The following is a 60,948-nucleotide window of genomic DNA, read 5'->3' as shown; positions in this document are numbered from 1 at the left end:
TCTGCACCATCGCAACTATCTTATAAGAAAAAGAGTCAAAGAGTAAGAACAGTGAAAACAATGCGAAAGGACAGAGTGGGGATACATTTTACTCAACACTGCCTCCCGATGTGCAACAGAGGCATTTCTGACATTTCACATAGTGTCTCTTTAAATCAGTGGATATTAAAGTGTGGCATGGGCTGCTAGATAGCTCCAAGGGGTTACAGCAGCAAACAAATGTGTCATGGGAATACATATACATGGAAACTAAAGCATCCTACGTCAATAGGCTTACATGCAATGCTAAAATTTTGTCACAAGAGGGCGGTATTGTGCTATTGAATTAAAGACCAGCAGCCACTGGTGAAGTAAGATGTGAAGATGGGATCAAACCAGTTTAATGTCTCACAAGTGATGCAATAGAGCGCTTTATTTTTGCAATCTATTCTCTTTTATTTGTTCGTCGGCGGGCTCGTACCATTGCTGTCGCATCATATCACTTTTGCAATCGCACACTTGTACTCAAAAGTGTAAAATCTGAATAAAAGATAAGATCTACCCCTGTCCGTTAAATGCAACTCAACACACTAAAACAAAAATGTATTGAATATCAACTGAATGCATGACGTGACGGACATTGTACAACACAGGTACAATCAAGTAGGGCTAACATAAACATGAATACACGTGGAAACATTTGTGTGCCTGCAAAATGACAGATCCCATCCATCCATCTTTTATACAGCTTTATCCCGGCCAGGGTCGCGGGGCCATAGAGTCAATCCCAGCCGACAACATGCAAGGGCAGGATACAACCTGGACAGGTCTCCAGTCCATCACTGGACAAAAACAGAGAGACAGACAATCGCACGCATTCACACCCAGGGGCAATCTAGGGTCACCAATTAAAGTCACATGCATGTTTTTGGACTGTGGGAAGCAACTGGAGTACCCAGAGGAAACTACGCAGACGAGGAGAGAACATGCAAACTTGGAGAAAGCTACAGCCAGTAATTGAAGCCATGATATTCTCACTGTGAGGCGAGAGACATACATATTGAATATGTAAGCAAAACAAAAAGTGAACATTAAAGTAGTTGTTCTATAAATGAAACAAAAAAAGTACTACTTTGGGTTGTTTTTTTTGTTTTTTATTTATATATGATAGTATTATGGACACAATCAGTGGATTTTACACAAATATATTCTGATTTTTCTTACTGTTTGGAAGAGGTAAAGATTAAAAGTATAGAATTAAACCAATATCTTTATAAGCATTTTTTTTAAATTACAATATTAATAAAAATATCCTGAATTACATTCCTATGAAAAAGCAAGAAAATTAAAGTTTCATAAATTAAACATTCTCCCATCACCATGGAGTCACTGGTTCAAGTCTGGATTGAGAACCTTTCTGTGGTGGATTGTTGTATAATCTCAAACGGACTTTAAACTGCGTCTCTGTTGTTGTCAGTGTGTGACTGAGAGGGAGAGAGAGAGGCACAGTGCGCATGCGCAGCAGGGCGGCTGTCATGTCACTGCCATAGCAACCGGAGGAGCAGACCAGACACCAACATGGTGAGTGTTTGAGGTTTCACTGCTATTTTCTTTGATAATTTCATCTCTACGAATGTCCCCCTGTGTCACGCCGGCTGCTACACCCCCACGGGAACGTGCACGGATTCGCCGCACGGGCGTTTTCACGCACGTGACGCGGATTATTTCCTTTGCAGAGAGGCTAACCTTAATTAGCTAGTTAGCTCGTTAAATAGCCCGAGACGGTCCACTCAGGATTAAAACTCTGCCTGTCTGTCTGTCCTCTCTGTCTCAGCAACACTGTGTTTGATTCTGTTACCCGTCGTGACGTTTTATTGATTCACATGCTTGCACGTGAGACTCGAGTATGAAGTGTGTGTCTTTTATCTTGACAATTTTTGCCATGTTTTCTGTTGCACTTTGGCTCATGTCAGTGTAATGCAGCTCCTCCCTGTCTGACTGAGTGTTGTGTACTGCCCCCCCCCCCCCCCCCAGGCGAAAGCAACGACTGTGAAAGAAGCACTGTCCAAATGGGTGAGTGGTGCACACATGCAGCTGTTTCACATGAGAGTCCAGAGATGTGTGTGTGTTTGTATGGCAGAGGAAGGAGCTGTGCCATAATGTGGTTTTTTTTTGTAAACAGGAGGAGAAATCTGGAGAGAAAGCAAGCGAGGCCAAGGAAATCAAACTGTATGGTCAGATTCCTCCTATAGAGAAGATGGATGCTTCTGTCTCCACGCTTGTCAACTGCGAGTGAGTTTTATTGTGGCTTTTTTTCGGTGTCTGGAGGATATGTTATTTTGCAAAGGTGCCGCTCAAAAAGGATTTAGGTGGTCGTCTTCCTGGTTTTGTTTACCAAAACTCGCCGTTCTTGCAACTTGAGCTTTGTTAAGAATGTAATGTAAGATCTCCTCCTCCCCCCATGTCTCTTGTTCTGACACACATTTAAGGCAAAAGTTGCCCAAGTCAGAGTTTCTGCTCATATGTGACCCACATCTGATTGTATTCGGCATCCCAAATGTGATATGTGATAACAGATCTAACTTTTACATCATTGACGAGAGACAAGCATCACATTTCTGCAGCAGAGAAGACGAGACACGGCAAGATCCGACTAAAATAAAACTCTGCATCCACATACAGTGTTTGTTTTTAGTGCTACTAATGCGTTTTGTTTTTTTTACTTGTTTTTAATTGCACTGTACAGTGACATTGGGTGTTTTGAAAGATGCCATCATTATTATTATTATTATTATTATTTACATCCAGTACAGAGGTCGGAGTCCCTTCTTCACAAAAGGCTGTCATTGAAATGTGGCCTTCCTATTTTTTCCAAACTGTTTTTCTTCCCTTTGTGGTTTGTTCGTAGTTTTCAGCTCTTATCGTACTCCAACTTTCAAACTGATACGCAGACCAATTTGCTTCCATGAATGCAGCATGCTGCGCAGACTGTTACATTATTTAACTTGGATTTGGAAGCCTTCCTCAATTGTGGTAATAATAAATACCAAGAGTAATACATTTATTTTGTTTTGTATTGCGCTTTTCACCACACGCCAAGACGCTTTATGAGGCAAAACACAGAATTAAAGTGATTAGATCCAAGCAGCTATAAAAGGAGTTTGGAAGGCAGACCATTGAGGAGGCTGTCGCAGTATTCCAGTCTCGAGGTTATGAATGCATGGATGAGTTTTTATCTGCAGGGAGGGAGAGAGATGGTCGGAGACGAACAGTGTTATTCAGGTGGAAGAAGGCAGTTTTTTTAGTGACCTGTTCGATATGCTGTCTGAAAGTGATGTTGGTGTCATTTGTTCTTTAATTCATTGCTATTATTCAAGGCAGGGCAAGGCTAATTTATTTATAGAGCAGCATGCAAACACAAGGCAATTCACAGTGCTTTACAAAGAAATTAAATAAATACAGAATAAAAGAAATACATTAATTTGCACTGTATTCTCCACAGGAAACTGTCTCTGTCCACCAACTGCATTGACAAAATATCCAATCTTGTTGGCCTGAGTGAGTACCCACTGCATGGACACTTGAAACCACACAGACACACGTTCACTGTGTTCGTGGTCTTTGTAATGTGATGTGATGCCTTGTGTCCTTCCAGAGAACTTGAAAATTCTATCCTTGGGGAGAAACAACATCAAGGCACTGAGTGGACTGGTGAGTTACTAATGAAACTCATTTTAGTTCCTTTTGTCATTGTCCTCTTTTCACACCGTCAGTCTCTTTGGAACATATTTCTTTTTAAAGCTGTGAGACGTGGTTTAACATTTTATATTTGGGCTTTATTCTGACTCATTTATATACGTGTGTGTGTGTGTGTGTGTGTGTGTGTGTGTGTGTGTGTGTGTGTGTGTGTGTGTGTGTGTGTGTGTGTGTGTGTGTGTGTGTGTGTGTGTGTGTGTGTGTGTGTGTGTGTGTGTGTGTGTGTGTGTGTGTGTGTGTGTGTGTGTGTGTGTGTGTGTGTGTGTGTGTGTGTGTGTGTGTGTGTGTGTGTGTGTGTGTGTGTGTGTGTGTGCAGGAGGCAGTAGGAGACACACTAGAAGAGCTGTGGATTTCTTATAATGCCATCGAAAAACTGAAGGGGATCCATTGGATGAAGAACCTGAAAGTCCTTTACATGTCCAATAACCTGGTCAAAGACTGGGGTAAGCTACGATCATGAACACAGTCAACATGAGAACATCTGAAACAGACATGTCCTAGTTTTCTATAACAAAAGGTTTGAATATTGTATAAACTTCTGGTAACGTTTGGTTGGAATGAATTGCAGTTTGGACTCGAGCGCTGTTTGTTTTGTATGCTGTGCAGTGGAGTTTGCGAGGCTGGCAGAGCTCCCGTGCCTGGTGGATCTGGTGTTTGTTGGAAATCCTCTGGAGGAGAAGCACTCGGCGGAGGGAACCTGGATGGCAGAAGCCTCTAAACAACTCCCGAACCTGAAGAAGCTCGATGGTATGAGCATAAAACTCCAAACATCTACTCACACTGCTGTTTTTTAGGTCTGATCAGGTTCCTCCATCCTTCCTGTTGTTTTCAGGAACCCCTCTCATCAAGCAAGAAGAGGACGAGGGGAACGAAGAGAGCTGAGAAGACATTACTTTTCAAATGTCCAACAGTCAGTCTTCCCTTTATTTAATTTTTTTTTTTTATTTTCTATGTTTTCTTAACGACACGGTGTTTTATACAATAATGATTTTTACAACTCTGTTGTAGATATAAGGGCACAAAATGATTCATGTCTGGCCTCGTGGGATTGGAAACATCATGATAAGCACATTTCAGAAAGCTGTTTTTTTAGTATTTTAAAGATAATTTTTTTTTCTTCTTCTGAGGGATTTTTAAAGCCAATCAGGTGAGTTTTATTTCTCTCATGATTATGGGATTTTCTAAGTAAAACCAATGCATATTTTGGCACAGATCTTTGAGGGGATCTAGATAGAATAACTCTATATGCCGCTGGGGCGTCTCCGTACCCATTGAAGTTGGGCGTAGCTCCCTGACACACACTGGACCAAAACCGTGGAGCCAGAAATGTTTAAAGGTGACCTGGAGTGCCAGAGCTTCAACTCCAAGTTAAAAAAAATCCAGTGAACAGCTGCAATCCTGCCGTTGAAATTGAATGATGCGGCATTGAAGGAATCTAGTTAGAGTTTTAAAACAGGAGCAGGAGCCTGAACTGCATTACAACAAGCTTCATGTGAGACGGCGCAGCCGGCAGAGATGAGACCAAAATACACTCCCAGGCAGCTCTGTTTGACTTCTGTCTCTCCAGGAGTTACTCTGTGTTTGCCTGAACTTGGTGATATTCACTTTGAGCCGAAAGGGAAAAGATCTGACAGTGTTTTCCTCTCGCCTCAATTTCATACTGAAGATTTTACAGTTTTCCTACTCTTAAAGAATTGATTTTACACGTTGGACACGCTCATGTATGACTAATGTTTTTGTAATGTATATGTTTAAGTTATTTCAAGCATGTTTGTACAACTAATTATGGTATGTTTGATGTTTCTTTTTTTTAAATATTTAAATAAATACTATTGAAACGATGTGACGTCTTCTCAGTGGAACCTTGAACATTCGTATTTATTGATGACTCTCCGTCCAGATGTCCAGTCTTTGAGGACGTGTTTGATAACAATTGATCATTCCCAGTATTCCCAGTAAAAAATGTTGTCATGTGGTCTGGTGCATCTCTGGATTTACTAGATATACACCATCTCCAATACTGGAGATGGTGTATTTTTCTTTTAACTTTCACTTTGAGTGTTTTCACATGTCTTTAGTACCGGTGAGCTGTCCATCATAGGCTTCGGTGATTGCGAGGTTTTACCTGCGTGGCTCTGAGATCATGGCCATTCACTAAATTGTCCTCTGTTCCTGTGTCCAGCTTAGCGGTCCTAACAGCTCCACTGACCTCCGGTGCTGCTGCCCATTTCTCCACCGTCTCCTTTTTTGCGTTACCATGCCCACGAAGCAAGTGTGTTTTCTCCACAGTATTCACACGTTCACTTTGAAAACGTCAATTTGCAAAGCGATTCTGTCCTCTGCACCTGTTGCACACTTTCACATAGGTAGGACAATGTCTTGGCGCATGACCAGTACCACATCGTTTGCAGTTAAAAGTCTCACGATACACATTCAAACCAATAGATTCAGTTTCATTTAGACCACTGGGATTCAGATTGAAAAAAAAACCCCATTCACTTCCTATTGAGACAAGATTTATCCCATACTTGATTTAAGTTTTCAGGTTACTTTATTAATGTATTTACAGAAAAACTATGTGTTTTGCAATGGGACACCAAATGCAATCAAGTTTTTCTGCAAAAACTAATTTACCTACAGGAATTTAAACTAACCTTAAACATTATCATGAAAGCTTCAAAAAAAAGGAGGAAGACAGAGTGTCGGACATTTGAAAACTAATGTTCACTTTAATGTTCTTTTTCTTTTTCCTCTTCTTGCTCCTTGACAAGAATGGTTCCTGAGAACAGGAAAGGACAATAAGAGAGGACCATAAGCAAAACAGATAAAATGGCATGAGCAGGTGACGAAAAGAAATCCTCCCTAATATAAAAAATATATATATTTTACTCCATGTGCTATATACTGATGTTTGGAGTGCTCATACCATCAAGCTTCTTCAGGTTATCTGCCTTCCAGATTCCTTCAGCTGAGGCTTCTCCTCCTGAGAATTTCCAACAAACGCCAGATCTTCCCGTCTGCCAGCCTCGCAAACTCCCCCACACAACATACAAAACAAACAGCGCTTTATGACTTCACTGTGGAAAAGTCAAAACTATATTCCCTCCAACCAAAGGTTACCAGAGGTTTATACAATACCTTTAGTTTCTCGATGGAGTTATAAGATATCCAGAGCTCTTGTAATGTCTCTTTTACTGCCTCCTGCACAGAACAGTTACAAAAACATAGCTGCAGGTGGCACTGTGGAAACGTGTTTGTCCTTGGAAGGCCTGATTTAATGAACGTCAGTGTGTGTAAAACTTAATATAAATCAACAGACGTGCATATGATCATCACTTTAAGATAGAAATATCATCAAAATTGAACAGATTTGTGTTTTTAGACAATACATAATAAAAACCTAATTTTGAACAAATACTGGTACAAATAATTACTCTACTGCTGGATTTTCTTTTTCCAGACCCCGGTAATTGATTTTCATTTAAAAGTGTAGTCTCTTCTAAATTACTTCTGGTGTGGACTTGGCAGGTTTTGTCTTGAATGTATGTCTCAGAAATATCCATATATAACACCCATAATATCAGTATATCGTTCCTTTTTAAAGATACAATGACCAGTGTTTTCTTCTTTCTGCTGAAGCCTTCTTGCTACTGAGGAGATCTTGACATTGTGTTTTTTTCATGAGCAACACAATGGGTTAATGAAAGAGCGTCATCTGGCGTGTGATGAGGTGTCGGTCTTTATCAGGTGACTGGCCGGATGACGCTCTGAGGAAGACTACAGATGCAGCTGAAACATGTCAGAAAGGTAGACTCTTTCCTGCATATACCTGTCGTTAAAAAAGTCTATAATATACATGTTTAGAAGGACATAAAGAACACAATTCAACTATCAATAAACCTCCTCTGGCATCACAAATAATTACACTATGATGGAGGGGCAAAGTTTTCTGTTTAGGTAACAGATTTGTTATGGCTCAGCAGGAGGAAGAATTAGAACGTGGCACCATCAACGGCCCCAGCAGCACGGCGGAATGCCTGATGGTCAGCAGGAGCATCAATGTCAACATAACGATGCTCCCTGGAAACCCTGAAGCTGGAGTCACGACGCCTCCAGAAGAGAAAGTGTCCAGGATAGGCATATTATTGACCTGTGTATCACTGCTGGGGCCTCTGTTCCTGGGAAATAAAAGAAAAAACAAATTTTTCTAATTGCATAATGTTTATAACTTGTGTTTTTACTGTTGTAGGTTCTGTTGAAGTTTATTAAATGAAGGTTCCTTTATGTCCTGCTTGATATCTTTCCTTGCTCGACAGTGTAAGCCATGTATGCATTTTTTATTTACTCTAAAGAGAAATTATCAGTGCTAATGATTGGTGTGCTTAACTGTAGGATGTATATTAGACAAATATATAACAGTACATATTAATGACATGAGCAGAAGGATGACAACAAGCAGGCAGGTATGTGAAAAGCTGGTTAATTCATTTAATATACATCAGGGATCTTCAGTAAAACAAACAGTAAAATAATTGTTTCTATTAGCAGGACTTTTCTACTCAGCTACTTTTATTGTTACTAAACTCCAAGGAGTTGAACAGGAATATAAAGGCTGTATTGGAGGCTAAAAGTAATAGTAACACTGTACTATACACGATACAATACACTGTACTATACATGGTATTATACACTGTACTGTACACTGTAATATACACGGTACAATACACTGTACTATTCACTGTAAAATACACGGTACTATACACAGTAGTATACACTGTACAATACACGGTACTCTACTTTGTACTATACATGGGACTATACACTATACTATACACTGTACTATACATGGGACTATACAGAGTACTGTACAAGATACTATACACTGCACTGTACACGGGACTATACACTATACTATGCACGATACTATACACGGTACTATACACAGTATTATACACCGTACTATACACTGTACTGTACACGGGACTATACACTGTACTATACATGGGACTATACAGAGTACTGTACACGATACTATACACTGCACTGTACACGGGACTATACACTGTACTATACACTGTACTGTACCCGGGACTATACACTGTACTACACACTGTACTATTCACTGTAAATTACACGGTACTATACATGGTACTATACACAGTAGTATACACTGTACAATACACGGTACACTACTTTGTACTATACACGGTACTATACATGGGACTATACAGAGTACTGTACACGGTACTATACACTGCACTGTACACGGGACTATACACTGTACTATGCACGATACTATACACTGTAAAATACACGGTATTATACACTGTACTATACACGATACTATACACTGTACTGTACCCGGGACTATACACTGTACTATACATGGGACTATACAGAGTACTGTACACGATACTATACACTGCACTGTACACGGAACTATACACTATACTATGCCCGATACTATACACGGTATTATACACGGTACTATACACTGTAAAATACACGGTATTATACACTGTACTATACACGATACTATACACCAGGCCTCTTCAATTGGCGGCCCGCGGGCCAGATCCGGCCCCCGAGACAATTTCTACCGGCCCCCGGAATGTAGCGTAGATTGTGGCGTGTGCTCGCAAGAGCCAGACTGGCGATAGCTTTTGTGTCTTTTAATCAAACTGCAAAACAGGTAAAATTAGGACTTGTTTTAGCCGGACGTATATTTTGAGGGACAACACTTGACCAATCAGCTTTTTGGATCGGTGCCAACGTGCTGCGTTCTGATCTTCCGACTCATTTCTATGAAGCTGCGCCGGTAACCAGCCAAAATGTCCCTCTCTACTTTAAAAAAAAGAAAAGTCGACTCAGAAAATAGGCAGTTCAACAGCGAATGGACTGAAAAATATGCCTTTATTGCGCTGGAAAAGAATCCGGTGTGTTTAATCTGCAATGAGTGTGTCGCTGTTTGTAAGGAATACAACTTGAAAAGGCATTTCACGACAACGCATGCGAACTTTAACGCCACTTTCCCGTGGGGCTCTGCTGCTCGGAGTGAAAAGTTATCAAGTCTTACATCTTGTTATGAGCAAAGACGTCGCATTTTGTTTCGTGCCTGTTCGGATCAAGAGAGAGCAACTGCGGCATCCTTACGAATCGCATGGATCTTAGCTAAAAAGAAAAAGCCATTTACTGACTCGGAGACAGTGAAGGAGTGTCTGCTTGCATCCATTGAGGAGGTGGTAACCGATGAGAAATCCCGAAAAACCATCATTGATTCCGTCAAGCAAATTCCAATATCTGACACGTCAAATATGAGGAGAGTGGAGTCCCTGGCATCTGACGTTTTCGAGACGCTTTTGGACAAGCTGAGGAAGGCCAAGGTGATGTCTCTGGCCGCAGACGAGTCGGCGGATAACAGCGATGTTGCGCACTTGTGCCTCTACGTGCGATTTTTTGATGGGGGACGTTTTCACGAGGATCTGCTTGGACTAATCCCCATGGAAGGACACACAATACCGGTGACATTCCTTTCTCCAAAATTGTCTCGTTCTTTGAGGAGAACAACTTGGATTTGTCGCGGATCAACCTGTTGGTGACGGATGGTGCGCCCTCCATGGCCGGCAGGCACCGCGGGCTGGCCGCCAGAATGGCCGCTGCGGCTCCGCTGATCAGAGCGCTACATTGCCTCATCCACCAAAGCGTCCTGTGCGCTAAACTCAGTGGTGAGTTAAAAGAGACCATGGATTCTGTCATGGCAATCATCAACTTTATCCGTTGTACATCCAGCTTACAACACCGCCTTTTCCGCAAACTGTTGACGGACACGTCTGCTGAATATAAAGATTTGCTTGTTCACAATGACATTAGATGGCTGAACAAAGGTAATGCATTGAAACGTTTCTGTGAACTAAGGGAGGATATTCTGATGTTTCTGCGAACTTCAACATTACAAAAAGCTGGCAAGTTTCTGTCTCTGATGGAAAATGAGGAGTTTAATGCGGCTGTTTGCTTTCTGAGCGACATTTTCCATCATTTGAACCAACTAAACATGGAGCTGCAGGGCAGAGAGAAGACAGTAGCAGAGCTTGTTGAGAAACTTCATGCATTCCAAAGAAAGCTCTCCCTCTTCTCTGTTGATCTTTGTCCTGGGAGGATGCTTCACTTCGCCACATTGAGGAAATCTGGTCTGAAAATTACCAAGGTGATGTCAGGATTTATTGAGTCATTGAAAAGCAACTTTGCCAGTAGGTTTGATGACTTCAACATCGCCACTGAAGTTATGAGATTTGTGAAGGACCCTTTCTGTGTGAATGTGGAGTCAGACTTTGCATTGAGAGGAAAGGAGCTGGTATCATCATTGGATGAGGCGTCTTTACAACTGGAACTCATTGACATTCAGTCATCAGCTGACTTGCAACAGTCATTTCAGAAGGCAGGTTTTGAAAAATTCTGGACCTGTGAAGTCAGCCAAGAGAAATTTCCACACTCAAGGGATCTTGCACTTTTTCTTTTGACAATGTTTGGTTCAACATACACTTGTGAGTCGTCATTCTCACATATGAATGCAATTAAAACTCATGACCGCATGTCCCTTACTGACCAGCATCTGCAAAACTGCCTGCGCATTGCCTTGACAACCTATACACCTGACTTCACTGGTCTTGCGAGGTCAAAAAAATGCCATTTTTCCCATTAGATGGCAAATCTTTTCGTGTTGTATGTAAGTGATCAGTCAAGCAAGCAATGAGTATTGTTTTATGTTTACTGTTTGGCTCAGCTGGACTGAAATTTGGGGTGTCTGATGCAATTCCATCAAAGAAAATGTAGTGAAAAGCCCTCAGCAGAGGAACTGCTGAACACTGGCATTGTAGAGAGGCCAACTGAGGGACGGTCACAGTGATTATTCTGTCTTCAAATAGATGATGGTTATATGTTATTTGAATCATTTTGTCTCGATAAAGTATCTTGCACTTTTATTTTGTTATAATTATATTTGGAGGCATACTATGCACTTTTGTTTTGGATTTGTTGGTGCACTAGGAGGTTGTTTGCCTGTTTGATTAATTAAATTCTAAATGACTGATTTGGTGCTTCAGTTTGAAATACCATGCACTGCTGTGTTGCTGCAGTTCTCTTTATTTTGCACTTTGTTACTTTTGTTGTTATTTTTGGTGGAGATACATTTGATGTTGCCTGTTAATCAAATGACTGGAATCATAAATATTGAGGATAGCGACCTGTAAAGTTGTGTTGGTACAGTTATGTTCAATAAAGTGATGTTTACTGTTGGTTAATTGTTTTTCTCTAATTGCCTGTTAATATGGCCTGGATATTGCTCACCTGGTCCGATTTTTTAATATTCAAACAAGCAATTTAAGTGTCACAATGGCAGTATGTGTCAGTGTAGCACAAAGTACATTGTTAAATACTTGCAAAATACAATACATTGATTTCTTCAATATGTTGTAATTTTTTCTTTATTTGTTACTGTAATTACTCATTTTGTCCGGCCCCTTACTTTTCATCAGTTTCATGAACTGGCCCCGATTCCAAATTAATTGAAAAGCCCTGCTATATACTGTACTATACAAGGAACTATATGTTACGTCACGGGGGCCCCTCCCCCTTTCTTTTCTACTCCTCTTACGGGCATTTGGTCCCATTATATTCCCCCGTTAATTTTGTTGGTCAATTATCAATTAATAGTTTGGAACTATGAGCAGCGGTGAGCGAACCCGGGTCTATACTGGTTTGTGTTCGCGTAATTAATTACTTCCGCTCCGCCTATAAATAGGCTGGGCTTCGCGCACCCCAGGTCGCTGGCTCGCTAGCTCCGTCATTCATTGCCTTCGTGTCATTTCCTGGGAGGCGCCGTGTTCTGGGCGCGCTCTCGGCCGTATTGTTTTTGCTTTTTATTTTTCCCTCTGGATCTAGTCTGGGTTTGTGCTTTCTTTCTCAGCCTGGTGTCGGTATTGGTTCGACGGCCCTGTACAGGGTTGGACCATTTCCCTGTTCCCTGTTTGTTTTTGTCTTTTTTGGACAGGTGGACGAGGCTCTCCTAAAAAGAAATCAAAGAGAATAAATTAAATGTTTAAAACTCATGCCCTTGTCTCCCGTGTCCTAAAATGTGTTTCCTCCCTCTTTGGGGTCATAACACTATACACAGTACGATACACAGTACTATAAACGATACTAGAGACTGTACTATACACGGGACTATACATGGTACTATACATGGTACTGTACACGTTACCATACACTGTACTGTACACCGTACAATACACAATACTATACACTGTGTGTCCGGCCTGTTCTCCTGTGACCAGTTCCCGTCTGGCCTTATACTGGTCCTCTTGAGCAGTAGGTTCTCTAGGTTCCTGTGTTCCCCCGAGTCTCCAGGTTCCAGTGTTCAGGGGGTGAGGCTGCTGCACCGAAGCGTCCATTACGGCGACGGATTATCATCTACGTCCATGTCTTCTGATGGCTGGGGGCGGAGCAATATCATGCCATCAAGCCACTTCAGGCTCGGAAGTCGACTGGAGGCTTCTGCCATCCAGGTTCCTTCTGCCGACTGCTTCTCCTCCAGAGGATTTCCAGAAAACACCAGATTTTGTAGGCACGGGAGGTCTGACAGCCGGTCAAACTCCACTACAAAACATACAAAACAAACAGCGCTTTATGACTTCACTGTGGAAAAGTCAAAATGATATTCACTCCAACCACAAGTTACCAGAGGTTTATACAATACTTTGGCTGTAGAAAACTAGAACATGTCTGTTTCAGATGTTCTCATGTTGACTGTGTTCATGATTGTAGCTTACCCCAGCTCTTGACCAGGTTATTGGACATGTACAGGAGCTTCAGGTTCTTCAGGACATGGATCCCCTTCAGTTTCTCAATGGAGTTAAAGGAAATCCACAGCTCTTCTAGTGTGTCTCCTACTGCATCCTGCACACACACACACACACACACACACAAACACACAGACACACAGACATAATTCACAATAAAGCTCAGATATGGGAAATCACTTCGAAAACAAATATGTTCAAAAAAAAGAATGACAGTGTGAAAGAGGACAATAACAAAAGGAACTAAAATGAGTTTCATTAGTAACTCACCAGTCCACTCAGTGTCTTGATGTTGTTTCTCCCCAAGGATAAAATCTTCAAGTTCGCTGGAAGGACACAAGGCATCACATCACATTACAAAGACCACGAACACAGTGAACGTGTGTCTGTGTGGTTTCAAGTGTCCATGCAGTGGGTACTCACTCATTCCATTGAGATTGGATATTTTGGTGATGCCATTTGTGGACAGACACAGGTTCCTGTGGAGAATACAGTGCAAATTAATCACAGGCTCAAGCTGCAAGAGCAGTGAGTTTGGAAGTCTTACAGGAAGATGCCCACTTATACTTGTAAATCCATTTGAACGGCACATTTGCAAAACAACATATCCTCCACACACTGAAAAAGCCACAATAAAACTCACTCGCAGTTTACAAGTTTGCAGAGAGAAGAATCCATCTTCTCTATAAAAGGAATCTGGCAATGCAATTTGATTTTCTTGGCTTTGCTCACTTTGTCACCGGTTTTCGCCTCCTGTGTGCAAAAATAACAAAAAAAAGTAGTATTACTACACAGCTCTTTCTTGATGCACTCTGCCATACAAACACATACATCTCTGTCTCATGTGTAACAGCTGCATGTGTGCGCCACTCACCCATTTGACCAGGGCATCTTTCACAGTAGTAGCCTTCACCTGGGGGACAGTACATAACACTCAGTCAGACAGGGAGGAGCTGCATTAGCAACAACAGTTCAATGGCTGTTTTTTTATTTTATTTTTTGCAATATTGAGAATTTAATGATATTGGCATTCCCTCTTAACACAGAACGAAGTCACATTTTATGAAGTGTACACTACATATACAAGTGTCGTCCTCTAAGCACAACATATGGGTATAGCTCTGTAGTGAGCGCTATAGTAACAGCAGGTCAATGAAAATGGCTGTTTCATTCTTACAAAAGAGAGGGAAACAAAAGAGAGAAGTTTCATTGAAATCTGAGAGATGTCACTTACCATGGTTGTGGTCTGAACAGCTGATTTTGTCAGCTCTTAAAAACAATCTCTGTAAAAAGCACCTAGAAATAACTGTGTTGTATTTGCTGAAATACAAATAAAGTTGAAATGACTTGAATTGAAATAGCTATGTAATTAAAGTTAGAAAACGTTTGCTGTCAACAACAAAAATTCAATGCTGAGCTTCTGAAACTTGGCTTTGAAGTAACTCGCTTTAATGTACCTGCCTTTGAAGTACTCGATTTATCTGGGGCGGGGCTTGCGCATGCGCATGCGCTCAGGCTACCAGATTAGTCCCAGGTGGACTTCGTGCCTGCGTCTGTCGATGACGTCACACACAATATGATCTAAGGCAACTCCATATGGACAAACTACATTACGGGATCGATGTATCCATCGATCGATAGATAGATACACAGAAAGACAGACAGACATATATGTATATAGCTAGATAGATAGATAGATAGATAGAGACAATATTACTGTTATTTTTTGTTTGACAGACGTTTCTGTAGTTTTCATTATTAACATACACACGTACACATGTGGACAAAATTGTTGGTATCCCTTTGTTAATGAAAGAAAAACCGACAATGGTCACAGAAATACCTTGAATCTGACAAAAGTAATAATGAATAAAAATTTTATGAAAACCAAGCAAATGGAAATCAAACATTGATTTTTGAATTGTGGTTCTAAGAATTATTTTTGGTAATATTAATTATAATAGGTGATATTTTATATTTAATATATTGTATATAACAAAGTATATAATATATAATATATTTCTATATTGAGATTTGGCATTTTTCGTGCTCTTAATGAATTTCTTTCCTTTCTTGCTGCCAACGTGTCACTATAACATCTGCCTAACTCCTAGAATAAGTTCTGAAAAAGTGTATGTTTTTGCAAAACCAAAAAATAAGCACACAGAGTTACTATAACTCCAACATGAAGTCAATTCAATGATGTTTTCTGAAGCAAAGAACAATGAAATGTCCAGAAAACTCCTTTAGCTGTTGTGTTTTTGCAGCCTTGTAAATGTATGTTTTTACAAACTCACCCTAACGGCATGGCTCTGGGGGTAATGCTAGTTTGCTATCTTTCATGGCAGCATATCTTAGTGAGTCTCAGTCTTGGGTTGTCTCATCTGCTCCTGAAAAAACCTTTAACAGTTTTAAAAGTTGCCGGCTTCTTTGCAATTTTTGTAGTTCGTCTGGTGTTTTTCCTGGGCTGGATTGGACCCTAATGCAGGCTGGTTTTGGTGCACATGCCTGATATTTGACACCCCTGATAGAGATGTTTTTTTTTCTCAGATTCCCAGTCAAAGTTATTATTATTATTATTAATATGATTCTTGCTGACAAAGTGTCAATGATGTTGTAACAGGTAATCATGTAACTATGCAATGACTTTTGTTGTAGTTTTATTTTCTGTACGCACACAATTTTACTTAACAATATAGTTTGTCTATGAGCACTTGAAAAACACTTTCTGAGTTTTTGTTTTATTTGAACAGAATAAAATGTCCACATCACAAACAGCCATACAACCACCAAACAAAAAGATTGTTTGAAAATAATAAAGAAAAGAAATAAGAGAATGAGTCAAGCGGAATAATAAATAAAAAAAATTAATGAATAAATCTAAAAAGGCAAAGTATTAATATTAGTAGTAGTATTATTTATTTATTTATTTATTTATTTATTTATTTATTTATTTATTTATTTATTTATTTATTTATTTATTTATTAAATTTGATTTTTTTTCGGAACTTTATTGCACAAAGAGGGAACATCCAAACAATGCAATCAAACACTCAACACAACTAAAACAAACAAATGTAATAGAAATTGCTCACAAATAATACCTTCATATAATCTTAAGCTCTAGTAATTATACGTTTTTAACTATAATAAATGAGAATGACAAATATTTTTAACAGGAAGAATATAATTCCGATACAAAAGGGACCAGGTGAGCAACGGTCTCATTATTCCTTTTGGAATATTTCTTTAAACATCTCAATAGTTTTATTGCTTTTATTTGGTATATACGTATATTACTTCTTGTTTTAATGTGTTCTTTAAATTCAATATAGAACTTAACAAAATTTGGGTTTACCTTTGCCAATCTGCATTTGTGAATGTGAAATTTTCGAATTAGAATTATTTAAGTAACTAGGAATTCCGTGTCTTTATTGTTGTAATCACAATATGCAATTACACTTTTACAATAAATTTTAAGATGATTTTTAGTTTTACACAGTATATAATTCTTAATTTTAACCCATAGGGTAGTTGAAAATGAATCCTCAAAAAATAATTGACATAAGGATTCATTTTCGTTGTTACAAAAGGGACATTTATTTTCAATTTCTAAAAATGTGGAAAAATGTTCGTCTATGAGCAGTCGAAGATCGATTGAAAAGGAATTGACCTAAAAACCACGTGGTGTCAAGTCATGACTCTTATTGGCTGATAAAAATGTCAATCAAAATCCCTTCGCCCGCTTCCTTGACAGCGGCTTCGTTACCCGGAAGTTGCTGGTTTTGCCGCGAAGTATCAACGGTTCCGGCATAAATATCTACGTACAACAACCCGAACAAGCGTTTAGTGGACGTAATTTGACAGCCATCATGAAGCGGAATAAATCTAGCAGTGTGGAGGTGAAACAGGTGATCGGAGCTCTCTGCAGGCTCCTGGCGGCCGCCGGGCTGGACGCCATACCCGCGCCGGAGACTTTCAGACGGGCTAAATTCGCAGGCAGAGGCGAGGTGTGTTGTGTTGGTCACAGGTTGCTTCTGCTTGGGCTCAAACGGTTGAATCTCGTCTCTAATTTGAATATTGAGTAATTTCATTGTTGTTATCCTCCCAGTTATTGCACGTGGATTTGATGAGGGTAAACATTGAAGACCGAGCCTGATCCAGTGTCACCACGTGTTTGCTCTTCTTTTGTTTTGTTTTATTTAGGAGGATCCGTTTTGGCAGCTTCTCTCCAGCATCCTTCTGACTGCTGGTGTTGTTACTCCTGAAGTCAACACAAGACTTGGAGGAGGTCAATGAAACCTGAAACAAGGCAGCTTGTATTGTTTATTGTGGTACTGATGCTGAAGATGTCAAAGCTTGTGTTGCTCACTATAATGTGGGCGGAAATGGGGATTTGAGTGGGATTGCACAGCTCTTTTACATGGTAATCTGAGACCAGGGGCTCCAGGAGAAAATAGGGTAGGGAGCCACAGTTTTACAGCATTCTGTGACTACATAATAACATCAAGCCTATTTGAAAAAAGCGGTGCAGTAGAGCTAAGTGGCCTCGAATTAAGGATGAAATCAAGCTTTTCTCTCCATCCTAAATGTTTCTGCATCACCCTGCTTCGATTTTGTATGAGTAGCTCATTTAACAGCAGCAGTTGTGACTGAGAGGCTTTCAAGGCCACATCACATTGTTTTCATCTGTTGGCACTTTCCGAGAGGACTACGACAGCTATAAAACAGCTATATTCAAAGGTAAAAACCAAAAAAAGAGCTCCTTTGAGTTAGGAAAGCGGCTTGTACTTTGTCAATTTTCTTAAACTTCATATGTTTAGACAAAATTTGTAATATTTTCCTTTTGAATGGGTAATATCCGATTAACGCAGCATGAGATCAATGACATCTACCTCGGTGTTAAAAAAAAAACAAGCAAATGATTTACCTCAAGGTCATTAAGTCTTTTTACAGATTTTCTATTCACCATTTCTTCTTTTCTTGACAAATACATTCTTATGTGAGAAAGTCCAACAGAACATTGCAAACTCTTTCCACAGTGTCTGTACTATTTGAATGTTTTCCGGCTTGTCCTTGCACTATCAATAATTTTTTGCTCTCTTCCTTCCTTAAGAATAAAACCACCCTGTTCTTCCCACCTGACTTTGCTGTGCCATTGTCTCTCAAAGGCCTAACTGCGATTAATTGTGGACGCACAACGCGGTTGAATTTTATTTATTTCTTTGTATATCAGATCGCAGGAAGCTGGTTGCAGTGGGCCTATGGCAGACTGGTTACCATGCTGACTGGATGCGTGGGGAAGAGGGAGAAGGAGACGAGAGCAGGAGTTTCTCCAGCAGGGATCTCCTCCTGGCACTGGGCTGGCTGCTCGCCGCAGGAACGCTGGAGAAACTGGTCACTCGGCGTGTGCAAAAACTGGACACAACACTACTCGTGTCTCTCCCTGTAAGTAACACTGGATGTGCTAGAAATTCTATATGCTGCTAAATCTTGTACTGTGAATTTATTTATTTGTGTATATCCGTGATGCCACTGTGTGTTTAGCAGGACCCTCATCCGTCCAGCGAGCTCCAGTTTGACTCTGCCTGCCTGAGGAGACTTCATTGGCTCACCGGGAGTTTGAGACATCACGGACGGACACTGCTGGCGATGCTGCAAGAGCGAACTGGAGCGCTTCACGCTGTAAGAAAATCCTCTCCTGTCTATATGGGCTAACAACTTGGTGATAAAGAAACTAATTGAATATTATGCTGCTTCAGTTACAGAATGTGTTTGAGTCAGAAAGAAATATTCAAGCATGGCACAACATGGTATTTGATTGACACACGGGAGAAGGCATTTATGTTGTTATCACACCTTATAAAATAAATCTTTTTGCGAGCAAACTCTTTGGATTAATTTAGATTTTGTGGCTGCAGTAATATTAAACAATAATACACTTTCCTGCCCATTTTTTCGAGATAACTTACACTTTCAATATCTGACTCTTCTTAAGTATTACTGTAAGTTTTTGATGTCATTATGAATCTTCAGTTTGTCTCTGCTTTTCTGGCCAATCTGTCAATGAGTTATGGCTTTATACATATTTATGCAACAGTGACCAGAAAGGAGAAAATCAATGACAACATGCCCTGAATACGTTGTGATACTCACTGTCACTAAAAAAATAAATAAAAAGACATTAACTTGTGCTCAGGTTCTTTCTGCTAGTACTCCCTGCGATGCCTCTTTTTCTCCTGGTGCAAGCTCCGAGGTGCTGAAGCAGGTAAGTGTGGGCTTGTTTTGATAAAAGCATGAATTACGTGGAAAAAAACCAAAACATACCATGAATTTGGTTGGACATGCTTGACTTGCAACACAAATCTGCAAAGTCACATTTCATAATTAAATACAATATGTAAGCTTTTACATCCTTCAGCAGAGTGACGAATGTCCTTGAAATGGTCTTTTCTCTCTTTGTTGCAGGATTGTGTTTGTATCCGGCAGCTGTGTGATCTCTTGGAGGCGTATGTGAACTGGAAACAGGTGGAGGCAGTCTTCTGGACGTGGATGGTGCGTTCAAGAACACAACACTTCTTCAGAAAGCCACAGTGTCTCAAGCCTTGATAATCTCTTTGATACGAGTCAGTGTCTCCCGTGCAGAGGCAGCAAAGCGAATTGTAAAGTTTTGAAAAAGAAAATCTGCAACAGAAAGTGTCTGTGTGTTCTGACCCGTTTCGACACTATTATTCCAAATCTCCCCAAACTACCGCATTTCTCAATCCTACACCGTTTTCTCCACAAGTAAATGTGCCTGTGTGTGTGTGTGTGTGTTTACATAGGACAGTGTGATGGACTGCCATCTGACAGAGTCAGTGGTTCAGAAGCCTCCAGTCGCATTTGATGGGAGTCCACAAGTGTGTCACCACCAAAACCGGGGGCTGGAGAAACTGGAAGACGTGCTACTGAGACTGCACACGGCACAGGTAACACACACGCACACATGAAATAAATAAAAAAAAAAAAACGCAGTAAAATATCAACATATCTGTTTGTGTTTGTATTTCCAATCCATCTACAAAGAGACGTTACAAAACATCTAATTGTAGGTCGTTAAATTGTAAGAAAGTGCCACTGATGTTAATATTCCTGAGCAGTCTTTTGGACATTTCTGGAGTTTTTCCAATTAACCTGCTGGATTTAGACAGGAGCCACTGATCATATGCTTTATGTTCCAATGTACTTGTAATCACTATTTTTTTGTTCAGTAACATTATGTTCTTCAGACTACACTTACGCAGCCTATAATCCAGAGAACTGGTGGATTTGTGTCCAAGTTCACTTCTGCTAAAGTGTTGGCTGATTGTGTTTTGATTATTTTCTAAATTACTGAGGGATTTTTGGGATGTCACTCCAAATAAAGCATTCTGACATTCCCCTCTTAGAACTAAGTTGTACTATATTTATGTTTATGAACTGAATTAACTGTAAACAAGCGCACCAATCCATTCATACCTGCCTCACCTATTAAAATCAGGGTTGCATGAGCTTGGGTTCCTTCAATGAACAGATGCAATACTTACTCTGAGGCGAGTATATCGACTCTCACGCCCCCTGTGCTTTTCTGAATACCAACAACTTCGATTTAAACTTGCAAAGTCTCATCCACGGCTGTCAAGCAGCTATGAAAGTGACAGCTGAAGGTTGGGACGGAGGACAGCTGCTGTGTAGTTAATAAACTGCTTCTGTGTGACTTTGAAATAAATAAAACTTCCCCGCGTAAGCCCCCGGTGGTAGAGCATGAGACTCATACTCTCAAGGTAGTGGGTTCGTGTCCCATGCCGGGCGCCACCTTCCAGTGAGCTCACCACCTGCAGGAAAGGTTCTTAATCGGTGCTATGTGATCAGTCCTTGGGCTGCCACCCCTGCGACCCGGAAACGGATAAGCCAGAGAAGATGGATGGATGGATGCCCGCCCTGCGTAATCTGCTGTTAGATCCTGATGGATCATGTCATCATCAGAGATGATTGATGAGTAAATAATAATAGTGCTCTCAAATTCATAAATACACACTATACTGCTGCAGGATTATTTCTTTTTAAAATCAAATGTTGACTGAGAACCCGAGTATAAACTGTATTCCACCTTTTTTCACTCAGGAAGAACAGTGGAGTGACAGTGGGGCTGTTAGAGGAAAGAACATTGGAGACTGCTCCCTTCCTCCCCTCGCCTCCTCCCTCCTCGACTTGTCCGCCCCGACTCGGGTCTGTCGGGCCAGGCTCCAGACCAAGAGGCCTGTGAGACGCGGCGGCTGTCCAGCAGAGGGACCCCCCGGCTCGTCCCAGTCTCCGGACCTCCTCCCTGCGCCTCATGCTGCAGAGACGCTGCGCCGCTTGGAGGCTCAGCTCCTAGAGAGGAGGAACAGGCAGAGGCTCGCCAACAGGGGGCAGCTCCAGGAGATGATTGGCAGACTGGATGAGCTGGTGTTGATCCCCCCATGAACCTTGTGTGTTTTCAGTTTTGTAATTATTTAGTCCACTTGACCTTCAATGTTTGTTTCTCTGGTGTTTAAACTGTGAAGTTTGCAAATGCTTTGTATGAGAATGCAAGACAAATGTATAAGGCAATCACAATACACACAAATAATTTATTGATGCAATGTGTATACAGTAGCTCCAAAATAGGACCAAAAAAAAGTTGCATCTTTTCATAGGCGGTTAGCAAACTCACTATTTCTGTGTGAAAGCTGCACCAAAAGCTTGGATCTTCTATTGCAGGAAATGAGCTTCTGGAAAGAATGATCACGAACAGCTGTGCTGTTGCATGAATTAGAACTGTAAATGCTAATTATTTTAGCGTTTACAGTTAAATTACAAATGTATCCCTAATATTTGTGAGGATGAGACCTGGTTGTTGAACTGTTTCTTTTTTCAGGTTTGTGTAGGCATGCTGCTGTAGGTATTTAATGAAGTGGAGGAAACAAAGTGTATCTTCTAATAATGTATTGGCAAAATGCCTGTGTGTAGAAAAAAAAACAGATGGTATACGAGCTGTAAGCCACTAATTGTCTTGGTCACAAACTATTAAAATAAGAGAATAACAGCTACAGTTTTCTTGAGCATAGTTACTTTCCATACACCCAAATGTTGAACTCTTGCATCATAAGCTTGAATAGTCAAACTTCTGGCTCAGAAGCCACTTTATGTGAAAAATACAATGCAACTTGGTACGTTTTTAATACATTTTCTTTCCTCTATTAAAATGCAGTGTAATGGATGAATGTGTACAGTAGGAATTTAACAACAGATGGTGTTGAAACAGTTTTATTTTGGTTGATTTGTAAAAATTATAAGCATGGATATTTCTGCCCAGAGATCTGCACCCGTCATTTTTTTTCTTTTACATTTCTGATTTAAAAACAAAAATAAAAACCAATTTTGTCTAAAAAAAAAAAGAATTCTTTCGTTTTAGTTTATTGTAATAAATACGAACACATTTTGAGTAAAAATGTATTCTTTTGTTTAAGTTCTATGTTCGTGCGCCACCTGCTGGCTGGAGGAATAACCACGCTACAACCATCAGGATCAGTTTCCTCGAGTTGTGCTATCTATATATCTTTTGTAGCTGCAATGCCTGATTTTACTTCAATTGTTCTACGTTCTTGTGTAAATTTGTAAGTAATCCACGGGTCCGTTTCACGATAATGCTTATTGATCAAGTGTCTGCTTCTCGTGTCACGATGCTAATCGCTAATCAATGCTAATCACTTTTTGATATATTATTTAATTCAGGTGATTAGTTTTGCTGTGTTAGTTCTATTCGATGGGCTTACTATTCCTTCACCTGCCTTTAATCGATTTTATTTATGTTACTAATTTTTAATTGATACGCACCCAGTTGACTTTTGTGGTGGTGTGCACCTTAGCCCAGCAGGTGTCGCTGTTTACTGTTTATTCACGCTCATCGGCCACTTCATTTGAGACCCCCTACATCAGACAATTACTTGTACATGGCAGAAGTTCAATATATTTCAGTATTCAAACATGGTGAGGAGGAATTGCTGAAGTTTAACTATGAGAATAGTTTAAAAAAATATAGCTGATTGAAGTGACTTTGAACTTGAGCTGATGTGAGAATGTTATGACTTATTTTAGTCAAGAACATTGGACATTCTGTTGTGTCAAGCTTAACAATGTTACCATGTGTGTAACTCTGTGATAGTGAAGAACTATTATCTCATTCACTATGGCCTCCTTGAGCCTTTATTCGGGGTTAAAGGTCATCAGCAGTATAAAATAGTAAACCGTACTGTACCATTTGAAACATCAGTTGTAAAACTGCAAAGTAAAACGGTCATTCCTGATAAAACAAACCAACATTCATTCATTCATCTGTCTTTAGGTCGCAGCTGACTCTGCGTAAAGGCGGACACGCCCTCCACATGTCGTCAGTGTTCAGATTGAATGCAGGATAAGTTCCCAAACCCGAACCCCTGGCTGACCCATGTGGTTGTTCCGGCCTGCGGTAAATAAACAGCGTCGGGTGTCGCTGTGACATTATCTGAAATAAGAATTACTTTTAGTAATTCACAACACTGATGCAAGACGGAACACACACACACGCACGCACACACACACACACACACACACACACACACACACACACACACACACACACACACACACACACACACACACACACACACACACACACACACACACACACACACACACACACACACACACACACACACGGCATGTCTGGCTGTTATACTTTATTTACATTTTGAAAATTAATACAAAATGTCAGTTTTAATGTGTGTTTTCTTGATAATGTTGCCTTTGATAAAGGGGCAGAAAGAAAACACATGGTTGATGTGGAAAAAAAACTTTTTCCATACTTTGTACAGGGCTGTAATAAAAATGTTTTGGATCTTCAGAGAAATTGAATTACATACAACAAATTTTTATTTGGCGTCAGAGCTATGAAATATCAATCTAATCACAAGTGGCAGACATTGAAAATAACATTTCATCTAATTGGATCACACAAAATGTTGTTCAGCAAAACACAAGAAAACATTCATGGATCAGAACTGATTGAAATAGCATCTAAATAAATGAAGAAATTTATGAGAAATATGAGGTTTTTTTTTTTTTTTTGAGAGTTGGTAGCGATTTCGTGGTCTAAAAGTCGAACAGACTCAGTTATCGCGAAGAATTAACCACCAGTAGTTTCTGCATGTAGGTGTTGAGCCACTTCTGTCTCTCCATAGAAGTGAGAAGTTTACTCTTTTCCCTGAAGGCAGCGTCGTCAGCGACGCCGATGTTCCTCTTCATCGCCGCGGCTGCTTGAGAAGACCACGGCCCCTCCACGCTGGAGATAGCAGGAAACACACCGAGCGCTTCAACATGCTGGTGAGATACACAGCACTCACCATGCACGCTTGTTACTCCTTAAATATGAGTCATGTGCGGCCACACTTTCCATTACATTTTTAATAATAATGGAAACACGTCCTACATTCTCGCTTCTGTCTTTGTCCTTGAGATCAGCACCCATTGGGATCGCTTGTTCAATATTTAGCTGTGTTGCTGTGATAAAAATGACTTCGTTTATGGTTTTGGCCGTAAGTATATTCAAAAATATGCTTTGAAATGATCTTAGAATGAAACTGCTTATACACTTCCTATTGCAAAATTTAATGGGCTCCAGTTACTGCGGCAAGATGTTACGTTTTGTCATTTTACTCCGATTATTTCACCTGAAAATGACAGATTTTGTGATTCTTTTGTAATTGAATCACTTTACCGTGACCTAAGGTTATTGTTTATGTATTTTTGGGGGGATTAACTCCCCTAAGGAGTTTCACTGTGCAGTTTTGAATTATTTGAAAGGGACCTATTTTCCACTTTCCCGGCTTCAGTTAGCAAAAATACATAAATCATATAATTTTTTTAAGACGCAGTTATAAAAGAGGATCGTTTATGTTTTTTTCCATGGGGATTACATACCTTTAATTTGAGCAACTTTGTGTGTGAGTTGCTATTAATGATGTTATTCTGAGATGCGGTCACTTAAAGGGGGTTCAGGTCAGTTTATTTTCCACCATAAAGCCTCATGAAAATAACCTATTATCTGGGATTATTACTCGAAAATGAAATAGTATGCAATTTGTTTGGTTTGATCTACCTAAAGGTGATAAGGTAATCCTTTATTTGTCCCACAATTAGGGAAATTGGCATTGTTGCAGCAGCAAGTCGACAGTAATAAATAGAATAACAGGAATACAGGCATTAATGATAAATATTAAAAACAATAATAACGTAAAAACAACATAACTGTGACAATATTTTACATTTTACATTATGTGCTGCTGAGCCTCAAATATTTGATGAAAATAAAAACTGTGTTTGGACAGTCTGAAAGCTTTGTTTATTTTTCCTCAGTTACTTCATGTGTTTAAGCCAATTATGCTGCTTTTACCATATTTTAATTTCGTGTGCCTGCCTCTTTAAGGAGCAAATATTACTATTTAGGCGCCCGTTTAAATACATACATACATTTAATGTACACAAAAAGCACTTCAAAATGTGCCGAAGTTTTGGGGCTAGTGTGCGATGGCGCTTGTTAAGGATTTGGAAAACTGTTTCCACAAAGATGAGCAAAAACTGCAAAACTGATCTGCCAGTCAAAGTGAACGGGATTTCGCACGCAAAGAAAAATGTGTCTTAAATTTTCTAGTTAGCATTATTATACACGTGTTAGGAAATATCAAAATGAAACATGGTCTGTTCCCCTTTAAGAGGCTGAAAACGGTGGACCTCGATTAGTTACCTGAGAGTAAGTTAGTTACGTTTTTGCTTGCAGGAGGAGTCAAAACGTTGGTTAAAAAAATTCTGTTTAATTTGGTTCCTTCCCGCCTTTTCAGACGTCGCAAAACTTGCCTCACTCCTGCCGTCTCCGGGGCGAAAAGCCACGCCTCGCTCCTCAGCCGGGCCTTGCTGTCGGCGGGCGCCGACATCATGTGGACGCTCCAATCGCGCAGAGACACGGAGGGGAACCGGACGTCCCAGTCGTCTCGCTCCGGTCCGTCTGAATCGTGAGGATTTCTGCAAGAGGTGACGTTCCACGTAACAATGGCATTTTGGAATTAGGGCATTAAAATAGTGTAAGTCACATTTTTGTTATTCGTCATATCTAAGTTGCGAATAAATGGGGCTATGAATAGCCCGTCCTGGACCTATAAAGAGATGTGGAGAACAAAAAAAAAAAACGCCCACCTGAGAGGCGGGCGAGGCCGAGGGAAGCCGGACGTCACCAGGGTCATACCCAGGATGCAGAGCAAGAGGGAGGACAGGCGAGGGAACAGAGGAATCTCCGACATCCTACATGGTTAAAAAGCAGAATCAACTTATTAAACATAGTCGTGCTGCTCACCTTCATGGACTTTTAGATTGACTTTTATATTTCATAGATTTTTTTTTCATCTTCCTCTTTCGTCAGTGGTTTCTTTTGTTGATTTAAACAGATTTATTTGACCTTCTTTTGCTTTCAGTAGGTGCCTGCTTGAGCATTTCAAATGAGAAAAGAGACTTTTAAAAAAAAAAAATACATATATTTCAGGCTGATTTCATCACACCTGAATTAGAGAATATGTCATTTAAATTTCTATTTCTGCCTCATGAAGTTCAGTAAGAACTGCCGAGCTGCTTTTCACTGTGCTGATTTAAAATTGAGCGTGAATACGAAAGTGCAGCCTGGAGGCGACGGTCAAGCAAAGCAAAGTGAAGACCGTTCACTAAGAGCGGCCTGAACCAGGAGTCTGGACACGGTGAGCTGTGATTCCCCGGCCCGGCCCGGCCCGGCCCGGCCCGGCCCGGCTGGACCTGAACCCGAAACACCAGCAGGTAACCTGCGGCTTCTTGTCAAAGAGGGAGACTAAAGGAACCGGATGAGGTGAAGCCCACAATCAAAGCAACCTTTAAAACTGAATGTGATGTAAATTACTTTTATTATGGATTATTTTTAACGGAATCAAACTCCTTTAGTATAGTATATCTTTATTTTTATTTTAAATTTTATTCTTAATGAATTTTTTTAATGAAAGACAATTAAACAATAATGTCATTATTAATAACATGAGGGGAAAAAATAATAAAAAATATAAGATTATTATTAATCAGCACAATATTCATAACAACAATAATAACAACAATATCAATTATAACAATAATAGTGTACATTTGCTGACCGAATGGGAAATTGAAGTTATCTTACCTCAGATAAAGTCTAAACATTGTCCACCAGCACCTTTGATATCTTCTATATGTGTTCAGGTGAAATCACATTTTGCTGTTATTGGCTTTAATCATTTGATCATTGATTTGCGTCGCAGTGTCTCGTGGTGCTCTGGGGCTGCAGACGTGCACTTTCTCTGGCTCACGTGCGGCCATGTAACAGCCCTCGCTTTTTAAGGCAGTCACAAACCGCCGCCCTCCCACGTAATCCAAACTTTGGAGTAATTTAACGACGCCCTAAAAGGAACCAGAGATGTTAAATGGTACATCACCTTCTTCACGCTGCTGCAATAAGGCCAATTTAAACTTCATTAAATGAGCTGGAGAGCCTGCGAGTGTTTCCGCTTTTAATTTGTGAACCGCCTTCGTAAAAAAATGAACAAGAAAACGCTCATTGTGATCTATTCCAGGTGACTTCCCAGGTTTAGTTTTTTTTTTTCTTGATTGCTCGAGGCTGGCTCATGCTGAGTGTGCACTAGACTAAAAAAGGAGCGGAGAGGATTTTTAGACGGATGTTAGGTCTTTTCACCTCCTCTGCACAAGGCAATTGGGAAACCCTTGGCTTCTCGTGGGGGAAGAAGTGTTTTTTTTTTTTTTTCCAAAGCTGTTAAGTTGGCCGAGTTCTTACCTGTGGTTTGACAGTGTTCAGCTTCCTCTGAGTTTTAGATTAGAAGTCAGCTGTCAAGTGAAGCACCACCCAAAGGATGGGAGAGTTGAGATAAAAAGTCCAGAAAGGGGCTTTCTGTCTCGGTATCTACAAATAGTTCAGTCCAAAGTTTGGGTGAAAAAAATAAAAATAAAAATAACAATCTTCACTTGTCCTTCCTCATGACTTGGTTGAAAATCAGCAGTGTCTTGGCTTACATACTTATATATGCTGGACAGGAGGATACGAGTCCACACTGCCCCTCCTGATCCCCACCCCCACCCAAACCCCCACCACCCACACGTATACTCGAGCGTATACACCCTTCTCCAGATCAATCCAAATCTGGGTTTAGCCTGCAGCATGGGCAACTCTGGTGGAGGTGATAGTTGGCTTGTTAGTGTTTGGTTTCAAAGACCCCCCCCCCCCCCCCCCCCCCTCTCTCTCTCTCAGTGGTGGAGCTGTTGTAGTGAAGCCCGGGATCTTATTACTGAAAAATCATTATATCGCTGCTGTGTATGTATGTATATGTACGTGCGAGTGTGTTCATTCATACACTGGCCAGATGAATGGCTACGAACCTAACAATGAACGCTCTCCTCTCTGAGACCACGCTTCAGACAAAAACAAAATAAACTAAAAAGAGAGGTTTTTATAGTACCGGAAAAACGTCATTTTACCTCGAACAAAATAGGGGGGGGGGGTTAAATACATTGAAGGAGCTCAAGGCAATGAGAACAAACTGAGATGGTGTTAATGCTGAGTTACCTGGATTCAGCACTCTATGTAAAGGTAAATTACTGCTTTAGCAAACTCAAAAACATCACCTGGGTTCAATTCCAGATGTGGAATCCAGCGTTTTGCATGTTCTCCCTGTGCTTTGGTGGCTTTTTTTTTTTTTGTTTTTTTGGGCCAAAAGACCCTGGTTTGATTTTGCTTGCAGGTTTCTTTTCTTCTTTTTTTTTTAACCTTCTTCCACCATTTGAAGAATTGCTTGTTAGGTTAACTGGTTACTCCACACTGGTAGTAGGTGTGGATGATTTTCTGTCCTGTCACCTACTTTTTGTCCCAATGCCGTCACGTATAACCTCCAGCTCCCCCTGCAGCAGTAAACTGGATGAATGAATGGATGTCAATAATTACGTAATCTCAAAATCGGAGTAAATTCTCAAATCTGAGTGCGACTCGGTGCCACGGCGCAGCATTCAAGTCTGAACGTTCTGCGACTTTTATTGCGACGCTCACCTGTGTCATCTCGTATTACCGAGAGTCGGCGACACTTTTTGTGGAAGTCTTGCGTTGGCACTCTATAAAGACACCCTGTTAGTGTGTCGTTATTGAGAAACCCTCCATCTGACTGTCGTACGTTTTCTAGTTTGCTCCCCGGTCACGGAACGCTTCCTGCCCACAGACGTCCGGCGAGATGGAAGCGAGTCAAAGGGCAAAACGAGGAAGACTCTGCAAAGTTTGCGACAGGAAGCTTGTTACCATTTAAGGACCTTGTTATGGGCGCCGTTGGAAATAATGACTGGCCGATAGGAAGCAGCTGGCCTTAACAATGGCCCCGCAGCTCCCTTTTCCAGAGGATAATGAGGTTCTGTGGCGGAGCCTGAGTCACCCCGCACGACGCGCAACCCTCTGAACACCGTTCCTCGGCACTGGATCCAGTATTGTCTCATCAACAGGCGATATCGGAGACTTATTGTATTGTTGAGAAACGGAAGTGAATCTCAGCGTTTCAATAGTTTACACATCGAGTGTTATTAACACCCCTGACACCAACCTGGACTGTTAATAGTGATCAAGGGTGTCAAACACATTTTAGTTGAGGGGCCACATAGAGTCCAGTTTCATCTTTAATGGGCCGGAATGGTGAAATAGTGAAATAATAACCTTTAAATTTGAACTTTCAGGTTTTTTGCCGTTGTTGTTGTGGCACAGAGTATACGTGATGAAAATGTCGATATTTTTGCAAAACCAAACAATTGCTTGTGAAAATGACTACAATCTCAACATAAAGTCAATTTTGATGGAACCTTCTGGTGCAAAATACTGTGAAATGTAAAAAAAACAACCAAAACACCTTCTCCTGTTATGCAGGTTTTTATAAACTCGTCATGACAGCATGGCTTTGAGGCTAATGCTAACTTGTATTTTCACAACGAGGCGACTGGCTTTCATGACGGCATCGCCGACATCTCAGCTCAGCTAATTCTTTTTTTTTTAATTTCTCAAGAGTAACGGACACACTGTTACGCTTAAGAAATAAAATTTTTTTTTTTAATTCTGTTTTCTTATTTTACAATTTACTTGGCGGTTTTGGCGGGCCTCATGTTTGACGCCCCGGTCCAGACGAGGGATGCACGACAACTATCGGTACCGATATTAGAAGAAAAATATCGCCACACAGAAAACTCAGATAATGACTTTTTTTTTTTTTTAACCGATAACTAGATTTTATTATAAATAGCTCAACATGGCGCCAGCATCACCGGTTTGGGCTTGTTTTTTCACTGTTTAATGAAGAAGACGACGCGATTGCAGTTGGATTGGAGTGCCTACCCTGATTTAAAGTTTAAACAGGGTAGATTTCGCACAAGTCCAAAGTCATTTTGTCTTTCAGTATGTGGAGTGAGGTTGTGGGATAAATTGGAGGCGGAGCACAGGCAGTGTCTGAGCAACGAGGGTTAGGGTTAACCCTAACACTAACCCTAACCCTAACCCAGTTCAATGAACGGTACAAAAAAATGTTTTTTACTAAGAGTGCTATGAGGACACCTGGGTAGAGAGTACCAGTTTAAACACATCCAACCTTCATCTTTGCTTTTTTTTCTTTACCTTAGGTGTGTTTATAAACTGTTAATAATTTTATCGGTTATCCGTACCAACATCGGTTATCGGTTGGAGGGGGAAAAAAGTAGTTGCGCTTCCCTTGTCCAGACTCTTTTACCAGAAACCTTGCTGATAAAAAAAAAATATGCCTTGAAGTGTTAAATAAAATATAGTATTAAAAATAAACTATATGCAGAAACATTATCAAATCAGTCAAGAAGCAGCATCACCAAATTGCAGCAGACAGTTTTATTTACAATACGATCAGTATTATTACACGTTGGACAAAGTGAAAATGAAACTTCTCCACACTGACTTGGACTTTTTAGAAGTTTTGGTCCTTATACCTAACTTTAGGTAAAAAAAAAAAGAGAAAAAAAAGAAGAAGCCTGCTTAGTCGTGTTTTTCCACAAAGTAATACTGACTTAAATGTGCTCCACTTTAATTAGAGAAACTAGACATTCATCCTGGTAAAATACAGCGCACTCCCGCCTTAAGCAGAAGGCTTGAACATCAGAATGGCGTCTGCCACGATAGCGTATAAACAGTATAAACACGGTCACATTTTATATACTTGTTACCATTACAGGCGTCGTTACATTTAATTAAAAAAACAAAAACACCCACTTGCAGTTGCTGGGGTTCCAGACCCCTTACTGAAAATATGCTTTTTTCTATTTGGTCCCAGTTTAGTGTGTCGCAGCTCCATTCGGTGATTTCTATCAGACACAAAAGGGACCATCCTCCACATTTCACGTTATGTGTTGCGTTGATCTGAAAACAATCATATTCACCATCTTTACCTTTTCAAATTTCAATCAAATCGATTTTTTTTTCTTCCCGTGAGACCTGAGTTTAAGATACATTCTCAAATTCATTTTTTTTTTCAATGGAACCTGCCCCCAGCAGGAACTCTTGTCAGTCTCTAGCAGTTACAAGCTAATCAGACTCTCCTCCACCTCCTCCTCCTCCTCCTTCTCCATCTCCGCCTCCCCATCACTCGGTGCAGCGTCTGCCGGGAGGAAGCTCTCGGGTGAGACGGGCGGAGCTGGGGGTGGATCGGTGGGGCAGCTCCGGCCGGGCTGGTGACAGGCTTGGCCGGGTGGGTGAAAGACGAAGCAGCAGGTTCCCGGCTGACAGCTGTTCTTCACACTGAGCGCCAGCTCAGTGAGGGCGAGAGTCTGGTGAACGCCGTCCATGTACACACCGAGTGTGTAGGAATCTGAGGAAGAACAACACGGGTGGAGGGTGAACGGAGCAATCGGATCATGTTTGTTGAACTACTACTACTTCTGCACATGCGCCAGTACATTGACAATAACAATGGCGGCCCCCAGGGTGTCATGACTCCCAGTCTTCTGCTCCTCGGACTTGGTAGTTTCACCGTTAACAGCAATCCAACTTGGTCGTCTGTCCATGCGAATGTCCGTATAGCCGCCACTGTTAATGGTTATGGCGTATTGTTCTCTGCACGCATGTGTGTGTGTGTGTGTGTGTGTGTGTGTGTGTGTGTGTGTGTGTGTGTGTGTGTGTGTGTGTGTCTGTGTGTGTGTGTGTGTGTGTGTGGCCCAACGTGAAAACGAGATCGTTTTCAAAGCGTTGCCATGTAAACGTGAAACTTTTCTGAATCGAAAACGTGAAAAATGATGTGTTTTCACAATCAGGGTGGGATTATTACCTTTGCCAAAGAAAGTTGGACAACCAACAAAGCTGGCTGAGGAGGTTTTGTTTTTATCTGCGTGGATTCATTTATTTATTGGCTTGTATGTATTTTACCAACTTTTTGCAAAAAGTATCAACCCGAATTGCATGAAATCTTCAGGGATGGTTTGTCATCATCCAATGACCAATCGATTAGATTTTGGGATGTTAAGGTCTGACCGTTTCAGAATAAATCCCAAAAAACTGCAAAAAAAAAGTCCCATACAAAGCGGATGAGCGAGGCTCCTTATGGAGGAGATCAAAGGAGAGTAGCGTCTGTTGCCATGGAGACGCTCACTGCTCAGTGTTTCACACAGGGATGTAGCTACCTGACAGGCTAGTTAGCGTTGATATGAGCTAAAGGCTAATGTGCTAGCAATACTAACTCGGTTCCGCAAACAAATGTGGCGTTGGCGAAGATCTGCACTCTACCGAGTGTAGCTCTAGTTCTAATTTATCAATAATAATTGACAGTGTGTCTTTGTGTTAAACCTGAAAAAAATACTGACCTTCACATTTAAAGAGCACAATTGGTTACTTTGTTAAATGACACTATGTGTTGTGCATTATTTATGGATTCATCCATTCATTTCTTAGATTGTACCTAAAGATTCACAACCTGCGTTCACATTTTTCAATGACAAAGGGGAAATTAAAATGCCATGAATCATTCTTAATAATAATTCATTATTATTAGCAACTAATGGTGTCTCCTGCAATATAGAGTGACTCATGGAACTGGCTTTGAAACGACGACTTAAAATCATTAAAAATAATATATATTTTCAGTGAACTTTAAATTATTACTCTAAAACGAAGGGTGAAAGCGGTTTCTCTTGCTATTTTGTGCACAAGTATCCACATTGATTAACTGTATCAAGATGCATTATGGGAAGATTGTGAGATCAGACATTTTTGTGTCTAATTCAGGATTAGTCCTCTGTTGGATCACTTTCTCCGGCGAGTTAATCACTATTAAATCCCAGAAAAAGCCCTTAAAAAAAAAACAACAACTTGGAATTTTTTTTTTTTTTTTTTTTTTTTTAATGAAACATTTACCTTGTTCAAAGCGCGCGGCACACTGCTCCGCTAGTTGCTGGATTGTAGTCGTGGGGAGGACGCCCAGAGTTTTTGGATCGCTTCCGATGTCAGGACAGCACACTGTCAGAAAGTCCTGCGCAGCACACAGGCAAAAAGAAAAGAGTCATAAGAGGATTTCAGAGTGAAGCCAGCAGCACTTGTTCTCCGTGCCTTTCAGCCTCAAATCTACCTTTTAGACCAATGCATACTTCAGGAATAGTGTGTTATGACTCTTCATGACGATTTGACAAACCATTTCCGCAAAAATCACAAAAATAGTTGCCAGTCAAAGCGGATGGGATTTTGGTGGGGGAAAAAAAACACTAAATAGTGGGGATACTCTTCAGCAGCGACTCACTAAACTTCATGTGACATTTTGTTGTTCGGCTTTATTAGCTGTAATTGCATTCAGTTAAAAAAAATGATTAATTTCACCATCCACTTATCATCTTATCACGATTTGCGTGCGACATGCGGCCTCTTGCAGGAGCGAGCTAAAGTGTGTACCCTCACAGATCCTTGGCCCAGGCGCTCCTGGTTGAGTGTGCGTCGTCTCTCCCAGCGGTGGATGGAGTCCTGCACCTCTCTGCTGAGCTGCCGCGTTGCTGACCTCTGCTGGTCGAAAGTCTTTATGTGCTCCAGCGCCCCGTAGGTGGTGGTCAAATAATAGGACCCTACACACGCACACACACACACACAGACATCAAATACACACATATTAATACTGTCACACACCAGTATCAACCAGATCCAACAGAGATTGTTTAGTGTGTTGTATGTTGACGTACCTTCTCCGAGTGTTAATGAAGGGTCCATCAGCTCCATCATGTATTCAACGTCCAGCTGCAGGGCGGAGAGATTGGATCGAGCCAGGACGTACATCATTACGGGCAGGAAGTCATCGGCACCATGGGCCCGCCCTACACACACACACACACACACACACACACACACACACACACACACACACACACACACACACACACACACACACACACACACACACACACACACACAGATAAACTTTTCTGTTCTACAAAGGAAATAAGTGTTGATCAGAGGAGTGCAGATGTCTGCAACTTCCACAAAAAAAAATGAATAAAAATCCGGAGCCAAGGAACATGTTCAACCTTTTAAATGACAATGCAGTAATAATCCATATCTAATGCATTGTATTCATCAGGTAAATATTTTATGAAATACTTTCTAAATAATTTTTAAGGGATTTTTAACAGTTTTGACTTTTTTACACATTTCCCCTTAATTCTTGAGTGTATTTTAATCTGTTTTGGAAAATTAAACCGTGTTAGTTCTTTTACTAATTTTATCATTTTCCTTTTTAGCTGTTTCTTGCCAGTTGAGATTTTTTTTCCTTTACAGATTTTGATTAATTAATTTAGTTTTTGCCATTTAACTAGAATTATTTTATAATGCATTTGGCAATTTTAGATTTTTTCTATTCTTATTCTTATTCTTATTCTTTTTTTTAATTAAAACATTTTTAAACTTCAAAAACAGATACTGCTTATATGACAGAATATTGGCTTACATTTGAATACTTGCGGGCCATATAACCATCACTGCCAAACATCAGTGGCATAGTGGCCAAAATTGGAGCTGCAGTTAATTTCTTTCCAAGTGAACAGTAATATTGTAACGTCTAGACAGCTCTACTTTAAGGCAGCAAGTTCAGTTGTGTTAAAATAAACCCTGATGTGTCATAGATGACCTTAAATTTATGACACATCATAACCAGGATATTGTTTGTTGCAGCCCTTCGTCCGAGGGTAAAAATGTCTGAGTGAACACAAAGTGAACCAGATTCAAAATGCTTTGTGTGAACGCAGCTAAAAGAGGACTGGATCAGATAGAACCGAAACACTTTCAGCTGATGAAGCACCAGAAACGTTTCCATGAAATTTGAGCTCCCCGAGTCCAAACGTGTCCGGAGCGGGCTGTACGGTGTTTTTTACATGTTGCTTCATTACATTAGATCCGGTTTCTGACCTGGACTGCTGACGGACATCGAGTCGTAGATGACCTTGCAGGCCTTCAGTAGCATCTCGATCTTCTTCTGCGGCGAGTACTCCTGATGGAGGTTGTTGAGTTTAACGCTGATCTTCTCCATAGCGGAGGCCTCGGGGATGGCGGTGGTTATTCCCAACGCTGTGGTGGTGCTGCCCAGCACAACAGACTGAAAAAAAACCCCATGACAGCACACATAACTCTTAGTATCACGATGATCCTCACATTGGAGCGCAGTAGTGAATGTTGCATTGTGACTGACTGTCATAGTTTTAATGGTCCCACCTGGTTCAGGGCCAGCTGTTTCAGGCTGTTGTTGCTGGTGTGCAGTTGCTCCAGGCTGTGATAGATCGGCTCCCTCAGTGGTTTCAGGACGCTCTTACACAGAGCAGCCTCTACGATGCTTTCTGCAACGGTCCAAGCAAAGCACAAAGTCGGTTTCCGTCAATTTGACAAAATTCGGGTGGAATGTTACCCGTTTCCAGAGTGTGACCAGTCTGAGTCATAATATACGCAGTGAAGACTATTAGGAAATCCAATAAAAGGTATGAACTAATAATTTTATACATGAGAACAGTGTTGTGACAAAAACTACTTAGTTCCACGATTCCAGATCTTTTTTCCCCTCAAATCATTGATTTAATAACATCTTTATTCTCACATTTTCTCCATAAAATTTGATATAATCCATCTAAATTGTTATGTAATTTTCCCCCAAAAAAGTATTATAGTGTTTTGCTCTCTCACAAATACTGCAGAAAAGCTTCCTGTCAGCCTGTGGTAACGTTTATAATGTAAAAATAACTAAATCAGACTTTAACATTGAAAACTTCTGAAAAAAATGCTTTTGTTACATTTGTGGTAATTATTGTGATCCTCTGGACGGAGAATGAAAATACAGTCCACATTTAAAGAGATTCCAACTTCCAACTACCAACATGTAACCAGATAATCATATAATTCAACATCGGTGCCGTGCAAGTTACTGAACAAGTAGTACTTGAGTGAGCAAGTTTGGGATTATCAGTGAATAGGAGGTTAGTGGAATGGTAACATAATGCTAAAGTCTAGTGAGCAGGACAGAGAAAGACACTTTGGTATTTGTTAATAACTTCATAGTAATCAGTTATTTTAGAATTCCAAATGTGTTGACTAAAAGGCGTTATGGAGACAATTGGTGAAGTTACTTTTCGTTATTTGACACCAAAACAATTCGAGTAAACGTGCTGGCGAAATTTTGTTTTCCAAGTATTCAGAAGCGACAGCGCAAACTGAAATGTGCCAAATGTTTCTGCTCACCAGGCACGTAAAACTAGTCCGCTATGATTTTTTTGTGACGTGGATCGATATGTAGATATACTTATCTTATTAGTTTTTTGTTTTTGTTGGGTTTCCTTGTTTTTCTCTGAACTTTCACACCCTTTGATGTAATATTATACTTTTTCGTTTATGTATAAAAGCTCTGATTATTAATGTTAAAAAGCACCAAATGATTGTCATGTACCAAGAAAAATATTCAATTAAAACTTGAATTACAATTATTATTTTTTTTAAATAGCATAGAAGACCAATTCATTAGTCACGCTGGCTACCGTCCTGCCTTCCCCTCCCCAAAATACAGCTTATTTCCATGCATGATAAACATCCCCGGGTCACAAACTCCCACAGTTTGGCTTTCTGACGTACGAAACACATGCTGGCACCCACCGAGGTGTTTTTCACTCACCCACAGAACACATGTTGCAAAGAAAAACAATATCATGAGAAAAAAGGGGAAGTGGAAGTGTTTCAGAATTCCCCTGGAACCTCTGACAATAGACACGTGACGGCATCAACCCACCTAGTTTGTCCTGCGGGTACTGATGCTGTGGCTCCAGCATGGCCTGCAGCTCCGTGCTCTGCAGCAGGTAGCTCTTCAGCTGCGTCATCATCTGCCTGATCTCCTGCAGCAGCTCGGTGGAGGACGGGTGCTTCGCCATGGTCTCCAAGGTGAACGCGCGGTGCTCCTTCACCTGCGCACGAAGCACGAGAACGTCTTTTTTTTTTTTTTTTCCTTCTCCTGGCACGTTCCCTGACGCTTCCCTGCGTGTACTCACGAGGTTACCGAAGTAGCTCATGGGGTCCCGGGCCAGCTCCACGATTCGCTGTGTGAGGCGGCGCTCGTGGCTGATGAGTCCGGTGATGACGGTGGACAGGCGGTAGCGAGCTCGGTCCAACATGATGGTGGTGGGGGTTCTCCTCACCGCCGCTTTGGGGCTGCGGCTGTCCGCAATGCGACTGCAGAGGAAGACACGCCAAGCCTTCGGTTTGATCTCCAAGCACAGTAGTGAGCGGGGTTTTTTTTGTTGTTGTTTTTTTTCATCACACATGATGCATTCATAGTTAAACATAGTGAGGCTCTGTTACGCATGTCTCGTGACTTTGACTTTTCTTTGACCGGAATAGTGGCGCCAGCTGATTGTGAAGGTCAGGACTCGCTGGTGAGATGATAACGATTCTTCGAAGGACGTTTCAACTGGTTTCTGTGTTGTTAAGGGTTTTATGACTTGGCGTCAAGTCGTATCGGTGGCTGACTAAACGTATAAACTAGCTCCAGCAAAACTTTCCAGCTCGGCATCATGGACGTAAACGAGTCTATTGGTCTGCACACGTCTTAACACATTTGTCGAAGTAGGCAACTTCCTGATCGTCGAGGTCGAATTTTTTTTTGCCCGTTTCCTTTTTGGAGACGTTGTATAATCTGTGGTCATGAAAGTTCAGATAGCTTCAAGCCACTCAGTAGTTTCAATTCATTGTCACAGGAAAAGGTTTACTGTACACAGGATGATGTAGTCGAATGCCACAATACACCAGACGAGTGGAAATTAATCGGAGCCATTTAAAAAGTTGAATTTTCTACATGCGCTAAGCACAAGTCAAACTCCCGTGTAGATTCTATCCGTCCACTCATCCCTCCTGTTGACTTTTTTGCTCTTTTTGGAAAAAAATTTTCTTCAGCATTAAACCATAATGGATATCCTTAGTTGTTTTGTCCATAGGACATTAAAGTCTTTTCAGCATGCACCTCAGGATGTTATACAAACAAACTGAAAGACACCAATTCTAAGTTTGTATGTATTTCTAATATTGCATCTCGATTCAGGGAATAACTTAAACATGATATGAGTGAGGGGGTTTAGAAAAATGGCAGAACTATTTTTAAATGTCTAATGCATTGCTTCTTAGTGGTGAGAGCTTTTTTTTTTTTTTTTCCCACAACAAACTGAGGCGTTTCTGCTAACCGAGAGGAAAAGACTTACAAAATGTGTGAAATGTTTTGAGGCCGGAAATGAACCAGTGCAAATCATTTTTTTTCTTTTTTTTTTTTTTAAACAGTCAGAAAATGTGGGGGCGTACATTTGGAGATATCTAAACTCTTTAGACCCCCGTGCTCGCGCCCTAATCGGCTGGCTGCTACTACTAACTATGTGAAATAATTAAAAATAAATCCACACAAATTTTTTTTTCTGCATTCAAGTGAAAACGGAAAACTTTTCTGAAACACAAAACCGATGCGTTGTTGCGTAAACGGGACCTCAGTGTACCAGAAGATTTCACTAGAGGCTTCACAATATGAACTTTCATGGGATATTATTGCAAAAACAGATAATTTTTTACTCTCTCTATCTTGAGCAGACATTCCTCTCAACTTAGTGAGATTGTATAGTGAAGTTCTCTCTCTCCTTTTCCGCATTCCATCATTTTCACGAACGTCACACGGAAGACACAGTAATGGTGCTTTTATCTGGGGGAGTTTAACGCTTATACTGATAGTCCGCCGGAGAGACCCGACGTCTGTCCTCCACAAGCGTTTCTGTGTTTCCCACAACTCAACACTTGTTGAGCCGTGCAAGTGTCTCTTCTGGAAACCTTCTTCCTCCTCATGTTCCCTCTATCCGGCAGCTCACGTGTCGTAAAAATATCTGTGTCGCCGCGGTTCACTGGTTCGTCACACACCAGAGCACGTGACGCTTCAGTGGCCTGAAATAACTACATGTTACATGTTTTATCGTGGAGAATACGTTCTTCTTTTTTTTACTTCTTTTTTTTTTTTTTTAAGAAGTGTTTTGATTTTCAAAAGTCAAATTGAACGCTACCGACGCAGCAATTTATTTCAATGGAGAAAATAACTGAGTGCTTTTATTTGAGTATTTTTGTTTTATAACTGGAGTTTCACTTTTCACAATTTAAGCAATGTAGAAATAGTCGTACGTATTTTTAGCACTCTTCCCACTTCTGCACAGAAGTAATGAAAGTTTACCCTTCATATACCCTTTATATAATGTAAATTACTGCTTGAGAAATGTATGACCTTGTTCTTTATTGTGCTGCAGGTTAGGTGCTTCGCTTTTTTGGCCAAAGTTCATATTTTGTTTACCTGCACGTACACTGCACCGTGACACACGGCAAAATGGAGCTTTGCATCAGGCTTCAACGTTTTCAAGTGATAATGGGAAAAGTCTCCTTACATTTTGGATTTCCGTTAACACGACAATTGTGCTCCCCATCCTCAAACCCAAGAATATCCGCATTTTTGTCAAAAACACCGGGGTACAGCGAGCTTTCTAACTTCAACATTCTCATGACGCCTTGAATCTGACTGACTGATCGACACCTACTTGTGATTTGGCTCCTGGTCCTGGTTTTGGTCTCCTTCTTCTTCTGTGCTGCTGGCCGAGCAGGAGTCCGGATCAGTTCCCAGGACAGCGCCCCCTTGTGGAGAGTACAGTGACACATCTGGCCGCCGCGCCGGAGACGGAGGGGCCAGTCTGACAGCAGCGCTCGGATTTGTTATCTGTCCTCCAGCCTGGCTGGAGCTCCCCGTGGAGTTTGAGAAACATGGTTTGGTTCTCGGTGGAGGAACCGGCCGGGACGGTTTCTTCCCCAGTGGCGGACACGGGGCGCTGCACTTTTGTTTGTCCTCCTTCGCCATTTTCTCCTCTTTCTCCTCCTTCTCATCCTCTTTCCCCCTCTTTTCGGCTTCCTCCTCGTCCGGCTGCTGTTGTTGGACCTTGCTCTTCTGTTCGGCGCTCTCGGCCAGCAGACCTGCTTTCTCCTTCCCTCTCTCTCCGCCTCCTTCTCTCTCACTTTTCCTCACAGGATTTTGTCCCTTCTCTCTCTCTGTTCCCTCTCCCACCCCTCTGCTGGAGGAGGTGCGTCGACTGGGAGCGGGAGGCAGGGGGGGAGCGGCTCGGCTCTGCAGGTGGACGGGGGGTCTCGATGGAGGCGGTGGGGTTGATGCTGACTTTCTGTCCTCCTTCGCTCCGATTCCTCCCTTTGCTTCCTCCTTTCTCTCGGCTTCTGAAGTCGCAGAAGGTAAGGACTGAGGCGGGGAGCCGGTGGAGAACAGGAGGCCCATCCCGGACCCCGAGCTCAAGCTGGGGGGTCGGGGTGGGGGACGCTTATATTTCGTCTCCTGGCTGGGCATGCTTTTAGTCGAACATTTGGCCTGTACGAGGATCTTCTCTAGAACTTCTCCATTTTGCAGAGCGGAGGTGGTGTTTTCATTGTTGCTCGTATCAAGTTTGGGGGCAGCGCAGGGCTTTGGATCCCTGCTGGGTTGGTCCTCTACGGTGACCGGGTTTATATACAAGTACGTGTCTGGTTGAGTGGTTTGGTCCCGTTGCAAAAGCAGGTCCTGGTTCTCGGGGCGCTGGTTCAAATCGGACGTCCAGAAATCTGCAGGAGAGAAAGTCAGTCGATACTCAAATAATGTTCTCTTCATCCCTTTTGTGATGCATCTCAAAATAAGATCATACAGATAGACATCTTCGAGTAACTGGACCTTTTAGAACAATGAAGTCAGCTTACCTGTCAAAAAAGTTTCTGGCGAAAGGTCAGTAAACTATTTAAATTTTTTTTTAAGGTTTCACTTACATCTTTTATCCTTGAAGCCAAACTGCTGGTCTTCATATGCTAATGAAGTCTTTGACATTTTCCTCTTTGACTGGTCGCAGCTCACTTATGAGCCTTGGATCGCCAAGGAAACTCACTTATATGCGTTTGATGTCAGGACTAATAGCACTCTGATTAATGTGCTGGACTATTCCCCGGCCCAGTCACCATCAAAGACACCCAGAGAAAAGACAAAAAATATGCATTTGTTGTCCAGCTCATGTAACTAAGTGTGTTTTAACATGATCAGAAGATTTTGGTCATTTACTTTTTCACCTTTACATAGTCAGCTTAAAAAAAAAAGTTAGATTTGGCTCACGTCCTCATTGAAGATCTCCTCTCTCCATCATCCTTTATTTTATCCTATTTTATGAGTTTAATTTGTCACGCTCACACGGCAACGATCTGAAACACTGAACCTGATGTAGTTGTCACACGAGCGGGTGCCATTTTTCTTTTTTCTTTTTGTAATGAAACCACGCATGTGTGCAGATAACAATACACTATAAACATTAACAATGGAGAGTACACAGACTACCAAGAGGCCAAAGCTACGGAGTCCCAGGAGAATATGAACTGGGAGTCCTGCCACTCTGGAAGCCGCCATTGTTGTTAGTGGTCATGTATTCTCTACGTGGAGATGGAGCCCGAGCGTTTCCAGAAAGTGCCGTTTTCTCCTGTTTTACACGACGTTTTTCGAAAAGTTCCACCTTGGGAGCCGCATTCAATAAATATTGTTTTCAGTGGCTCTGAGTACTGTTGTCGTGTAAACAGGAGCCCAAAACACAACGAAAGATTTGCGTTTTTACTTGAGAACGTTGTGGTGTGAACGGGCCCTCAGCATTCAGCCGAATCTGAGAACAGATACTAACAGGAAGTTTGCAACTAAAAGTTGATCATGGTCAACCAATATACTGTACAGATGTAGGTTAGTGGTCAAATGGAAGAACAGTGACTGTTTTAAAGGGGACATATCATGCTAAATCCACTTTTTTAGCCCTTAAATGCATTTTGGTGTATATTTAGAGTGTTTAGAAGTACAGAAAAGTTCAAAGTAGTCTCTTCAGGTGCTCCGTTGATATCTTTATATTCTGTTTTGGTCATATTTTGCGATCGGTTTCGATTTTTCTATTCTCTATTACGTTTTTTGAACAATGACGTCACAGTATTCTCAGCGGAACTGCCAAATTAGGACATCGACGTTTCGAGCAATCCGCCATTTTTGTTTCTCGCTGCGATTTTGTAGTCCAACCGAAGTTACGAGAGGATAAGTCGAAATGTTCGGTTGTTGGATGTAGTAACCCACAAGCTTCGTTACACCGTCTCCCAGCATCAGAACCTTTTCGAAGTGCCTGGTTGAGTTTTATTTTTCACAGAAATGTACCCACATCTGTGGGTAAGGTCATTTTTGTGTGCGCGAATCACTTTAAGGACGACTGCTTCAGCAACCTCCGCCAGTATAAAGAAGGATTTGCCGAAAGACTTCGTCTGATTGAGCGGTCAGTTCCTTCTATCTATGGAGACGACGAACAGAGCACTTCGGTAAGCTGTATATAACGCTAAAAAGTGTGATGATAAGACGTCCCTGTCATTGTTTTGTTAGCATTAGCAGTTGCACCGTCTTCATATGTTAGCGCTGTGTGCTCGTTTTAGATTATAATGTAACTTCTGTGTTAAATAGTCGTTGTAATACAGGCAGTATTGTAGTAGTGGGCATGGATGGAGAAGTTAGTGTAAATATAGTAACACACCATTGCGTTACATCCATATGAAGACGTTGTTCTGAAGGTGCATCATCGTCATTTTCATCTCGCTCCGCCGGGTCCGACTCTGGCTCCAACATGTATGGCTGGATGGACAAATCTTCCGTTGTTGACATTTTGTAAATAATGTGTGAATATAAAGTTTCTGCGCCGCTAGATAATTGTATCTGTTCTATCAAACTACAAAGATGGCCGAACAGGGTGACGTTGAACCGAGTATCACCTCTGCAACCTGGAGAGGAGGCGGGGTATGAAGTGTCTCTTTTGCATTTGAAGAGACCGCCCCAAAACGAGTTGCTCTCAGAAGCGCATCAGAAAAGGGGTTGAAAAGGGGCCTGTGGAGCTATAATAATGAGGAATTCAGACCCAAGTATTGCAGTTTCGCGTTGTATAGACCACAACTGTATGATTTATATGTAAAAAGGAAGGATTTAAAAGCATGATATGTCTCCTTTAAGGCGCTGGTCGTTTTGCTTTGGAGAGTTCTTAAAATAGTTTGGAAGCAATTTGTGAACGTCAATATCACCAAGCCAAAAAGTATCATGGAACAATAACTTTATATGCTAGTTGTATAAATTCAATATGTCTATTATTTCATAATTAGTGTAGTTAATTAGTTTTTTGTAAATTACGCTTCGGACAATATTACTCGAACTTATTGGCAATCTTTCAGGGGGAATCTTTTAACCACAAATGGTGTAACGCATTACTTTTTAAGATACTTTGCGATAGACATAATTGAATGTAATGGTGAATACTAATGAGGACTTTAAAGTTTCAAGGGAGTGCATTAAAAAGGATTAACAGAAAGATGGGAGAACGGTATTGATTTTGGCAAGATATTCCACTGATTTAAGTACAACAAGCACAGAGCGACCTACCTAGGATATTAATGCAGTTTTCTCCTGTGCATTGCTCCTCTCAGTGGCTTTGAATTTTTCATTTTCACCCTTTTTTTTTTTTTTTTTAAGGTATACATTCATCCTATGTCTGAGTATTTTTCTATGACTCATGCCTTTAGAGACGCTGCTGTTTCTTTGTCTTTTCGCTCCATATTTTCACTCCTTACGTTGCCGTCAGTGATCCCGAGCAGTTTCAATGCGGTTAAAGTGCAGATTTATATACCTGCACCCATGGCTGAGATGACCTCCAGCTCCTCTTTCTTAGTTGCTGTGGTAATGGCCCGAGGTAACCTCAAAGGCACGGGTGAGACGTCTCTGATTGGTGGATGAAGAAAAGAAAGAAAACCATATTTGAAGTAAAAGGACATGCTTGCGATGTGATGGTACATATAGTTTCACGTAGGAGTTACCTGCTCACGCAGTAGAAGGAAATCAGCTTGACGATGTCATCGAAAACCAGAGAGGAACCCTCTAAGTGGACAACTGTGACAGAAAACGGTTTGAGAGTAAGTCACTGGCTGCGCTGCTGTGGCATTATCTCTGCCCATTCATGCGAATCCAGCAGTTTGCCTTTTTCACTATCTCGACATTTAATTGCATTTGTCAGAAAGGGAAGGCGCTCCGGCGCGGGGCCACGTACACGTCTTGTGTCGCTTCACCGCCAGCTTGCGTACGGGCGGAGCTCCCGCCTCCTCGGGCTGGCGCACCGATAGCATCGTCGCTTCGTCCTCTGCGCCGTGAACCAGGAACGCCTGCAAATGTCAACGTGAGCGGTCTTAACTCCGAGGCTGGGTGTTGGTATCAACATATTGCCGTGATTTCCAGGAGAAACCTTAATTGCAGATGAGGCTCAGAAGTAAACTTTTGCTGGATGTACGCCATCAGCCCTTTGCTCATGACGCACTCTGTCAGAGAGGCTCATTTATGCTCGATGTAAACAGATGAGTGCGCAAGTCGCCGTCTTTATCCTCCCGTGAATCTATTTAATTGGAATGAGCGTTTGGCAATCAGTCCCCCACAGGGTGTTGCTCTGCATTAACCGTGGCTTAACACAGAGGAGCAAAGCACAACCCTTGATGATGGTAGCGACAGGAGGTCGTTATGGTCGTGTATCAGGCAGCGGTGGTCTTCTGCATGTAGCAGTACTTCAGTTAATGACTAAGTGTTTTATTCAAAAGGGGTCATGTGGACTGTCTTTGTGTTTTGAATGTGCGTCTCTCACCCCAGCTGCTTCTTCCTCCATGATACTTGTGGTTTGGTCTTCGCTGAGGCCTTTGGGCTGCCACACAGACGTACTCCCAACCAGCCTGTCTATAAAGCTCAGCGGTGGCGGAGCCGGCGAAGGCGGTGGGGTGGAGGGAGTAGGTGGAGGAGGGGGGGGTGAGGTGAAGGAGACTGTTGGGGATAATGGAGGAGGAAGAGCAGGGGAAAGAGAAAGAGTGAGGTCCGAAAGCAAGGGAGGAGGAGAGACCGGAGTTGGAGAGAGGGGAGGAGGGAGGGACGGAGGTAGAGTCGGGATGGGGGAAAGAGAGGAGGGAGCAGGCGGGGGGGCAGGAGGCAGAGGAGGAGGGAGGGAAGGAGGGGTGGACGGGGGGAAAGGAGGTCGGGAGGGGAGCTGGGAGGACTTGGCCACGGGCGGCGGCGGCGGCTTGGGTCGGCATGGCCTGGCTGGAGGGTTAGAGGACAGCAGGGGTGGAGGCAGGGGCGAGGATGAGGGGATGGATGGAGGGTCGACCGGTCCCGTCAGAGGACTCGAGTGGCTGCCAACGAGAAAAAAACAAAGTCAAAGGTTGAAGACCACAGCGACTTCTGAAGGAGGTTTTTTTTTTTGGTTGTTTTTTTAATCAGCTCTTGCATCAGATTGAATTTTCCTCAGAGAAAAGCCTGAAAATGACTGCAGACCTTTTAGCTTCACTTTATTAACAATGCATGAGGTTTGATACACACGATGTGTTTCATTCCTGCAATGAATTGAAGCTGTTGTTTCTAAGATTGCCTCTCACGAGTTTACTTTGGGAGCTATGCCACTTTGTTTTGCTTAAACAGACATCACCGTGTGGGACAATGCAAAAATGTTTTTTTCTAAATAGAAAATCTGAATATAAAGACACAATATTGAAGATTTTAAACTTATTATGTTTTGTTTCTTGTACTTTATGTGAGCGCTGTGGTCTATTTTGAAAACACCAAATAATTAAGTGCTCTTTTTCTCAGTGTAATCCATTCAGGAGTTTAGGCAGGTTAATATACAATCTCTTCAGTTAATGTGGTTGAGTATTGTTTATGTGGATTGCTACTTGCTACCCTTTATTTATTCTTTGATGGAATCACTGAGAAATTTTGATGAAAGGACACGTCTCCGACCTCCCACCATGCCGTTTTTACATCCCAATCGAGGGCCCCGTTTACACGTTTCAAGTGAAAATGCATTGTAAAAGAGCCGTAAAAAAACACTTTATTAGAGATTCCACCGGTGCAATGCACAACGTTCCACCTCCCACTCGGGTAGATAAGATAAGGCAGCTCATCGCGGCAGTGACCTTGTGGCGTGTTTGTCCACTGAAGGCTTCAGGAAGTTAGTTCAGTTTGTTTCGTGTGAAATCCCCACTCTTCAGCCCTCATGACAGAATAAGATGACCAAATAAAACACGTAATACTTACATCCCTTTTCATGAGCAAGGCTCTCTCAATTGATGCAAATTGCGGCCGATAGTGTGAAAGTGTGTGCTAATTCAGGATGCATTGCCTCAGTGGAATGTTTTGTCCTTACACCTTCTGGTATCGCTGGGTTAAAACAGTGTCTTGGTTTCAAATATACTCATTGATGGAAACCACCACAGTCGACCACATGATCCACTTTAGGCCTGTGGCCAGCGGCGAACTACAAGAGTAAATACACAGGGATACGTTGCCTTGTCATTGGCAATTCACACAACAACAACAACAACAACAAAGAGATATTAGTCTCTGCTCCACTGGCTGTACTGATGTATTGACATATTAGCTTCTGAATTTTGTTGAAATTGAAGGGATAATTTTGTTTTGGTGATACTTTAACATACACCATTTATAACAATGCAAATATAGAATCAAATTAAAAAGACTTCCACATGAGGGTTGGGCCCCTTTAAGATGCTGCAAAAAAAAAAAAAACTCCCGAGGGGGAGGAAGTGTGATGATATGATCTGACAAACAGTTTTTAGCTTATCTCGTTCAAACATCTTCAGTCAGAAACCAAACCAAATCAAGTGACTAATCTTCAACAGATTAAGTATTGAAGTTAAAAAAAAAAAAAAAACATTCAGTGTGAACATCTTAATCTGAAAGGTTAATTAAGTTGCTAATATTGAAAAAAATTTTATAAAAAAGAAAAGAACCAAAGCAAAATATCATCAAATGCAAATAAAAAAGGAAAGTATATACAGTGTGTATGGAAGATATTTCACACCTTTGAATTTTGTCTACTTTCATGAGTAGAACCACGGTCTGAGTTCATGTAGAAAGTTTCAATAAGGGTTTTTCGACAAAACCTCTCATGCTCTTCGAGTCAACAGCTAATTTTAAAGCCAGCTACAATTTCTATACTTGTTTGTGGTTTCGGTTTTGCCACTTCAGAATAAGATCTGTTTTCTTCAGTCTGTTGGCGTGTAACTTTTGCTCCCAGCTTTAGTTAGTTCAACAGTCACCTGCAGCCACGGTATGTATAGCAATGCCTAATCTTTTCCTCAGTTTAAGTTCAAAGTGCTATTAAAATTCAAATTATTTATCTTTTAACAGAATCTCAAGTGAACAACCGGATATTGCTTTAAAATCCTATCTGCTGCAATTGTTCACTTTCATACTGATGCCACTGGTGCATTACTACACGTTGCTGTTCAGTAGTGTTTGTTGCCTCTCAATGCAGCAACGATGAGCCAGTGCGGAAAATTAAAAGAACGGAAGAAAGGAAGAAGGCAGAAAAATTACTTGGCATGGCAGATCCTGTTGGTGAGAAGCATCCCCACAGCATGATGATGCCGCTGCCATGCTTCATTTAGGGACTAGTGTGCATGTGGTGATGTGCACCGTTCACCAGTTAGTGTCTGACCTGCGAGCCAAATGGCAAAACCAGACCAAAGTGAGTTCTTTCTTGTTTTTTTTAACCAGTTGACCTCAAGATTTTCTACATGCTTCACGGAAACTCTAGCATAGATTTTATCTGAGGTTTCTTCAACGATGCCCTTTTTTTTCTTCCTATTTTTGCTACACTTCCCTAAAACGTGGAACGCTAAAGAAACTTGTCTTGAGCCACTTCCTGTAATTGTTTTTATTGCCCCAGTTTTGAAAGACACTCGTCTTCAATATCTGCACGCACTTCATCCTCTGTGGATAGTAGATAATTCATCATAAATCTTTTTCTCTTTTGTTGAAAATAGATCAAAACTTAAGTAAATCACCAAACCACAGCACGCACAAACTGTTTCTTTTGAAGGTGTCATGTCCTGCTTCCTCTGAGGAAAGGGGTAGAATAACCATGAGGTCTGCTGAATAGTGCAGCTGTGACAGCAGTATAAATTGCAGTGGTAAGTAGAATACTCGGCACAGACTGAAACAATGGTTCATCAGGAGATTTCATCAAGGAAGGATATAATGCAAGCACATCCAACCCGTGCATCATCATAGAACAATGTCGCTGTCAAGAAAATATTTATACTCAACGGGCTAAACACCATGTTTTAAATATGCAGTGCGATTTTTTTTTTTGTGTGTGCACTTTAGTATTAACATGAGATCACAAATACATTTACAAAAATTTTGCACTTGAGTAAAACAAATGCATACTATACTTCCAGTATATTATAGTAAAACTGTATTCAGATGAATAGTTCCCAGTCTGTTCATGAGCTCACTTTCTAAGCAAGAAAACAAAACGCGGCTTACTAAAGTAAAGCATAACATGATTTAGTAAAGTAGTTTCACAGTAAAGCACCAGGCTTGTTTACATGACGATGTTTTCAAGTGAAAACCGAAAACTTTCCTTGCGTTTTGGGTGTCCTGTTACTTGACAGTGGTGTTCAAAACCACTGAAAATGCACAAAGTGGAACTTTTAAAAAAAAAAAACGCTCCGACTCTGTTTCTGTGTAAACGGGGGAAAATCCTACATTTCTGAAATGCTGCTACTGTGCATCGTCACCACGGCCGTAGTAAATAGCTTTTCCGCGAGAAGATGGACAATAACAACAATGGCGGCCTCCAGGTCCATATTCTCCCGGGACTTTTTTTTTTTTTTTATTGTTGAGAGTCGCCTGGAACAGCATTGCAACTTGGTCGTCTGTTTATACAAATTGTTTTCCCATTGTTAATGTTTTGTTAGTGTGTCGTTCTCTGCATGAGCTCGTGGTTTCATTACAAAAACAGCACCCACTAGTGGCCTAACGTGGAAACTACATGGCTTTCATCATTTCTGCAGGTTACCACGCAAAAGTACAACGTTTTCAAAACATTGCCGTGTAAAAGCGACACTTTTCTGAGGCGAAAACACGAAAACGATGCGTTTCCACTTGAATCACTGACTAAATCCTTCCACGCAATCTTTGACGAAGGCTGAAAATCGCACAGCGTGTGGAAGCCTTTAGCAAATCCAGAGCATAACATCGCCATGCAACATCATAATGAAATATTCTATAGTACAGTGTGTTTTAGCATCGTATAATGTAGCACAGATTAGTAAAGTACCTCACAACATATCATTGCATTAAATATCATAGCATTAGATATCATAGCGTAGCCTAGCATGCTTTATTAAATTAAAGGCTCAACCTCACACACTTTGAGACCCTCCGGTAGATAGAATAACTGTATAGTAGGATTATGGCATGGCATAGGATAGTGAAGCCTCTCACAACATATATCATAGTATAGTTTGTCAAAATCCTCTTGAATGTAGCAGAATGTAGTTGAGTAAGGCATTGTATGTGTAGTATAGAAGTGTACAGTACAGTATATCACAGGACAGCATAGCATATTGTAGTCATAGCATTATATTCAGTTCAATTCAATTTTTATGAATACAAAACAGCAATTTCAAGTCACCTTTACAGAGAAAAACCCAACAATTATACTGTCTGCAGTATGGCCTTGTGTAGGTTGGTAAGCACAGCGTTGATTAGCATAGCAGAGGACTGTATAACAGGACGTGATTTGGCAGGGTATAATATAGCAAGCAGTAGTGAAGTACAGGATCACACAACATCTCATAGAAATGTTAGTAAGCCACAACTGAGTCAGCCTCTCTCCCAGTACGGACTTGCTTTACCTGACGTGACCTTTAGGAAGATACCATTCTTAAAAAAAGAATAGGTAAAGAACATTGCAGCGTGCTGCTACAAAGTATTTCACCATAAAACAAGTATAATGGATGTTTATTGCAGCAGCACGAAGAAGGAAAGCTACTTTTAGTTCACTTGGAGGAAAGATCAGCGAGGGTAGACTGCCCGACGCTCACAGCTCTGTCAGATCTAAATCCAGTAAGCACATTTTGACGTCTTATCAACACTTCAAAAAGTCCTGGTTTTTACACTTGAACGTAGTTGGTTGCTGAAAATGTTTAACTGTAAAAAACGAAACAAAATTTGAATGCTTAAATCGTCTGAACTTCCTCCAAACAACGAGCAAACATAAACTCAGAAAGTCAGCGACGATAACTTAATTTCCTGTGGTTTGAAAATCTTGATCGGCCAAACAAGGAGACATCAGGATGTTGGTTAAAACTCCAGAGAGGCTGTTGACCTATATATCAGCCAGTGAGTCATCACATCTGTTTTTCCTGCCCTGACTGTCTCTGGACTTTAGACCCAAAACTCCCCTCTCTCTTCTCTCACACATCCATGACAGTTGCAGCCCCCCTCCCGTCCATCGTCTCCCCCACCCTCCCCCAGCGGTGACATAGTAACTGTAATCTCGCTTTGCCACGGACCCCTTCAAAACTCACCCTGCGTCCTGGGGAACGACGCTGGCTTCCATCATATTTCCACAGACTGAGAATGTTGGGCTGCTCAGTCTCTCTCAGCTCCATCAAAAACCCCGCCTCCTCTTTGACCCCCCCCCCCCCCCCCCCCCCACTCTTTTCTCCCTCCTGTTGATCGCAGCAGGACTGAATAAGGAAAAACTAAAAGGCAAAGGGAAAATGTGTTTCTGTGCGTGTGTCAGCCCTCCCCTCAACTTCTGGATCCACTTCCTGAGCTCATCGTCAGGCAGGAAGAGGTCGAGCACTTTGGTCAGACTTCCCCTTGTCTCTCTCTCTCTCTCTCTCTCTCTCTTTTTTTCTGTCTGTTTCATATACTAATGCTTCCTGGTGCTGCAGCTGATCCTCAGTTTGCTGCTCTGCCTATAAGCCAGCATATCACCGAAGTACTCCATCAAAAGTTGTCGTCTTTCCTATTTTCTTTCTTATTTTTTGCCTCCAAACAGGATTTCACACATGCCTTCAGGTCCCCCCCGATCCGCTCTGGAAATACGACCCCGCTCACATCTTATGGCCTAAATGCTCTTTTAGCCTCCTCCTCTCTCTCCTTCTCCCCTCCCCTCTTCTTCTCCTTTTTTTTTTTTTTTTTTTTTTTTAAAAGCTTTCCAGACGCCCCCTCCACCTCCTAAACGTCACCCCGGTTCAGACTGAGGAATGTTCAACTCCATGTTTCCTGCAAGCTTCACACTTTTCTGGGCCTTTCCCCCCCTCATCTCACCCCCCCCCCCCCCCCCCCCCCCGCCCCTTTAGAAAAACTCACAACTTTCAGCCACGCCTGCTCGCATTTCGCTTATCTCTGCTCCGCCGTGTAATCCCTCAGAGGATTCTTTTGTGACACTCTTCACTACAATTCAAAGCTCAGTTTTGCCTTTCACCGTAAAGTGTCGGCACATTTTGCAGGGGGATTTGTTGAAATGAAAACTACACCGTTTTAAAATAGCCACACAAAAACCGGAGGGTTGGAGGAGCATCTTCCAGGAAAAAGCCGAGTTTGCGGTGCAAATTGCCATCACTTGCTGTGGCAAATCATTGTACTGCTGCAGCAGAATACTTTAACTACTATTTCAGTGTCAATATTCCCTGCAGTTATCAGTGCATTGACATTATTGATGACTTGGCTTTCCGCGAGGAGGGCATGGTGTGGTCGTCTTGCAGTGAGAAGGACTTTCCGCGCTTTTCTGTGTGGAGTTTATATGGTCCACTTGTAGTGTGTGTGTGTGTGTGTGTGTGTGTGTGTGTGTGTGTGTGTGTGTGTGTGTGTGTGTGTGTGTGTGTGTGTGTGTGTGTGTGTGTGTGTGTGTGTCATGGACTGGTGATCTGTCCAGGGTGAACTGTTCTTCTCATCCATTATCAGCTTCGATGAATCCCAGCGCCCAGAAACCGTACGCTGGATAAAGTGGGTGTATATCAGATGAGTGGAAAGCTCCATTAATTACAAACAATGTCACTGAGACACGTGTTTCTTTAGGGAAGGAGGCACTCATTTGAATGCAGTTCCGAGTAACCACAGTTCTTACTTTCCGCCCAGATTGTCTCAAACCCACCCGCACACCGAGAACGGCTTGACTCGACAATGTTTTGTGCCTTTTCAAGGGTTCAGGTGACTGGTACGGTTCGTGTTTATGAGTTTTAGGGTAAAAAGCCTGAGGCTGGACAATGTCAATACGTGGGCCTCCCAGTTATTCCTGGACAAACACACTGAGCAAATATTCAGAAAACAGTAGCTGCTACTATGTCAACAGGCTTTTAACTCACTTTTCACTCCAAATGAGAAGCGTGAATCAACTTCACCTCCTTTGCATGTTATTTCAAGAACGAAAGCCGACTAGCGGAATAATACCCCCTCCCCTCACCTCAGAGCATCCGCACGACACACACATGTGTACGTGCATGTGTGGTCTGAGACACACACACACACACACACACACACACACACACACACACACACACACACACACACACACACACACACACACACACACACACACACACACACACACACACACAGACATACACAGACACGCCCGCGCTTTTCGGAACGCAGCCGAGTGTTGTGACATGAGCAGCTGCTTCCTGTGCGAACACAGCTGATAACTCATGTTGAGACTCCCAAAGTCTCTCTCCGCCCAGCCGAACAGAACAAATGGGATGTTCCGGTGACTTCTCGCGGGTCTTCCAACAGCAGTGCGCAGCCACCGGATGGAGCTATGATACAGAGCATTAGTGTTTACGTGGCGTCCTGAATGTTACAGAAATCCATATAATCACATGAGGTCAGGCCTTTCCTCTTCAAACTGTCATCAGAGCCGTTATTCTCTTAAACTTGACAGTTTCTTTTCAGCTCCAACCGTTTGATTTTAATCTTTTGGGTGAAATTTTGGAGAAAATTATTTTTACTCCCAGTCTAATTTATTTGTTCAAAGTGTGTATTGTGACTCTTTTAATATTTGAGAAATTACTAACTTAATATGACAATTATGTTTGCAACTGTACTGTTCACATGGCAGAAACTCACTTGAATATGTTTTCTCAGTGGAAATTGATCATTGGAACAAACATGGATTGTAACATCGAAATTAGAAAAGTTTTCAAATAAAGAGGAGTCCGAGACTTTCCCTACTTTTTAGACAAAATTAGATTTGCACATTTCAAAGATCACCACAAATAAACCACTTTGTAGAACCAGGAATAGATCTGAGAAACTGCTGATTACTTTTATTTTGAAGGTATTTCTTGCTTTACGGGTCTTTAAAAATGTGTTTGGCTTCACTGTAATGTTTTGGCAAAGCAGAGATCAAATAGGGGATCTGTGGCGTTTCTTCAAAGTGATCTGATGAGGCTTTAGGTGAAAAATGGGACTGAAATATAACATTCATTTCTCCTCATCAAACTCTTATTATCAAAACTTGTTCATAATTGTTCCTGCAAATGTATAAGCAAAAAAAAGGATGGACAATTTTAAGGTGACTGTCCAAAAGATGAGAAAAATTATTATAAAAAAGTTGCATTCTTTCTCTGACTAAGTAATTCTTTATAGCTGATAATTCAGTGTCTGTTTTGTCTTATTTTAAAGGTCTGTTGTGCCGCGGCAGACAGACAGGAGGCTTTCTCAGCCTTGATCTGTTTGCTGTTTTTAGGAGTCTTAGATTGTACCCACAGCACAATGTGCATTTCTGTAGCAGTACAATATACATTCCCATGCAGCAGCGATAACTATGTCTTAAATATTAATAACGCGAACAAATGGAATCCAAGATCGGTCAGAATTAACTGACAGTTGACGTGATTGTCCACATTTCTTCAAAGGTCACACAGAAACAGTGGATGTGTGAGACACCAGCTGTCCTCGGTGGGACTTCCTGGCAAAGCCTTGGAAAATCTGCCATCGTAGTTTAGCAATGAGCCGAAGGTGTAGGTGCCCTCGTCCTTAAGAGGCGAGGAAAGGAGGGGAAGCGAAAAGTAGTTTTCTCCCAATTATTTAAAAGAATACATACAAGCCGTTTAAACCACCACATGCTGCACTTTAATCACAGACTTTTTGCGTTTAAAACAGCACAAATGGTCATAAACAAGCTCAAGATACATTTCAATTCTTGGAAGTATCAACAGGTAGGTGACGATACATGTACATCACTACACAAAGACGAACAAAGACGTACAACTGATGGACATCCTCGTTCGATGGACTATACAGTAAACGAGGAAGTTGGACTTGTGCTTCTCGGTGTGATTTCATTCGCATGACGAGAGATGACGCCTCGTAGCGAGGCAGATCCAAACCGCCAGATATGTCGGACTCGTCCGTTTAAAAAGCAAAATGGTGGTGAAGAAGAACAGTCGATGCTATTTTCTTAGATATGGCAGAAATAATATAAGGATTGCGGTCATCTGGCGGTAGTGCAACCTTATGGATGCAACCCAAAAAACCCAAAAGAAGAAGAGGAATTGCTGTAATCGCAGTCCTCAAAGTTCATGTGATGGTTCTACTTTGGGGAAATCCCTGTAATGAAAATGCAGCTATACCCTTCTACACTGACTGGTTAGGTCCTAATCCACTATCTGAAGGGTCTATCAGATTAATCGCAGAGGGTTTATTCGCTAAAACGTGTCCAACAGAGTTCAAAAAAGAAGTTGGGAATGTTATGTATTAAACCTTACGTCTAATATGCTTACAGCAGTGTTTTTAATTCTCTGTCCTCATCAGTCATTTACACCTGTGCGACGCTTCATGCGGTCAGCCCGGTCTGAACGCAACATGACGACGCTGGGTGTTATTTATGTTTCGTGACCCTGCAAAGCCTGCTTTCCTGCGTTTAGCTAGTCGACGCCTCTGTAAAATAATTTGGCCGGTGTCGCGCGGTGAACGCGCTCCTCCTGGCAGCGCGTTCAGCGGCAGCCTCTTTCGTTAGAGATGACTTTTCATTTTATCACAGCAAATTAGAAAAAAAATTCAAAAGCTACTGTGTTCATCTCAAACACAATCATAATCCCATCATAATGTATGTGACAGTATGTACTTTATTAAAAATACATTTCTGCAGGGTGTCTGCCCTCCTTGGCACGTCACGCTGTGAAGATGATTTGTTGTATTTGTGTCAGCTGAAGGCCACCATATGCCGAGCCAGATACCCACTGTGCTGCCTCTGAATAGATTTCTAACCAGCGCGTTATCTTTCGTGTGCTCTCTGAACACGGCCACTCTCTTTTCTGCGTGAGGCCAAATGGATCTGATTCGGTTTCGGTGATTCATCCGTCGGTCTGGCTGCGGGATGGGACCGTCTTTCAGCATCCGGCTCTGCCGGCGACGAGACGCGTCGAGGGAGGAGTGAGAGGATCCACCGTCTCTACATGCATGAGGACAATAATGCAGCGCGTAGGCCGTATACGGCGTCCTCATTGGAATAAATAATACACATTAACTGAATACGCTGTAATTACCAGAAATGCTGTGTCTTTCGTATTGAATAAACCACTGGCCAAAAAAACAACATGAGTTCAAGGCTGCATGAAAGTTGGAAGATTAGCAACTGCAGGTTGAATAAAGTGAATTTATTATGCAGATTTGCAGGGAATTGTACACTCTTCTACATTATATTACACATTTATTTGACCTGTGATGACATATATGCAGCCATGAAGTAATTTTACCTCCTAAAAAAACCTTCTTTTAAAGCTCATTTCCCTCTGATTGTACTGCTTCCAGACAGCCTCATGCCACAGCACTGTGTGCTTGTAATTTGACACCAGCTTTGAAATTCCATGGTTATATTCATGACAATATATAAAGACTTTGTATGGAGCTTTTTTCAGCTTGCTCAATGCTACTAATCTGGGTTTGCCTTTTAAATTGTAAATCTGATCATTAAAGCCTGTAACGTCACAATATATGTAGCTGATAATTCTTTTTTTTTTTTACCTAAAAATATTCATCTACCAGCCAAACAATTTATAGATGAAAATCCTGATAACAACGCCCAACCCAAAGTCATAAACTCTGAGAAGTTGTGGTCAATTCGAACTGTGTAGGTAGTGTCGGATTAGATTTGTAGGCTACGGGGTTATTGCTTCGAGCGTGACAAAAGGTGAATGGATTTTCAATTGTCTCATCCTGGAACACTTAGACCTCTCCTCGGGGAGCCTTTAAAAACAGCACCGGTCTGTTAGCGCGCATAAAATAAGCCGGCACTGTGTTGATGTGTCGGCGGCGGCGGCGGCGGCTCACCTTGACGCCGGCCGTTTTGGATTTGTTTTTAGATTTAGTAAGATACAGATAACTACAGATAGTTTACACGGAGGGAGACGGCTGCAAGCTGGGTCACTGGGTTACTATAGAAACCAAGGCCTTTCATTTTTCTTTTCATGCTTTGTCTTGCTTTTCTTGCTATTTTCTATTTCGACATAAACTCCCCGCGCCTGAGAGGAGATATATAATATTAAGCCCATAAAAAAAAAGAGGAGCACAGTGACATCTCAAAGGAGATGCAACAGCACAAAGAAGGATCAGAAGAATGTAGATTTGCAATAAGTAGCTGATATGTAATTACAAGTGTATTACCAATGCCAGTCATTTACATGCTTGACAAGAGCATAAATGGATAATTTTAACAGGTTATACTGCAGCTATCAAGTTTGCCTCCCACTAATGTGAAACTATTATTTTTCATGATTATAATACCTTTTATCTAATAAAGAAGCTTCTATTAGTGAAACCTTGCTTATTTACAAAGTGGCCACGACAACACGAGAGTCCTCTGGAGTTGCCGATTTTGTAAAATTTCAAAGCGGTAATGATTCAACGGTTTTGTGTTTTTTTTTCTTTTATCAAAGTGCCCCTCCTGCAGAGAGCGAGTGCAGCCCCCCCCCCCCCCCCCCCCCCCCCCCCCCCCTTTGTGTTTTGGGATCACAACCTACTGTTTGTGTCTTTCAGCGGCGCTCAGACCTTCACCCTCATTAGCGAGGAGGACCTCAGGAAACCGAAGCAGAAACACAAGTTTAACCGAGCAACTGCCAGGCGTCACAGTCTCACAGCTGCCGGCCTTATCAAACACCAACAACGTGCTCGGTAGTCCAGTGTGGATTCAGATTTTCATGCAAAGTCGCTCCTCATTTTTTATTATTTTTTTTTCCCTGGCAGATGTACTTTTCCACTGTGTTGACTGAGATCTTTCTCTGCTCTCTCTGCTTTACTCTCTCTATCTCCTGTCTCAGTTTTTCTCTCCAGCCGGTGCGCGCGCACACACACACACACACACACACACACACCACACACACACACACACACACACACACACACACACACACACACACACACACACACACACACACACACACACACACACACACACACACACACACACACACACACACACACACACACACACACACACACATTCACAGAGTCAACACCACTTGAGCTCACATAACAAACCGGCATAATAAAAGTGAGTGTGAGTCAGTCGTTGTCTCTGTCAATCACTGGAAACATCATGGAAATGACTAGTCCTATTTTAACAAGGCTGTGGAGGATGGTGCAGTTTGCAGCTAAAATGTTGGGAGTTGTAGGAATGACATGAATTATTCATGGCGCCTTTCTACATTTGTGTGTATTTTCCCTCTCTAATTGTGATGCATATTGACTGCACTGTCTAACGGTACAATGAATCCCTCATATAAATAAATGTAAGCTTGGCAGTTTTGCCTGCTGTCTTGGAACTGTACCTGGTGGCAAAATGTTCTATTACTCCTGCTTCATGTTGCAGTAATTAATCAAGTGCAACTCTTTTACTGTTGCACTTAAAATTTTGATGGCAGGCATGCTGAAAACGATGCAGTTTTCTTATAGTGCCACTAGTGGGTGCTCTTGGTGGTTTTTGTAATGAAAGCCCAATACTTTGCATTTTGTCCCCCATTTACACTGAGCTTTTTTGAAAAGTTACACCTTTGACAGCCATTTTCAAATGGCTGCGTTTTCAGTGCCTCTGAGCACTGATGTCCTTTAAGCAGACCCTCAAAACGCAACGGAAGTTTTATCTTTTCACTTTCATGTTATTCAGCGTTGTCGTGTAAACGGGGTGTTAGATGGGGGCTGCAAGGAAAAAAGTTCAGAAGTCAGTGCCATAAAAAAACAACAAAACAATATTATATAAGTAGTTTCCTTGTGGCTGACTTGTTATTTCACCACAAACAAGTTGCAATTATTAATGCACAAGGTATTGTGGCCAATGTGTCTGGAGGCAGAATAGGTGTTGACCAGTGGTTCTCAAAGTTTTGATAGCTGAGGGCCAATTCAGGAATACAAAATTCAACTGAGGACCGCCCCTCCCCCCAAAAAGAAGGAAGAAAACAGACAATAAAAATCCCATTTGTAATAATTTCATTTTAATGAATAAATGAGGCTATACCTGGCAAAACCTGAGAAAACTGTAATGCACACAAAATCCAAAATGGGATTATCTGCCCTCTACAGTCAAATGTCTGGTATAACAGTCCTGTGTGCAGTCCATTTCAGAATATACGTAAAAATTTATTTAGAACAGTCAGTCTCAGGGTCTGTCCACATGAGAACGCTGTCTCACCGTAAATGGCCGAGCATCCACACGTTTTAGGAGCCCGAAAGCTTTTTTTATATCTTTTTTGAACACAGCTCCCAGAGTGGGGAAATTCTAAAATGCCGACTCGGCTTTGAGGTGTGGACATGCAAAGACGCACCTCTGCAGAAAACGACGATGTCACCTGTAATCGCCACTTATCCCTAGACCGAGCCTATAGATGTCGCCATAGACCATGTAGATTCAACCTTTCAGAGTAACGCACAGTTGGATTAAAACTAATAACTGTAATTCATTGCGAACTTTGGGAACTTATGGTATAGATGATGTCTGTTATCCATTTGAGGTTAATAACAGTACAAATCACAAACCAACTCTCGCTGATTGTAGATGTTTTCCATCATGTCAGGTTGTTCCCAACATGTTGGTATGGGATCGGTTAATCGGTGACCCTGAACTAGGTGTAAATATGAGTGTCTGTCTCCTTGTGTTTTCCCTGTGATCCACTGGCGACCTGTCCACCGTCTTTCCTGCCTTTGTCCTCAGTCAGACGCGATCTGCCACCCAGTGCTGTGATAAAGCAGATGGATGAATGGTCTTTGATTAAGTGTTCAGTTTCCTTATTACCGGAGTTCCACTTTGTCATTTGATGCTATAAAGACCAATCCAATGTCAAGGCACGTATACAGGCAGGAGATTTATTCTGCTGCTTAAGCAGTCGGTTTCTACTCCACAGACTATAAATGATCTTGCCAATAAGAGGCAACAGCGTTTGTGTAATATATGTGGCCTCACTTGTGCAATATTATATATCTTAACCCCTCTGGAAGATTCATAGTTTTTTTTAATTTGGCTCCTCTATGGAGTTAATTGTCCACCCTTGGTCCAAATTGTCATACTTTTTATATTGAGCTTTAAGTTGTGTAAATTTAGACTAGATGACAATTAGAAGGGATAATTGACTAATTTACTCATCTTTTGTAGCTGCAACCATGTTGATTTTTCTCCTGGTTGCAGCAGGATGAACATTTGGCATAAAAACCTGCTGTGGAGACTCCTGTAAAAATCAATCTGCCAAATTCACTATCATCAAGTTAGATTTTTATAACTCGCTCTTTTTTTTATATATATATATTTGAGA

General features: G+C 41.5%; 5 protein-coding genes across 7 annotated transcripts; 2 read left to right on the top strand and 3 right to left on the bottom strand.

Annotated features, from left to right (window-relative positions):
* The first annotated feature begins 1,525 nt into the window (after positions 1 to 1,525).
* Positions 1,526 to 5,711, top strand: dnal1 (dynein, axonemal, light chain 1). The gene is made up of 8 exons (XM_080480932.1): positions 1,526 to 1,560; positions 2,014 to 2,052; positions 2,162 to 2,271; positions 3,482 to 3,537; positions 3,635 to 3,690; positions 4,052 to 4,178; positions 4,342 to 4,482; positions 4,568 to 5,711. The coding sequence occupies exons 1-8, from the start codon at positions 1,558 to 1,560 to the stop codon at positions 4,615 to 4,617; spliced, it is 582 nt and encodes a 193-aa protein (XP_080337058.1). The 5' UTR covers positions 1,526 to 1,557; the 3' UTR covers positions 4,618 to 5,711.
* A 7,469-nt stretch (positions 5,712 to 13,180) lies between these two features.
* Positions 13,181 to 17,403, bottom strand: LOC308119677 (dynein axonemal light chain 1-like; the record flags this gene model as incomplete). Its single annotated transcript, XM_080479826.1, has 7 exons — positions 13,181 to 13,386; positions 13,560 to 13,686; positions 13,860 to 13,915; positions 14,013 to 14,068; positions 14,233 to 14,342; positions 14,464 to 14,502; positions 17,359 to 17,403. The coding sequence occupies 7 exons, from the start codon at positions 17,401 to 17,403 to the stop codon at positions 13,181 to 13,183; spliced, it is 639 nt and encodes a 212-aa protein (XP_080335952.1).
* On the top strand, positions 17,348 to 23,015 carry tedc1 (tubulin epsilon and delta complex 1). 2 transcript variants are annotated; one of them, XM_080480863.1, is made up of 8 exons: positions 17,348 to 17,599; positions 17,796 to 17,880; positions 18,826 to 19,037; positions 19,140 to 19,274; positions 19,789 to 19,857; positions 20,058 to 20,144; positions 20,414 to 20,557; positions 21,732 to 23,015. In XM_080480863.1, the coding sequence occupies exons 1-8, from the start codon at positions 17,462 to 17,464 to the stop codon at positions 22,071 to 22,073; spliced, it is 1,212 nt and encodes a 403-aa protein (XP_080336989.1). In that variant the 5' UTR covers positions 17,348 to 17,461; the 3' UTR covers positions 22,074 to 23,015. The 2 variants fall into 2 exon arrangements, with proteins under 2 accessions (XP_080336989.1, XP_080336988.1); XM_080480862.1 differs by having other exon boundaries at positions 17,363 to 17,599; positions 19,137 to 19,274.
* A 1,764-nt stretch (positions 23,016 to 24,779) lies between these two features.
* On the bottom strand, positions 24,780 to 26,959 carry pth2 (parathyroid hormone 2; the record flags this gene model as incomplete). The annotated part of the gene is made up of 3 exons (XM_080479825.1): positions 24,780 to 24,948; positions 26,520 to 26,684; positions 26,856 to 26,959. 3 exons carry the CDS (start codon positions 26,957 to 26,959, stop codon positions 24,780 to 24,782), a joined length of 438 nt encoding a protein of 145 aa, XP_080335951.1.
* A 4,618-nt stretch (positions 26,960 to 31,577) lies between these two features.
* Positions 31,578 to 51,845, bottom strand: rin3 (Ras and Rab interactor 3). Of its 2 annotated transcripts, none has more exons than XM_080479565.1 (14): positions 51,727 to 51,845; positions 45,978 to 46,515; positions 45,396 to 45,507; positions 45,166 to 45,238; positions 44,979 to 45,070; positions 40,815 to 41,874; positions 38,253 to 38,433; positions 37,997 to 38,168; positions 36,442 to 36,563; positions 36,139 to 36,325; positions 34,920 to 35,051; positions 34,645 to 34,805; positions 34,111 to 34,225; positions 31,578 to 32,572 (listed from the first exon to the last, which is right to left on the bottom strand). In XM_080479565.1, exons 1-14 carry the CDS (start codon positions 51,759 to 51,761, stop codon positions 32,283 to 32,285), a joined length of 3,270 nt encoding a protein of 1,089 aa, XP_080335691.1. In that variant the 5' UTR covers positions 51,762 to 51,845; the 3' UTR covers positions 31,578 to 32,282. The 2 variants fall into 2 exon arrangements, with proteins under 2 accessions (XP_080335691.1, XP_080335690.1); XM_080479564.1 differs by having other exon boundaries at positions 34,639 to 34,805; positions 51,727 to 51,840.
* Between the last annotated feature and the right edge of the window lie 9,103 nt (positions 51,846 to 60,948).

The sequence above is a fragment of the Lipophrys pholis genome (assembly GCF_963383615.2).
Source record: "Lipophrys pholis genome assembly, chromosome: 14".
Lineage (NCBI taxonomy): Eukaryota > Metazoa > Chordata > Actinopteri > Blenniiformes > Blenniidae > Lipophrys > Lipophrys pholis.
This window is presented reverse-complemented; position numbering and strand designations above follow the sequence as displayed.

Excerpts from the sequence above, each read along its gene's own strand:
- dnal1 (XM_080480932.1), top strand. Across the intron at positions 2,272-3,481 it reads TCCACGCTTGTCAACTGCGA|GAAACTGTCTCTGTCCACCA; the intron begins GTGAGTTTTATT and ends TATTCTCCACAG. Across the intron at positions 4,179-4,341 it reads TAACCTGGTCAAAGACTGGG|TGGAGTTTGCGAGGCTGGCA; the intron begins GTAAGCTACGAT and ends TATGCTGTGCAG.
- tedc1 (XM_080480862.1), top strand. The coding sequence starts at position 17,462 with ATGAAGCGGAATAAATCTAGCAGTGTGGAGGTGAAACAGGTGATCGGA. Across the intron at positions 17,600-17,795 it reads AATTCGCAGGCAGAGGCGAG|GAGGATCCGTTTTGGCAGCT; the intron begins GTGTGTTGTGTT and ends TGTTTTATTTAG. Across the intron at positions 17,881-18,825 it reads CAACACAAGACTTGGAGGAG|ATCGCAGGAAGCTGGTTGCA; the intron begins GTCAATGAAACC and ends TTTGTATATCAG.
- rin3 (XM_080479564.1), bottom strand. The coding sequence starts at position 51,761 with ATGATGGAAGCCAGCGTCGTTCCCCAGGACGCAGG. Across the intron at positions 46,516-51,726 it reads GTCGTTCCCCAGGACGCAGG|CCACTCGAGTCCTCTGACGG; the intron begins GTGAGTTTTGAA and ends TCTCGTTGGCAG. Across the intron at positions 32,573-34,110 it reads TGCCGCGCGCTTTGAACAAG|ATTCCTACACACTCGGTGTG; the intron begins GTAAATGTTTCA and ends GTTCTTCCTCAG.